The 71,176-nt window shown below is 45.4% G+C and overlaps 3 protein-coding genes and 2 long non-coding RNA genes across 19 annotated transcripts; 2 read left to right on the top strand and 3 right to left on the bottom strand.

Annotated features, from left to right (window-relative positions):
* The first annotated feature begins 328 nt into the window (after window positions 1–328).
* LOC127926890 (uncharacterized) lies at window positions 329–8,387 on the top strand. The gene is made up of 3 exons (XR_008125374.1): window positions 329–587; window positions 5,496–5,664; window positions 7,635–8,387. It is a non-coding gene; the product is annotated as an uncharacterized LOC127926890 (long non-coding RNA).
* Window positions 8,388–15,297: 6,910 nt separating this feature from the next.
* Window positions 15,298–30,902, bottom strand: LOC127926889 (mediator of DNA damage checkpoint protein 1-like). Its single transcript, XM_052512534.1, has 2 exons — window positions 29,591–30,902; window positions 15,298–15,617 (listed from the first exon to the last, which is right to left on the bottom strand). Exons 1-2 carry the CDS (start codon window positions 30,900–30,902, stop codon window positions 15,298–15,300), a joined length of 1,632 nt encoding a protein of 543 aa, XP_052368494.1.
* On the top strand, window positions 16,549–32,093 carry LOC127926887 (uncharacterized). Of its 3 annotated transcripts, XR_008125373.1 has the most exons (3): window positions 16,549–17,361; window positions 18,311–18,461; window positions 31,992–32,093. XR_008125373.1 is itself a non-coding variant. In XM_052512531.1 (2 exons), exons 1-2 carry the CDS (start codon window positions 16,589–16,591, stop codon window positions 18,312–18,314), a joined length of 777 nt encoding a protein of 258 aa, XP_052368491.1. In that variant the 5' UTR covers window positions 16,549–16,588; the 3' UTR covers window positions 18,315–18,965. The 3 variants fall into 3 exon arrangements, 2 of the variants coding, with proteins under 2 accessions (XP_052368491.1, XP_052368492.1); XM_052512531.1 differs by lacking the exon at window positions 31,992–32,093 and having other exon boundaries at window positions 18,311–18,965; XM_052512532.1 differs by lacking the exons at window positions 18,311–18,461; window positions 31,992–32,093 and having other exon boundaries at window positions 16,562–16,643; window positions 16,734–17,530.
* Window positions 32,094–36,883: 4,790 nt separating this feature from the next.
* LOC127926888 (adiponectin receptor protein 2-like) lies at window positions 36,884–67,474 on the bottom strand. The gene is made up of 7 exons (XM_052512533.1): window positions 67,453–67,474; window positions 67,026–67,273; window positions 61,123–61,294; window positions 54,498–54,684; window positions 53,898–54,085; window positions 40,078–40,271; window positions 36,884–37,519 (listed from the first exon to the last, which is right to left on the bottom strand). Exons 1-7 carry the CDS (start codon window positions 67,472–67,474, stop codon window positions 37,391–37,393), a joined length of 1,140 nt encoding a protein of 379 aa, XP_052368493.1. The 3' UTR covers window positions 36,884–37,390.
* LOC127926891 (uncharacterized) lies at window positions 37,733–39,640 on the bottom strand. 13 transcript variants are annotated; one of them, XR_008125387.1, is made up of 6 exons: window positions 39,399–39,564; window positions 39,287–39,367; window positions 39,164–39,205; window positions 39,039–39,088; window positions 38,591–38,696; window positions 37,733–38,515 (listed from the first exon to the last, which is right to left on the bottom strand). It is a non-coding gene; the product is annotated as an uncharacterized LOC127926891 (long non-coding RNA). The 13 variants fall into 13 exon arrangements; XR_008125385.1 differs by lacking the exons at window positions 39,164–39,205; window positions 39,287–39,367 and adding an exon at window positions 39,595–39,640 and having other exon boundaries at window positions 38,591–38,671; window positions 39,039–39,115; window positions 39,428–39,481; XR_008125380.1 differs by lacking the exons at window positions 39,164–39,205; window positions 39,287–39,367 and adding an exon at window positions 39,595–39,639 and having other exon boundaries at window positions 38,591–38,671; window positions 39,039–39,140; window positions 39,428–39,481.
* Window positions 67,475–71,176: the final 3,702 nt, after the last annotated feature.

The following is a 71,176-nucleotide window of genomic DNA, read 5'->3' as shown; positions in this document are numbered from 1 at the left end:
CGTTAAAGCAACAAAAATTTAACACGGTATTCTGGAAAGGAAAACATCATTTGGGGAAATCGGACAATAATTTCATAGGGCTCTATTAGTGTTTTACTCGATGCGTTGTCCCAGGCAGGTATTGACAATGTGTGTCTTCCTTATTTTAGAATGAGAGAGCATATGGGGCAGCAGGTAGCCTAGTGGTTAGAGCGTTGGGCCAGTAACCAAAAGGTTGCTGGATCAAATCCCAGAGCTGACGAGGTAAAAATCCGTTGTTCTGCAACAAGCAACAAGGCAGTTCACCAACTCTTCCCTCATTGGCTGTCATTGTAAATAAGAATGTGTCTTAACTGACTTGCCTACTTAAATAAAGGTTACACAAGTAATAATATGTTACAGCTTATGTTACACAAACAATGAATTGATTTCATCTTCATTCCTTAGGGATCAATCAGGCTGCATTCAAGTACAAATATGTGACAACCACAACATTGTGAGTGCCAAAATGGCAAAGACCTTCTCATATCGAAGACAAGATGTCGTTCAGGCCCTTCCTGTGAAGGACTTCAAAGAATGAATGGCCAGCCCTGTTTGAGCCCACTCAGGTACAAAATACAGCTGAATGAAAATAGTAGGTCAAATGATTATATTAATAATTATATTAATTTAAATATTTTGTGTTGTCTTGACCTAATATTCTAATCTACAATTATACAGTTGAAGTCGGAAGTTTACATGCATTTAGGTTGGAGTCATTAAAACTGGTTTTTCAATCACTCCCCAAATTTCTTGTTAACAAACTATATTTTTGTCAAGTTGGTTAGGACCTCTACTTTGTGCATGACACAAGTAATTTTTCCAACAATTGTTTACAGACAGATTACTTCACTTATAATTCACTGTATCACAATTCCAGTGGGTCAGAAGTTTACATACACTAAGTTGAGTGTGCCTTTAAACAGCTTGGAAAATTGCAGAAAATTATGTCATGGCTTTAGAAGCTTCTGATAGGCTAATTGACATAATTTGAGTCAATTGGAGGTGTAACTGTAAAAGTCTGACTACAGTTTGAAACTGCACATGGGGACAAAGATCGTTATTTTTGGAGAAATGTCCTCTGGTCTGATGAAACAAAAATAGAACTGTTTGTCCATAATGACCATTGTTATGTTTGGAGGAAAAAGGGTGATGCTTGCAAGCCGAAGAACACCATCCCAACCGTGAAGCACGGGGGTGGCAGCATCATGTTGTGGGGGTGCTTTGCTGCAGGAGGGACTGGTGCACTTTACAAAATAGATGGCATCAATAGGTAGCAAAATGATGTGGATATATTGAAACAACATCTCAAGACATCAGTCAGGAAGTTAAAGCTTGGTCGCAAATGGGTCCAAATGGACAATGAGCCCAAGCATACTTCCAAAGTTGTGGCAAAATGGCTTAAGGACAGCGAAGTCAAGGTATTGGAGTGGCCATCACGAAGCCCTGACCTCAATCCTATAGACAATTTGTGGGCAGAACTGAAAATGCATGTGCGAGCAAGGAGGCCTACAAACCTGACTTAGTTACACCAGCTCTGTCAGGAGAAATGGGGCAAAATTCACCATACTTATTGTGGAAGCTTGTGGAAGGCTACCTGAATTGTTTGATCCAAGTTAATCCATTTAAAGGCAATGCTACCAAATACTAATTGAGTTTATGTAAACTTCTGATCCACTAAAAATGTGATGAAAGAAATAAAAGCTGAAATAAATAATTCTCTCTACTATTATTCTGACATTTTACATTCTTAAAATAAAGTGGTGATTCTAACTGACCTAAGAGGGAATTTTTACTATGATTAAATGTCAGGAATTGTAAAACTGAGTTTAAATGTATTTGGTTATGGTGTATGTAAACTTCTGACTTCAACTGTATATCTCACTGGGTCAGGGTATTTCATTCTCCATTTACCTACTAATTCCAATATATCCATGACATTCATGGAGGGTGATAGTTTGTAGTGTGATTTCCTTTCTGGTCCATAGAGGTACTTAAGACCGTAATAAAATCTCCCAACATAATTATAGTTGCTTGTAGAATTGATACATTCTTATATATATATTTCAACGAAGCTTGGATCACCATTATTCAGACCATATAGGTTAATAAGCCATATCTGTTTATTGTCCAATAACATATTTAAAATCATCCATCTACCTTGATGATCTGTTTGGACAATTTGCACATTTGGATCAAAATTACTTTTAATTAAAACCATCACCCCTTTTGAATTTCTTTGCCCATGGGAGAAATATATTTCGCCCCCCAGTCCTTTTTCCACAAAACTTAATGGAAAATTGTTGAATGAGTTTCCTTTAAACAATAGATATTATATTCCTTCTCATTTAGCCAGGTAAATACTGATCGTCTTTTCGTATTATCTGCTAAGCCATTACAATTGCAACTGGCTATACTTATTTCACCACTTACCATAATGAGACACAACTTTCAATTCTATTTCTCAAAATATATGTTTGTAAATGTAACATGATGATTGTCTATATAGCAGTACCATGATATTTGCATTGCTACTAAGTTAAACCTCCAATTGGTCCCCACTATTCCACCCGCTAAAAGCCCTCCTCTCGAGTTGGTTTGTCATCCCAATGCCCGGCAGACCACCCCCCAGCCCTGAAAAGACTGGGATCCATCCTTCGAAAGAGCACACAGTGCCATTTACAGAACAGAAGTAGATCAAATGCATTTCCATCGCCCTCACCTCGATTTCTATTATATATAGCCATCAAAACATATATTTATAAAAATCCTGTTTCTTATTTTCCATAATTGGCTATTAATATTTGTAGTAATGTAGGCAATTTATGCAGAGGATTTTACATCTCACCAGTCTCGCCATTACCAAAATTACATTATTATATTAGCAAACAATTATTGTGAATCATCCTATATCGTCCCTAACATCTTTTACTCCTTCACAACAGTTGTGGGATATGTTGGGGTTCGTTCCTTGTTCCTTGTCAATCATTGGCTCAATGGTGAAATTAGCATTCCGACAATATCTCTAAGTAAATCAAACATTCATTTATAAATGCAATTGCAGACAGAAGTTGACAACAGCAATATAGCAAGCATGTTTCAGAGTAAGTTCTGCAACGTAGAAAAGGGTCCACGTTATTTTCTGAACCTTTCTGGCGCAGGTGTTCATAAGCGACCCGCCTCGACAACATCCGGTGAAATTGCAGAACGCCAAATTCAAAATACAGAAATAGTCATAATTAACATTCATAAAAAATACAAGTGTTATACATCGGCTTAAAGATGAACGCCTTGTTAATCCATCCGCTTTGTCAGATTTAAAAAGGCTTTACGGTGAAAACATACCATGTGATTATCTGAGGACAGCACCCCACTTACAAAAGTGTACAAACAAGTAAAGGAATTACAAAGGTCAGAAATAGCAATACAATTAATCACGTACCTTTGAAGATCTTCATATGGTTGCAGTCACAAGAGTCCCATCTACACAATACATGTTTGTTTTATTCGATAAAGTCCTCTTTACATTCCAAAAACTCAGTTTTGTTGGCGTGTTTTGTTCAGTAATCCGCTGGCTCAAAGGCGGTCAAAACATGCAGACGAATACATCCTAATAGTACCAGTAAAGTTCTTCTAAACATGTCAAACGATGTTTATAATTCATCCTCAAGTTGTCAATTGTCTAAATAATCGATAATATTTAAACCGGACAATGGCGTATTCAATAGATAAGAAAAACTATGAAGGGCACCCAATTGGTCACACGCGCAAACCAGCACTGCATGATTCTACAGTCCACTGACAGAAAGGTCTCATTCTTCTTCATTTTTCAGAAAACAAGCCTGAAACATTGTCTAAAGACTGTTGACATCTAGTGGAAGCCATAGGAACTGCAATCTGGGTCCTAGCCCATTAGATACTCTTTGGCATTCAATTGAAAATACTCACATGAAAAGAAACACTTCCTGGATTTTCCTCAGGTTTTCGCCTGCCATATCAGTTCTGTTATACTCACAGACGTTATTTTAACAGTTTTGGAAACTTTATTAACCATTGTTACGTCCTAGATGATGGAGATCAAATGTACACCTTTTCCCTGAAACACCCACAACACGGTCCCTCGTATTGATTATATTCCCAAGCATCTCCATGCAGTCAGACTTTTGATTTTGTGCCACCAGGGCCACAATAATATACCCCCTCTCTGAATGTCTGAGTGTGACCCTCCCATGGGTTACTGCAGCTAGTGTTGCCAGCACTGTCACTGCCTGGGTTGGGGCACCACACCGGAATCCCCACCAGCTAGGTACAAGGTCTTCAAGGTTCTCATTAGCAGCTTTGAGAATGTCCTTGTATATTATGCTCTCCCTTTAGGGTGCTTTGGCTTTGCAGGACCAACCCTGCCAAGCAGGCTCAGAATCTGGAGAATCTGCTTAGAATCTGGAGGCTCAGAATCTCTGGAGGCTCAGAATCCTCTGGAGGCTCAGAATCTGGAGGCTTAGAATCTGGAGGCTCAGAATCTGGAGGCTCAGAATCTGAGGCTCAGAATCTGGAGGCTCAGAATCTGGAGGCTCAGAATCTGGAGGCTCAGAATCTAGAGGCTCAGAATCTGGAGGCTCAGAATCTGGAGGCTCAGAATCTGAGTGCTGCTCTTGGTCTCTGACCGCATTTTGGCTGCATACAGACTGCTTACAGCAGGCACATAAAACAGTTAGGGACTTCTCCTTAGTATCTGGGTCATTCAGGTGGGTGTCTAGGGTTGTGGGTTGTGGACCGTTCCATCAATATAGGATCATAAATAAATCAATTAGATATATCATTTATTTCAAAAATGTAGTTCCCCATGATAGGACAATAAATACATTACATTTATAATTAATTTGAAAACACTGTTCCATCATGATAGGACAATAAATAAATAAAAAGTATATCCATCATCTGAACAACATTGAAAGCTCTCTCACTCCCCCACTCACAGCAATACATTGGTTCAGGGATATGCAACCATTTCTGTTCTCACTCAACGCCCAACTTTCCCAAACATAAAAGAAAACACACCACACCGTCCACACATACTGTGTCTTCTGTTTACTGAGTTTTTATCTTCACCATGTTCAATTAGTGCTTTTGTGTTCCAATTAGTTCTATTTGAAGATGTATAGAAAAGCCATATTTGTTATTGTATTATTATAATCCATAACCGGACTAGAATTGTGTTTCATCATTTTCCTGGTCTATAAGAACCTTTATCATTTTTAAAATAACCATGGGGTAGTCTGTGTCTCTGAACAACTGGTTATCAATATATAGTTTATCGATGACGAGAGCTACTCGTTTCCCTTTTAATCTATTTTCCTTATATTGGATACAGAACTTTACGCCGTTCTGCAATTTCCTTCGGGAACTGGTCATTCATGACAATTTTGGTCCCAGCAAGTCTTTTACCCAGGCTTTTAACCATTATTTTATCTTTATAGGAAGCAAATTTGGCAAAGATTGGGTGTTCATACCTCTGCCCTCTGTCTGAAGCAGTGTACTGTTCCAGTTGGATTTTGACGATAGCTTGGCGTGTCATCTGAAGCGCTGTAAAGGAGGAACTCTGTAACTACAGATTCAGGAACTTCTCCTTCTTTCTCTTGGATACCTGTAAGTACCAGATTCTCTCTCATGGATCTAGTCTGTATGTCCAGGAAGGCTTCTCTCAGAACGATGTTCTCCATTTTAAGTTCATTCACTTCTGTTTTAATCTTATTGACTGTCCCTTTTAGCTTGTTTGTTAGCTTCTCCAATGTAGCAGCCTTTTTCATCACTCATCTCGAGGCCTTCAACTCTTTTATATCCTTACTGACTAATTCAAGTATACCCAGTTTGTCATTAATTGATTTTAACAGATCGGTTTCGACCTTTACCATCCCGGTGGTGAAAATATTAAATTGTCTGTGTCTAGAAGAGTCACGTTTTCGTTTTTTAAAATCTGTTCCCCTGTCTTACTCTCTGTCATGTTTGGGTGTTGCTTGTTTTTGTAATATTTGTCGATACATTTCTCTAGTCTTAACATTTGTTTTGTGTTATTATCCAGATCGAAGGTTATCATGTGTAGTGCTAATATTTTAGTCTAACTTGCCGATATTGAATATTACGTTTATATCTTGAGGTGCTCTATATAACTATGTTCAGTCCATCATTACCTGTCTCAGTCCCACCCTTACCTGTCTCCTACCACTGTATAAAGCTCTGCACACTCTTGGCATTCTCTCAACCAGCTTCATGAGGTAGTCACCTGGAATGCATTTTAATTAAGAGGTGTGCCTTTTTAAAAGTACATTTTATGGAATTTCTTTCCTTAATGTGTTTGAGCTAATCAGTTGTGTTGTGACAAGGTAGGATTGGTATACAGAAGATAGCCCTATTTGGTAAAATACCAAGTCCATATTATGTCAAGAACAGCTCAAATAAGCAGAGAAACGACAGTCAATCATTACTTTAAGACATGAAGGTCAGTCAATACAGAACATTTCAAGAACTTTGAAAGTTTCTTCAAGTGCAGTGGCAAAAACCATCAAGCTCTATGATGAAACTGGCTCTCATGAGGACCGCCACAGGAAAGGAAGACCCAGAGTTCCCTCTGCTGCAGAGGTTCATTTCATTAGAGTTACCAGCCTCAGAAATCTGCAATCAACTGCACCTCAGATTGCAGCCCAAATAAATGCTTCGCAGAGTTCAAGTAACAGACACATCTCATCATCAACTCTTCAGAGGAGACTACATGAATCAGGCCTTCGTGGTCGAATTGCTGCAAAGAAATCACTACTAAAAGACACCAATAAGAAGAGACTTTCTTGGGCCAAGAAACACGAGCAATGGACATTAGAACCGGTGGAAATCTGTCCAAATTTGAGATTTTTGGTTCCAACTGCTGTGTCTTTGTGAGACGCAGAGTAGGTGAACTGATGATCTCTTCATGTGTGGTTCCCACCGTGAAGCATGGAGGAGGAAGTGTGATGGTGTGGGGAGCTTTGCTGGTGACACTGTCAGTGATTTATTTAGAATTCAAGGCGCACTTAACCAGCAGCGTTACGCCATCCCATCTGGTTTGCGCTTAGTGGGACTCTCAACAGAACAATAACCCAACATACCTCCAGGCTGTGAAAGGGCTATTTGAACAAGAAGGAGAGTAATGGAGTGCTGCATCAGATGACCTGACCTCCACAATCACCCAACCTCAACTTAATTGAGATGGTTTGGGATGAGCTGGACCGCAGAGTGAAGGAACAGCAGCCAGGAAGTGCTCGGCATATTTGGGAACTCCTTCTAGACTGTTGGAAAAGCACTCCAGGTGACTACCTCTTGATGCTGGTTGAGAGAATGCCAAGAATGTGCAAAGCTGTCATCAAGGCTAAGGGTGGCTACTTTGAAGAATCAATAGTATAAAATATACTTTGATTTGTTTACCACTTTTTGGTTACTACATGATTCCATCTGTGTTATTTCATAGTTTTCATAGTTATTTCATGTGATGGGAGGACCAAGAAGAAGAAAGGTTAGCACTTCTCCTTGTGTAATAACACTTTTCATTATACCACTGGCTGTAACTGTAGGTTAACTATTGATTTCAGGAAAACGCCAAGGAGTGTGGAGATGCATCTCAGATCTACCTGTCTGTCTCTCTCTTCTTCAACGGTCTCACTGCCTCCTTCACCTGTCTCAAGGCCTCCACGCTGGTTTTCTGATGACAGACAGACAGCTACCTAGCCTAAACCCTGCCCCCTTCTGAATCGGTATCTCCCTGGAATGTTCCAGAATGCCTGAACTTAGCGCCTGCTGCTGTTTGTGTCATCTTTATCAATCAATATGACTATATGATTTAAGTAATTATATTGATAATCTTGGCTGATGGACTGAGAGGAATAAGCTGTTGACTGAGTCCATGTTTGATGACTTTACAATCACAGAGAGCTGTTGACTGACTCCATGCTTGTTGACTTTACAATCACAGAGAGATGTTGACTGACTCCATGCTTGTTGACTTTACAATCACAGAGAGATGTTGACTGACTCCATGCTTGTTGACTTTACAATCACAGAGAGATGTTGACTGACTCCATGCCTGTTGACTTTACAATCACAGAGAGATGTTGACTGACTCCATGCTTGTTGACTTTACAATCACAGAGAGATGTTGACTGACTCCATGCTTGTTGACTTTACAATCACAGAGAGCTGTTGACTGACTCCATGCTTGTTGACTTTACAATCACAGAGAGATGTTGACTGACTCCATGCTTGTTGACTTTACAATCACAGAGAGCTGTTGACTGACTCCATGCTTGTTGACTTTACAATCACAGAGAGATGTTGACTGACTCCATGCCTGTTGACTTTACAATCACAGAGGCTGTTGACTGACTCCATGCTTGTTGACTTTACAATCACAGAGAGATGTTGACTGTCTGCTGACAGAGAGATGTTGACTGACTCCATGCTTGTTGATGACTTTACAATCACAGAGAGCTGTTGACTGACTCCATGCTTGTTGACTTTACAATCACAGAGAGCTGTTGACTGACTCCATGCTTGATGATTAAATGTGGGCTGGGTTTTCACTGTTGGAAATGGATGGACTGTTTCAGGAAAAACCTTCAAGTCACGTATCATATATGCAACCTAAGACTTACTAAACCAGTTGACCAGGTTGGCTTACTACAACACAAGAACCATTACTGACCACCTACTTCTGTGTTGGACTACTAGGTGGAACAGTCATTCTGTTAGAAGGAACATTCTGTTAGTTAAGGAACAACGTTACAATGTGATGGACTACTAGGTGGAACAGCCATTCTGTTAGAAGGAACAACGTTACAATGTGATGGACTAGTAGGTGGAACTTCTGTTAGAAGGAACAACGTGTGATGGACTACTAGGTGGAACAACCATTCTGTTAGAAGGAACAACGTTACAATGTGATGGACTACTAGGTGGAACAGCCATTCTGTTAGAAGGAACAACGTTACAATGTGATGGACTACTAGGTGGAACAGCCATTCTGTTAGAAGGAACAACGTTACAATGTGATGGACTACTAGGTGGAACAACCATTCTGTTAGAAGGAACAACGTTACAATGTGATGGACTACTAGGTGGAACAGTCATTCTGTTAGAAGGAACAACGTTACAATGTGATGGACTACTAGGTGGAACAACCATTCTGTTAGAAGGAACAACGTTACAATGTGATGGACTACTAGGTGGAACAACCATTCTGTTAGAAGGAACAACGTTACAATGTGATGGACTACTAGGGGGAACAGCCATTCTGTTAGAAGGAACAACGTTACAATGTGATGGACTACTAGGTGGAACAGCCATTCTGTTAGAAGGAACAACGTTACAATGTGATGGACTACTAGGTGGAACAACCATTCTGTTAGAAGGAACAACGTTACAATGTGATGGACTACTAGGTGAAACAGCCATTCTGTTAGAAGGAACAACGTTACAATGTGATGGACTATTAGGTGGAACAACCATTCTGTTAGAAGGAACAACGTTACAATGTGATGGACTACTAGGTGGAACAGCCATTCTGTTAGAAGGAACAACGTACAATGTGATGGACTACTAGGTGGAACAACCATTCTGTTAGAAGGAACAACGTTACAATGTGATGGACTACTAGGTGGAACAGTCATTCTGTTAGAAGGAACAACATTACAATGTGATGGACTACTAGGTGGAACAACCATTCTGTTAGAAGGAACAACGTTACAATGTGATGGACTACTAGGTGGAACAACCATTCTGTTAGAAGGAACAACGTTACAATGTGATGGACTACTAGGTGGAACAACCATTCTGTTAGAAGGAACAACGTTACAATGTGATGGACTAGTAGGGGAACAGCCATTCTGTTAGAAGGAACAACGTTACAATGTGATGGACTACTAGGTGGAACAGCCATTCTGTTAGAAGGAACAACGTTACAATGTGATGGACTACTAGGTGGAACAACCATTCTGTTAGAAGGAACAACGTTACAATGTGATGGACTACTAGGTGAAACAGCCATTCTGTTAGAAGGAACAACGTTACAATGTGATGGACTACTAGGTGGAACAACCATTCTGTTAGAAGGAACAACGTTACAATGTGATGGACTACTAGGTGGAACAGCCATTCTGTTAGAAGGAACAACGTTACAATGTGATGGACTACTAGGTGGAACAGTCATTCTGTTAGAAGGAACAACGTTACAATGTGATGGACTACTAGGTGGAACAACCATTCTGTTAGAAGGAACAACGTTACAATGTGATGGACTACTAGGTGGAACAACCATTCTGTTAGAAGGAACAACGTTACAATGTGATGGACTACTAGGGGAACAGCCATTCTGTTAGAAGGAACAACGTTACAATGTGATGGACTACTAGGTGGAACAGCCATTCTGTTAGAAGGAACAACGTTACAATGTGATGGACTACTAGGTGGAACAGTCATTCTGTTAGAAGGAACAACGTTACAATGTGATGGACTACTAGGTGGAACAACCATTCTGTTAGAAGGAACAACGTTACAATGTGATGGACTACTAGGTGGAACAACCATTCTGTTAGAAGGAACAACGTTACAATGTGATGGACTGAGAAGGAACAACGTTACAATGTGATGGACTACTAGGTGGAACAGCCATTCTGTTAGAAGGAACAACGTTACAATGTGATGGACTACTAGGTGGAACAACCATTCTGTTAGAAGGAACAACGTTACAATGTGATGGACTACTAGGAGAAACAGCCATTCTGTTAGAAGGAACAACGTTACAATGTGATGGACTACTAGGTGGAACAACCATTCTGTTAGAAGGAACAACGTTACAATGTGATGGACTACTAGGTGGAACAGCCATTCTGTTAGAAGGAACAACGTTACAATGTGATGGACTACTAGGTGGAACAACCATTCTGTTAGAAGGAACAACGTTACAATGTGATGGACTACTAGGTGAACAGCCATTCTGTTAGAAGGAACAACGTTACAATGTGATGGACTACTAGGTGGAACAACCATTCTGTTAGAAGGAACAACGTTACAATGTGATGGACTACTAGGTGGAACAACCATTATTTTAGAAGGAACAACGTTACAATGTGATGGACTACTAGGTGGAACAACCATTCTGTTAGAAGGAACAACGTTACAATGTGATGGACTACTAGGTGGAACAACCATTCTGTTAGAAGGAACAACGTTACAATGTGATGGACTACTAGGTGGAACAGCCATTCTGTTAGAAGGAACAACGTTACAATGTGATGGACTACTAGGTGGAACAACCATTCTGTTAGAAGGAACAACGTTACAATGTGATGGACTACTAGGTGGAACAACCATTCTGTTAGAAGGAACAACGTTACAATGTGATGGACTACTAGGTGGAACAACCATTCTGTTATTTAATTGTATTTATTTCACCTTTATTTAACCAGGTAGGCAAGTTCAGAACAAGTTCTCATTTACAATTGCAACCTGGCCAAGATAAAGCAAAGCAGTTCGACACATACAACGACACAGAGTTACACATGGAGTAAAACAAACATACAGTCAATAATACAGTATAAACAAGTCTATATACGATGTGAGCAAATGAGGTGAGATAAGGGAGGTAAAGGCAAAAAAAAGGCCATGGTGGCAAAGTAAATACAAAATAGCAAGTAAAACACTGGAATGGTAGATTTGCAGTGGAAGAATGTGCAAAGTAGAAATTAAAATAATGGGGTGCAAAGGAGCAAAATAAATAAATTATACAGTAGGGAAAGGGGTAGTTGTTTGGGCTAAATTATAGGTGAGCTATGTACAGGTGCAGGTGCTGCTCTGACAGTTGGTGCTTAAAACTAGTGAGGGAGATAAGTGTTTCCAGTTTAAGAGATTTTTGTAGTTCATTCCAGTCATTGGCAGCAGAGAACTGGAAGGAGAGGCGGCCAAAGAAAGAATTGGTTTTTGGGGTGACTAGAGAGATATACCTGCTGGAGCGTGTGCTACAGGTGGGGGATGCTATGGTGACCAGCGAGCTGAGATAAGGGGGACTTTACCTAGCAGGGTCTTGTAGATGACATGGAGGCAGTGGGTTTGGCGACGAGTATGAAGCGAGGGCCAGCCAACGAGAGCGCACCGGTCGCAATGGTGGGTAGTATATGGGGCTTTGGTGACAAAACGGATTGCACTGTGATAGACTGCATCCAATTTGTTGAGTAGGGTATTGGAGGCTATTTTGTAAATGACATCGCCAAAGTCGAGGATTGGTAAGATGGTCATTTTTACAAGGGTCAGCATGAGTGAAGGATGCTTTGTTGCGAAATAGGAAGTCAATTCTAGATTTAACTTTGGATTGGAGATGTTTGATATGGGTCTGGAAGGAGAGTTTACAGTCTAACCAGACACCTAAGTATTTGTAGTTGTCCACGTATTCTAAGTCAGAGCCGTCCAGAGTAGTGATGTTGGACAGGCGGGCAGGTGCAGGTAGCGATCGGTTGAAGAGCATGCATTTAGTTTTACTTGTATTTAAGAGCAATTGGAGGCCACGGAAGGAGAGTTGTATGGCATTGAAGCTTGCCTGGAGGGTTGTTAACACAGTGTCCAAAGAAGGGCCAGAAGTGTACAGAATGGTGTCGTCTGTGTAGAGGTGGATCATTTACATTTACATTTAAGTCATTTAGCAGACGCTCTTATCCAGAGCGACTTACAAATTGGTGCATTCACCTTATGACATCCAGTGGAACAGCCACTTTACAATAGTGCATCTAAATCTTTTAAGGGGGTGAGAAGGATTACTTTATCCTATCCTAGGTATTCCTTAAAGAGGTGGGGTTTCAGGTGTCTCCGGAAGGTGGTGATTGACTCCGCTGTCCTGGCGTCGTGAGGGGAGTGTGTTCCACCATTGGGGAGCCAGAGCAGCGAACAGTTTTGACTGGGCTGAGTGGGAACTGTACTTCCTCAGTGGTAGGGAGGCGAGCAGGCCAGAGGTGAATGAACGCAGTGCCCTTGTTTGGGTGTAGGGCCTGATCAGAGCTTGGAGGTACTGAGGTGCCGTTCCCTTCACAGCTCCGTGGGCAAGCACCATGGTCTTGTAGCGGATGCGAGCTTCAACTGGAAGCCAGTGGAGAGAGCGGATCAGAGACTCACCAGCAGCAAGAGCGACCTCATTGATGTATACAGAGAAGAGAGTCGGTCCAAGAATTGAACCTTGTGGCACCCCCATAGAGACTGCCAGAGGTCCGGACAGCAGACCCTCCGATTTGACACACTGAACTCTATCAGAGAAGTAGTTGGTGAACCAGGCGAGGCAATCATTTGAGAAACCAAGGCTGTCGAGTCTGCCGATGAGGATGTGGTGATTAACAGAGTCGAAAGCCTTGGCCAGATCAATGAATACGGCTGCACAGTAATGTTTCTTATCGATGGCGGTTAAGATACCATTTAGGACCTTGAGCGTGGCTGAGGTGCACCCATGACCAGCTCTGAAACCAGGTTGCATAGCAGAGAAGGTATGGTGAGATTCAAATGGTCGGTAATCTGTTTGTTGACTTGGCTTTCAAGACCTTAGAAAGGCATGGTAGGATAGATATAGGTCTGTAGCAGTTTGGGTCAAGAGTGTCCCCCCTTTGAAGAGGGGATGACCGCAGGTGCAACCAATCTTTGGGAATCTCAGACGACACGAAAGAGAGGTTGAACAGGCTAGTAATAGGGGTGGCAACAATTTCGGCAGATAATTTTAGAAAGAAAGGGTCCAGATTGTCTAGCCTGGCTGATTTGTAGGGGTCCAGATTTTGCAGCTCTTTCAGAACATCAACTGAACGGATTTGGGAGAAGGAGAAATGGGGAAGGCTTGGGCGAGTTGCTGTGGGGGTGCAGTGCTGTTGACCGGGGTAGGAGTAGCCAGGTGGAAAGCATGGCCAGCCGTAGAAAAATGCTTATTGAAATGCTCAATTATGGTGGATTTATCAGTGGTGACAGTGTTTCCTATCTTCAGTGCAGTGGGCAGCTGGGAGGAGGTGTTCTTATTCTCCATGGACTTTACAGTGTCCCAGAACTTTTTGAGTTAGTGTTGCAGGAAGCAAATTTAGAAGGAACAACGTTACAATGTGATGGACTACTAGGTGAAACAACCATTCTGTTAGAAGGAACAACGTTACAATGTGATGGACTACTAGGTGGAACAACCATTCTGTTAGAAGGAACAACGTTACAATGTGATGGACTACTAGGTGGAACAACCATTCTGTTAGAAGGAACAACGTTACAATGTGATGGACTACTAGGTGGAACAGCCATTCTGTTAGAAGGAACAACGTTACAATGTGATGGACTACTAGGTGGAACAACCATTCTGTTAGAAGGAACAACGTTACAATGTGATGGACTACTAGGTGGAACAGCCATTCTGTTAGAAGGAACAACGTTACAATGTGATGGACTACTAGGTGGAACAGCCATTCTGTTAGAAGGAACAACGTTACAATGTGATGGACTACTAGGTGGAACAACCATTCTGTTAGAAGGAACAACGTTACAATGTGATGGACTACTAGGTGAAACAGCCTCTCAAAACTCCAAAGATTGTATTTTCTTCAACACTTTGTTTTTATTTCTGTAATGCTTCAGGGAAATGTAAAGACAAGGTCCTGGACAGTAACAGGATTATTGTCTTTATGTCTGAGACTCTGTCATCATAGAGATCTAGTAGTTTATTTAGATTAGGGTTGGGGTCATTCCTTTACATTTCAGGAAGTAAACTGAAAGTCCAATTCCAATTTTCCTCAATGCCACTATGAGAAAATGTCAGTTTACTTCCTGAATTGACTGTATTGACATTGATCTGACCCCAACACTGATCTAGAGATAAGAGACTGTAGTCCTCGAGGGAGAAGTAGGGAGCAGCGTTCCTCTTGGGGGAGAAGAGGTGAGGGGAGGCAGGGAGCAGCGTTCCTCTTGGGGGAGTAGTGGGGATGGGAGGCAGGGTGAAGGGGTCCTCTTGGGGGAGTAGTGGTGAGGGGAGGGGAGACAGGAGGGGAGACAGAGGACATTCCAGTCTGATCACTGGAGGTTCTCTTGCTACAGAGATGGTCTATAGAAGCCTTTTAGTAGCTGACATTCCTAACCTCAACTGAGAGGGTCTCAGTCCCTCCTATGGCCCTGTTGGTGTCCACTCTGTCTCTCTGTGTGTGTCCTGTTCTTCGCTGTCTGGGACAAAGGGGGTTGTTGTGGATATTGAGGGGGGTGGAGTTAGTAGTCTTTTGGCAGCATGACCCTGCGACCCCCCATGAAATAACACAAGGTGATCTTCCTTCTGAAAGGAATGTTGTCCAGGGCCTCCACTGCCACCCTCTTGTTGCCCCTGACGCTGCTCTCCTCCTGGTCGTACATGGGACACATGTAGGCTGTTCGCCTCAGGGCGTAGATGTCCACCTCGTCCTCGTCGTCCCACGGCTGGTAGGGCTGCTGGGAGGGAACGGCTGACTTGACCAGACGGGGTCTCATCATGGCCAGCTCTACGTCACGGGGGATATGCCTCAGACCCAGGCTAGACCTCTGGACTCTGACTCCTTTAAATTACATTAGGTTAAATTAATTTATTAGTAATTCATTTATGAATGTTTAAAAACATTAAATCATATTCCTGGTTGTACATCAGCCATCAACATACATTATACAATATTGACAATATATTCAATAGACAAAATGTGTCATTGCACAAAGAGAAGTGCTGACCTTTCTTTCTCTTCTTCTTGGTCCTTTCATCCCAGGCGTTGGCACTGACAAGGGACACGTTGCCCTGGCCCAGAGAGGGCAGCAGTTTGGGCCGGGGGCCACCGGGGTTTGGGGACCTTCTTTGCAGGAGGAGCATCCCTCTGGGCTCTCCTGGCCAGCAGGGGTCCTGTCTGGACGAAGGCCTCAGGCCTGATGATGTCCCTGGGTGGGCTGCTGCTCCCTCTGGCAGCCTCCTCTGGCTGGGCAGCTTTCGGCATGGAGAGAACAAACACATTGTTGCTGAAGCTGCATGACTCTGAAAGGGGCAGCTCTTCCAGGGTCAGAGGGCAGGTAGAACGGGGCTCAGGCTGGACTATGTCCACAGCGCTGGTGGTGATGCTCACAGGACTGGTAGGTTGGGACTCGAGTATAACGGAACACACAGGATTACTGAGCTTAACTTTTCTCCTAGTGGTGCTCCGAGGGTTGCTAGGCCTTCCTTCAGGTCTGGAAGGCTGAACATCATGCTGGACCAGGCCGACTGGTCTAACAGGCCGTCTCGTGGGGCCCAGAGGGTTGCTCAGCTTCCCTTCAGGTCTGGATGGCTGTACATCAGGTTGGACCAGGCCAACTGGGCTAACAGGCTGTCGAGTGGGGCGTCGAGGGTTGCTAGGCTTCCCTTCAGGTCTGGATGGCTGTACATCCGGCTGGCCCAGGCCTATGGGGCTAACAGGCCGGGCCTGTCTCCTCAGGTCTGGGCGCCCGAGGGGCCTTGCTAGGCCTCCCTTCAGGTCTGGAAGGCTGTACATCCGGCTGGCCCAGGCCTATGGGGCTAACAGGCCGTCTAGCTGGGCGCCGAGGGTTGCTAGGCCTCCCTTCAGGTCTGGATGGCTGTACATCCGGCTGGCCCAGGCCTGTGGGGCTAACAGGCCGTCTAGCTGGGCGCCGAGGGTTGCTTGGCCTCCCTTCAGGTCTGGAAGGCTGTACATCCGGCTGGCCCAGGCCTGTGGGGCTAACAGGCCGTCTAGCTGGGCGCCGAGGGTTGCTAGGCCTCCCTTCAGGTCTGGAAGGCTGTACATCCGGCTGGCCCAGGCCTATGGGGCTAACAGGCCGTCTAGCTGGGCGCCGAGGGTTGCTAGGCCTCACAACAGGTCTAGTGATGCTGACAGGGATTCTAGGTGTCATCATCTCATTCTGGTACAGGCTCTCTGAGCTGTTGGGCCGGGAATCAGGTAGAAGCTTGTATTTCTTCAGAACCTCAGTGAAGGAAAGGTCCTTGTTGCGCCTGCGTCTGTTGGTTTTGGCAGGTAGCTGGGAGCTGCTGCTGTTAAACCAACCGGGAGACTCACGACATCCATCCTGGACAGGAACCAGGGACTGGGGGTCTCTCCTCTCTCTGTGGGCAGCTGTGGGCCTCTTGGGCCTGATTTCGTCAGGAGGGGGAGCACGAGGTACAACATGCAGGGAGGGGAACGCTGAGGGCCTGAAAGAGGAGGCCATCACTGGGGCCTGGCTGACCTCTTCTCTCTCCAGCAGCACTCTGTTAGAAGGACAGAGCAGCGGAACACCGATGGACCTTGGTCCTCCAGACCCATTCAGGTTGGGCCTCCTATTCATCATTCACTGGTCTGCAGGATTCTAATCAGAATGCTCCTTCTAGTCTTGAATACTTGGAATAGGAAGTGGCTTTCAGCACCATTAAACTCTATAAAAAGAGAGCCACAGGAACATGTTTAGTATTTGGGGAAATGTTTTTCATGTTATTACTTACTTACTGTCTCTTATCTAATTTCATCACATTCAGTTCTGAGTTGAAATAATGATTTGGGACAAGATATATCCATTAAAATGTAACAACTTTGTTCAATTCATTTCTAATAGCTTAGATATAACTGGTGCTCAATAAAACTGTCTATCCCCTCATTTATCTGATAAACAGGCAGACAGGTGTACTTACCGTTCACCTTGTAGTTCAATCAGCTAATGATCCGTCATTTCACCAGTGGCAGCTTGGTGTTTGATCATTACGTCATCAGAGGCATTTTGTATTGTGACGCAACAATACCAAGCATCAACCTTCCTGTCATGGCTGCCCCTGTAGTTTAATATGTAAACGAAGTGTATTAATCAATCAGACAATCAAACCATCAATGGATGACTGAATTAATGAAGCAATTTCTAATAAATCAGCTTAAGTGTACTGACATAATTAATGGACGAGACTGACAATTACGAAAACGCATCAAATCAATGATGCGTAAAAGTAGATTCGCTCCCACATAGTAAAGTTCGACAACGAACCACTTTAGTGAGTCAATAAACTAGCCAAGACTTTGGACGAGGTATATTTGTCCCAATACTGCATGACAGGCTACTTATATATGAGGAACCTGCGACCAGAAAGACTGTTCTGCCGTTTTATATAAAATAATCCAACAGGCCATCTTCTTCTACAGTAGCATTTTACTCTTTCCCGTGTTCATCTCCCTCGACTAGATGTATCTATTCTGTGGCCACCACACGTTTATATGTCATGTTTGTCTTGTAGCTGACAGTGGGGTGAAGACAGGAGCGCAGTTCAGCTGACACGAAGGCGCGGACTGGGGGAATCCGACATGGAGACCTGACGCCACTTTTACGCGCACTTTCGGATTGGTCTACTTTAAAATGAACATAAATATTAACGGAACATACTGGAGGTTGGGCTAAGTGTTCAAGTGTTGGTTTTACACATGTTGATATAGAGAAATACAGTCTAATAGTGGATCGGCCTTCTGCAGTGTTGGTGGGGTAAATAAAACTGCTGATGTGCTTTGGCCTCTATTCTTTTTGCATGTTATTATTTTTTAAATATTTCGGGAATTCCTTCTCATTTATTAACCAATTACAAATTCAATAATTCGTGTATTTATTTAGCTTATCTTGTGTACATGTAATACCCTATGGCCTGAACATAGAAATAAGAATGAATAGAACAGACATGGAAGCTCTAACCCTGGCAAATGACTGGTATTTATATTTATTTAGGATCCCCGTTAATTTCTGCCAAGGCAGCAGCTACTCTTCCTGGGGTCCAGCAACATTAAGGCATTTACGGTGCATTCGGGAACGTATTCAGACTCCTTGACTTTTTCCACATTTTGTTACTTTACAGCCTTATTCCAAAATGGATGAAAAATGTTTTAGCAAAACAAGATAAGCTAAATAAATACACGAATTGTTGAATAAGTAATTTATTATATATATATTTATTTATATTTATTTATTTGAATTTTATTATTTACAAAAGTATTCAGACTCTGCTAGACTTTGCTATGAGACTTGAAATTGAAGTCGGGTGCATCCTGTTTCCATCGCTCCTGAGTTCATCTGTGGAGATGGTAGAACCTTCCAGAAAGAGAACCATATCTGCAGCACTCCGACTAATAAAGGGTTTTATGGTAGGAAGCCACTCCTCAATTAAAGACACATGACATACCGCTTGGAGTTTGCCAAAAGGCCCCTGAAGATTCTCAGACCATGAGAAACAAGATTCTCTGGTCTGATGAAACCAAGAGTGAACATGATGGTGGCAACATCATGCTGTTGGGATGTTTTTCAGTGGCAGGGCCTGTGAGACTAGTTAGAATCGAGGGAAAGATGAACAGAGCAAAGTACAGAGAGATCCTTGATGAGAACCTGCTCCAGATCGCTCAGACTGGGACGAAGGAACACCTTCCTACAGGACAATGAACCTAATCACACAGCCAAGACAACGCAGGAGTGGCATCGGGCCTTGTCTCTGAATGTCCTTGAGTGTCCTTTGCCTTGATGACAGCTTTGCACACTTAAAAAAACACCTTTTTTTTAAAGGGGACGATCAGCTTATTATTGTGGAAAGATTGTTGCTTTCATCAATGTAATTGTCTGCATCATTTCCAATCCCCCATATATTTTGGGGGGTAAATATATATTCATACCTATATAGATATACATACTTTTTTATTACATACCTTTATTATTCCTCCCAAACCCCACCACCCTTCCCCCAATTGGAGTAAACTAATAAACAATAACACTTAGGCTACTACCTTCAGTTTATACATATTTTACAGACACAATCTATTTTACAATAGTTATATTTAGTTTGTTTTTAGTCCTTCCTCTATTTCTGATGTCCATCCATTTTGGATTTCTATTTTCCATATATTTTTCAACTGTGCTGTGATGCTTCACAAAATTACTGAAGCTTTGTATTCTCATAGCTTCTACAGATTATAAATAAAATAAATAAACATTTTGCTAAATGAATGATATTATTGATTGATTATGGCTTTTCAAATCACCCAGTATTGCTCTCTGCAGCGTTAGGACAAGGCAAATGTTGCAGTTCTTCAGCCTTCATGGACCTGCATCAAAATAATGATCTAATGACTCTGCCTCCTCAAAGCAAAATCTGCAGAGCTGGGAAGACTGTATCCCCCATTTATATAACATTTGATCGGTTGCAAGAATTTTGTATAGTAATTTAAATGGAAAAATTCGAAGTTATGAATCCTCCGTTTTGCGTATCAATTCATAAACCATGTGCCATGGAATCGGTGCATCGAAAATGTCTTCCCAACTATTTTGCCATTTATATGGCACAGCTGTCCGTTTTTTGGTCCTTCAATTAAATTGGTGAATGTTTTTATTTATGACACTTTTCTTTAACCATTTATGTTCTTTAATACAGGGCCGACATACAAGTTCCTTACTTATTCCCCTCTCTACTTGCCTCTTCATTTTTGTGGTAATGCTGCAATTAGTTGGTTGTAATTTTGGGAAGAGCAAACATTTCCAAATGTCTGTGTTAGCTGCATGTGTGACAACTCCACTAGTCCTATTTATGATATCATTCACTAAATTATACCTTTTTTAAACATTTTTTCGAGTTTTTAAACATTTTAAACAATTAGTATTTACGTTTAACCACTATTTGTTGTATTATTTGTTCTGTCTTTTCAGGTGGATTAAACTGAAATTGCAATCAATTTTCTAAGGCTTGTTTAAAAAAGAACGAATTTATGGAGATTATTTTCCTTTTCAAACAACTGAAAGTGAGCAGGTGTAATCTGAATAAAGGGAAAAGGCCATTCTTGAACATAGGATGAGACATTCCTACCAATTTACTAGAGAACCAGTCTGGATTTAAGTATAACTTTTGTATGACTGATGCCTTTAGTGAGAGGTCTAATGCTTTAATATTGTAATGACCTGACTAGATCATAAAGGAACAATTGTCCAGACAGAGGGTTGAGTTTACGAATGTACGGTTTATTAACCCAACTCCCCACAGGCTACTGTTTGGCCGCAGCCCACGACAAATAAATGAAGGATACCTTATAAACCAACAGTGACCTTCTCTTGTGAAAGCCAGACATAAGAGAGAGATCAACGTTTAAACCTGGTCTTAACTTCCAATGCTCCCAGCCCAACCCCCCTCACGCCTCTCCACCAATCACCAGGAAGCCCGGCATCAGAACGTTCCAGGCATTCCCGTGATTGGCAGATAGCAGGTTGATTGGCATGTCGGACCCCGCGAACACTGGGTACTGGTAAGTACAACACAACCAACTAATAGCCTGATAACACAGCAGCTGTCTGTCTGGGTCGCTACAATATTTAATCATTTCTGCCCACCGAATTCATATTCGTTATAAACTGTAAAAAATGAACCACCGACATAGTAAATATTGCAAAAGAAAATCAAACGATTTTTACTAAAAATAATAGGTTTCTGCTTTTGAACACATTTTAGACCGAATCCAAGGTAATATGCTGCTGCTAAATTTTAAACGAATATTTCAAAGTAACAACCAGCAACAACTTAAAAATATGATGTTGAAATGATCATTATTGTGTTGGACTGACATGCCAGATCTAGTTATGAACGTCAGTTGTGCTTGGAACATTTCAACAGACGTCGTCTTGATCTTTCTCCTCTGGAAAGGCCATGTGGCAGGTAACGACCAAACTATCACTTGGAATGTAGTTTGGATCTACACACATGTTTTCAACGAAATGACAAAAATATTCGTTAAATAATATTCTTCAAGTACGAAAAGCCTTTAGCTAGTTATATTGCCAGAGTAAGTTATATATTTGCACGTTGATAAACTAGCTAGTTAACTTCTAAGATGTCTGTATAGTTAACTAGTGATGGGCATGCTACTGGCTAGTTAACTTCCATGATGTCTGTATAGTTAACTAGTGGTGGGCATGCTACTAGCTAGTTGACTTCTATGATGTCTGTATAGTTAACTAGTGATGGGAATGCTACTAGCTAGTTGACTTCCATGATGTCTGTATAGTTAACTAGTGATGGGCATGCTACTGGCTAGTTAACTTCCATGATGTCTGTATAGTTAACTAGTGGTGGGCATGCTACTAGCTAGTTGATATGATGTCTTAGTTAACTAGTTGACTACTCTATTGATGATGTCTGTATAGTTAACTAGTGATGGGAATGCTACTAGCTAGTTAACTTCTATGATGTCTCTATAGTTAACTAGTGGTGGGCATGCTAGTAAGTTAGCAGTGCATTTTCTTGCCTCAGTGCTGTTTATAACTTTTGTCATTTTTGTGTAGGTTGTATATGAACGGAAATAGCTATGTAACATATTAGCTACCTATGTCACCAAAAAATGCATCGTCAGCAACATTACAGTAGAACTGAACACATGTGCCCCTGCAAGGTAATGTTTGCCTGCTTGGCAAGCTAACGTAAACTCACCCCATTCCGTACAAACTTGTTGCAACAGCGACATTCAAACGAGGCTCGAAAGAAAACTAAGTCAAAATCCGGGGTGTGAACTAGGTTTCTATTCACGCGTTGATCGACATGGTAATGGCTCTATAGTATTGGAGAAAAGTTGCATCTTGATCTGTCATGTCATAACGCATAAATCAACGATTTCTGTCTTACAATCTCTCTCCACCAGGTGTATCACTTCTATCATCCTTTAAAAACAAGAAATGGGCAGTGACTGGGGGATACCTAGTCATTTTTTTCGCCAAACCTTCAAAAAGGTATGTAATGACACATTATATAAACTCTTTATAGTGTTTTATTTACATTTTAGAGGCGATAAGGTGTGCGTAGCCTAGTGGTTAGAGCGTTGGACTAGTAACCGGAAGGTTGCGAGTTCAAACCCCCGAGCTGACAAGGTACAAATCTGTCGTTCTGCCCCTGAACAGGCAGTTAACCCACTGTTCCCAGGCCGTCATTGAAAATAAGAATGTGTTCTTAACTGACTTGCCTGGTTAAATAAAGGTAAAATATATATATATATTTTTTAAAAGTTGGACAGATCGAGTGGGGAAAAAAGCAATTTTCCCACACAACATCTCTCCTTCTCACTATCACGCATTAGTTTCGCTTCCCCACCCGCCATTTTGAAAAAGAGCTGACGGGGCTCATTGCCTGCAAATTGTGCTTTACAATGGTATTGACATTACAGTCGATCTGGAAGTATTACGTTTTTGGGGCGCTAAAATAAGGGCAATTGTACGGACCAAGGCGATGTACGAGTTTACGTGAGTTTACGTTAGCTATCTAAAGCTGAAGTCATTTGAGTGTTATTTCCTGACATTGTCATAGGTTTTAATACAACTTCTCTTCTTTAGGTATATAGGTGTTCAGACGTTCCTGAGTACTGGACAGACCATATTTTCCAGAATACATTGACAAGGTATGTCAATATATTCAAATGTCTGTGTGTTTTCATTGTAACTCACATAAGGGCTTGTAGGGCCCCATTATTTCCCCAATGAGGAAAACTCAAGACGGAATCCAGAAATTGAAACAGAATACAGGTTGCCCTCGGACAGGATACACAATATATTTTTATTCCAGAAACCCAACATTAGTGTGAATAATAGGTATTAGATATATATCTTTTTTAAATGTTTTTATTTATTTAACCAGGTAGGCTAATTGAGAACAAGTTCTAATTTTTCAACTGCGACCTGGCTAAGATAAAGAATAGCAGTTTGACACATACAACAACACAGAGTTACACATGGAATAAACACATACAGTCAATATTACAGTAGAAAAGGAAAACACAAAGTCTATATACAGTGAGTGCAAATGAGGTAAGATAAGGGAGATAAGGCAGTAAATAGGCCATGGTGGTGAAGTAAATACAATATAGAAATTAAACACTGGAATGGTAGATGTGCAGAAGATGAATGTGCAAGTAGAGATACTGGGGTGCAAAGGAGCAAGATAAATACAGTATGGGGAGGAGGTCGTTGGATGGGCTGTTTACAGATGGGCTATGTACAGGTGCAGTGATCTGTGAGCTCCTCTGACAGCTGGTGCTTAAAGCTAGTGAGGGAGATATGAGTCTCCAGCTTCAGTGATGTTTGCAGTTCCTTCCAGTCATTGGCAGCAGAGAACTGGAAGGAAAGGTGGCTAAAGGATGAATTGGCTTTGTGGGTGACCAGTGAGAGATACCTGCTGGAGCACGTGCTACGGGTGGGTGCTGCTATGGTGACCAGTGAGCTGAGATAAGGTGGGGCTTGACCTAGCAGAGACTTGTAGATGACCTGGAGCCAGTGGGTTTGGCGACGAGAGTGAAGCGAGGGCCAGCCAACGAGAGCATACAGGTCGAGGTGGTGGGTAGTATATGGGGCTTTGGTGACAAAACGGATGGCACTGTGATAGACCGCATCCAATTTGTTGAGTAGAGGGTTGGAGGCTATTTTATAAATGACATCGCCGAAGTCGAGGATCGATTGGATGGTCAGTTTTACGAGGGTATGTTTGGCAGCATGAGTGAAGGATGCTTTGTTGCGAAATAGGAAGCCGATTCTAGATTTAATTTTGGATTGGAGACGCTTAATGTGAGTCTGGAACGAGAGTTTACAGTCTAACCAGACACCTAGGTATTTGTAGTTATCCACATGTTCTAAGTCAGAGCCGTCCAGAGTAGTGATGCTGGACAGGTATTTTATATACTGTATTTTTAAATCAACCAAATGGATTGAACACGTGTTCCGAGGCCGTCATTGAAAATCTGAATTTGTTCTAAACTGACTTGCCAAGTTAAATGAAGGATAAACAAAAAAAAATCATAGTTTTCACAGTTATTTCATGTGATGGGAGGACCAAGAAGAAGAAAGGTTAGCACTTCTCCTTGTGTAATAACACTTTTCATTATACCACTGGCTGTAACTGTGTTAACGATTGATTTCAGGAAAACGCCAAGGAGTGTGGAGATGCATCTCAGATCTACCTGTCTGTCTCTTTCTTCCTCACCTGTCTCACTGCCTCCTTCACCTGTCTCAAGACCTCCACGCTGGTTTTCTGATGACAGACAGACAGCTACCTAGCCTAAACCCCTCCCCTTCTGAATCGGTATCTCCCTGGAATGTTCCAGAATGCCTGAACTTAGCGCCTGCTGCTGTTTGTGTCATCTTTATCAATCAATATGACTATATGATTTAAGTAATTATATTGATAATCTTGGCTGATGGACTGAGAGGAATAAGCTGTTGACTGAGTCCATGTTTGATGACTTTACAATCACAGAGAGCTGTTGACTGACTCCATGCTTGTTGACTTTACAATCACAGAGAGCTGTTGACTGACTCCATGATTGATGACTTTACAATCACAGAGAGCTGTTGACTGACTCCATGCTTGTTGACTTTACAATCACAGAGAGCTGTTGACTGACTCCATGCTTGTTGACTTTACAATCACAGAGAGCTGTTGACTGACTCCAGGCTTGTTGACTTTACAATCACAGAGAGCTGTTGACTGACTCCATGCTTGTTGACTTTACAATCACAGAGAGATGTTGACTGACTCCATGCTTGATGACTTTACAATCACAGAGAGCTGTTGACTGACTCCATGCTTGATGATTAAATGTGGGCTGGGTTTTCACTGATGGAAATGGATGGACTGTTTCAGGAAAAACCATCAAGTCACATATCATATATGCAACCTAAGACTTATTAAACCAGTTGACCAGGTTGGCTTACTGCAACACAAGAACCATTACTGACCACCTACTTCTGTGTTGGACTACTAGGTGGAACAACCATTCTGTTAGAAGGAACAACGTTACAATGTGATGGACTACTAGGTGGAACAACCATTCTGTTAGAAGGAACAACGTTACAATGTGATGGACTACTAGGTGGAACAACCATTCTGTTATTTAATTGTATTTATTTATTTCACCTTTATTTAACCAGGTAGGCAAGTTCAGAACAAGTTCTCATTTACAATTGCAACCTGGCCAAGATAAAGCAAAGCAGTTCGACACATACAACGACACAGAGTTACACATGGAGTAAAACAAACATACAGTCAATAATACAGTATAAACAAGTCTATATACGATGTGAGCAAATGAGGTGAGATAAGGGAGGTAAAGGTAAAAAAAGGCCATGGTGGCAAAGTAAATACAATATAGCAAGTAAAACACTGGAATGGTAGATTTGCAATGGAAGAATGTGCAAAGTAGAAATAAAGATAATGGGGTGCAAAGGAGCAAAATAAATACATTCATTAAATACAGTAGGGAAAGGGGTAGTTGTTTGGGCTAAATTATAGGTGGGCAATGTACAGGTGCAGTAATCTGTGAGCTGCTCTGACAGTTGGTGCTTAAAGCTAGTGAGGGAGATAAGTGTTTCCAGTTTCAGAGATTTTTGTAGTTCGTTCCAGTCATTGGCAGCAGAGAACTGAAAGGAGAGGCGGCCAAAGAAAGAATTGGTTTTCGGGGTGACTAGAGAGATATACCTGCTGGAGCGTGTGCTACAGGTGGGGGATGCTATGGTGACCAGCGAGCTGAGATATGGGGGGACTTTACCTAGCAGGGTCTTGTAGATGACATGGAGGCAGTGGGTTTGGCGACGAGTATGAAGCGAGGGCCAGCCAACGAGAGCGCACCGGTCGCAATGGTGGGTAGTATATGGGGCTTTGGTGACAAAACGGATTGCACTGTGATAGACTGCATCCAATTTGTTGAGTAGGGTATTGGAGGCTATTTTGTAAATGACATCGCCAAAGTCGAGGATTGGTAGGATGGTCATTTTTACAAGGGTCAGCATGAGTGAAGGATGCTTTGTTGCGAAATAGAAAGTCAATTCTAGATTTAACTTTGGATTGGAGATGTTTGATATGGGTCTGGAAGGAGAGTTTACAGTCTAACCAGACAACTAAGTATTTGTAGTTGTCCACGTATTCTAAGTCAGAGCCGTCCAGAGTAGTGATGTTGGACAGGCGGGCAGGTGCAGGTAGCGATCGGTTGAAGAGCATGCATTTAGTTTTACTTGTATTTAAGAGCAATTGGAGACCACGGAAGGAGAGTTGTATGGCATTGAAGCTTGCCTGGAGGGTTGTTAACACAGTGTCCAAAGAAGGGCCAGAAGTATACAGAATGGTGTCATCTGTGTAGAGGTGGATCAGAGACTCACCAGCAGCAAGAGCGACCTCATTGATGTATACAGAGAAGAGAGTCGGTCCAAGAATTGAACCTTGTGGCACCCCCATAGAGACTGCCAGAGGTCCGGACAGCAGACCCTCCGATTTGACACACTGAACTCTATCAGAGAAGTAGTTGGTGAACCAGGCGAGGCAATCATTTGAGAAACCAAGGCTGTCGAGTCTGCCGATGAGGATGTGGTGATTAACAGAGTCGAAAGCCTTGGCCAGATCAATGAATACGGCTGCACAGTAATGTTTCTTATCGATGGCGGTTAAGATACCATTTAGGACCTTGAGCGTGGCTGAGGTGCACCCATGACCAGCTCTGAAACCAGGTTGCATAGCAGAGAAGGTATGGTGAGATTCTAGAAATGGTCGGTAATCTGTTTGTTGACTTGGCTTTCAAGACCTTAGAAAGGCATGGTAGGATAGATATAGGTCTGTAGCAGTTTGGGTCAAGAGTGTCCCCCCTTTGAAGAGGGGATGACCGCAGCTGCTTTCCAATCTTTGGGAATCTCAGACGACACGAAAGAGAGGTTGAACAGGCTAGTAATAGGGGTGGCAACAATTTCGGCAGATAATTTTAGAAAGAAAGGGTCCAGATTGTCTAGCCTGGCTGATTTGTAGGGGTCCAGATTTTGCAGCTCTTTCAGAACATCAACTGAACGGATTTGGGAGAAGGAGAAATGGGGAAGGCTTGGGTGAGTTGCTGTGGGGGGTGCAGTGCTGTTGACCGGGGTAGGAGTAGCCAGGTGGAAAGCATGGCCAGCCGTAGAAAAATGCTTATTGAAATGCTCAATTATGGTGGATTTATCAGTGGTGACAGTGTTTCCTATCTTCAGTGCAGTGGGCAGCTGGGAGGAGGTGTTCTTATTCTCCATGGACTTTACAGTGTCCCAGAACTTTTTTGAGTTAGTGTTGCAGGAAGCAAATTTAGAAGGAACAACGTTACAATGTGATGGACTACTAGGTGGAACAACCATTCTGTTAGAAGGAACAACGTTACAATGTGATGGACTACTAGGTGGAACAACCATTCTGTTAGAAGGAACAAAGTTACAATGTGATGGACTACTAGGTGGAACAACCATTCTGTTAGAAGGAACAACGTTACAATGTGATGGACTACTAGGTGGAACAACCATTCTGTTAGAAGGAACAACGTTACAATGTGATGGACTACTAGGTAAAACAGCCTCTCAAAACTCCAAAGATTGTATTTTCTTCAACACTTTGTTTTTATTTCTGTAATGCTTCAGGGAAATGTAAAGACAAGGTCCTGGACAGTAACAGGATTATTGTCTTTCTGTCTGAGACTCTGTCATCATAGAGATCTAGTAGTTTATTTAGATTAGGGTTGGGGTCAATTCCTTTACATTTCAGGAAGTAAACTGAAAGTCCAATTCCAATTTTCCTCAATGCCACTATGAGAAAATGTCAGTTTACTTCCTGAATTGACTGTATTGACATTGAACTGACCCCAACACTGATCTAGAGATAAGAGACTGTAGTCCTCGAGGGGAGAAGAGGTGAGGGAGGCAGGGAGCAGCGTTCCTCTTGGGGGAGTAGTGGGGATGGGAGGCAGGGTGAAGGGGTCCTCTTGGGGGAGTAGTGGTGAGGGGAGGGGAGACAGAGGACATCCCAGTCTGGTGTATCAGAGATGAGGGGAGACAGAGGACAGCCCAGTCTGATCACTGGAGGTTCTCTTGCTACAGAGATGGTCTATAGAAGCCTTTTAGTAGCTGACATTCCTAACCTCAACTGAGAGGGTCTCAGTCCCTCCTATGGCCCTGTTGGTGTCCACTCTGTCTCTCTGTGTGTGTCCTGTTTTTCTCTGTCTGGGACAAAGGGGGGTTGTTGTGGAATTCAGGGGGGTGGGGTTAGTAGTCTTTTGGCAGCATGACCCTGCGACCCCCCATGAAATAACACAAGGTGATCTTCCTTCTGAAAGGAATGTTGTCCAGGGCCTCCACTGCCACCCTCTTGTTGCCCCTGACGCTGCTCTCCTCCTGGTCGTACATGGGACACATGTAGGCTGTTCGTCTCAGGGCGTAGATGTCCACCTCGTCCTCGTCGTCCCACGGCTGGGGCTGCTGGGAGGGGCTGACTTGACCAGACGGGGTCTCTCATGGCCAGCTCTACGTCAGGGGGATATGCCTCAGACCCAGGCTAGACCTCTGGACTCTGACTCCTTTAAATTACATTACATTATGTTTCATTCATTTATTAGTAATTAATTTATGAATGTTTAAAAACATTAAAATCATATTCCTGGTTGTACATCAGCCATCAACATACATTATACAATATTGACAATATATTCAACAGACAAAATGTGTCATTGCACAGAGAAGTGCTGACCTTTCTTTCTCTTCTTCTTGGTCCTTTCATCCCAGGCGTTGGCACTGACAAGGGACACGTTGCCCTGGCCCAGGGAGGGCAGCAGTTTGGGCCGGGGGGCCACCGGGGGTTTGGGGACCTTCTTTGCAGGAGGAGCATCCCTCTGGGCTCTCCTGGCCAGCAGGGGTCCTGTCTGGACGAAGGCCTCAGGCCTGATGATGTCCCTGGGTGGGCTACTGCTCCCTCTGGCAGCCTCCTCTGGCTGGGCAGCTTTCGGCATGGAGAGAAGAAACACATTGTTGCTGAAGCTGCATGACTCTGAAAGGGGCAGCTCTTCCAGGGTCAGAGGGCAGGTAGAACGGGACTCAGGCTGGACTACGTCCACAGTGCTGGTGGTGATGCTCACAGGACTGGTAGGTTGGGACTCGAGTATAACGGGACACACAGGATTACTGGGCTTAACTTTTCTCCTAGTGGTGTTCCGAGGGTTGCTAGGCCTTACCTCAGGTCTGGAAGGCTGAACATCATGCTGGACCAGGCCGACTGGTCTAACAGGCCGTCTAGTGGGGCCCAGAGGGTTGCTAGGCCTCCCCTCAGGTCTGGAAGGCTGAACATCATGCTGGACCAGGCCGACTGGTCTAACAGGCCGTCTAGTGGGTTGCTGAGGGTTGCCAGGCCTCCCCTCAGGTCTGGAAGGCTGTACATCAGGCTGGACCAGGCCGACTGGTCTAACAGGCCGTCTAGTGGGTTGCTGAGGGTTGCTAGGCCTCCCCTCAGGTCTGGAAGGCTGAACATCATGCTGGACCAGGCCGACTGGTCTAACAGGCCTTCTAGTTGGTTGCCGAGGGTTGCTAGGCCTCACATCAGGTCTCGTGATGCTGACAGGGATTCTAGGTATCATTGTCTCAGGCTGGTACAGGCTCTCTGGGCTGCTGGGCCGGGAATCAGGCAGAAGCTTGTAGTTCTTCAGAACCTCAGTGAAGGAAAGGTCCTTGTTGCGCCTGCGTCTGTTGGTTTTGGCAGGTAGCTGGGTGCTGCTGCTGTTAAACCAACCGGGAGACTCACGACATCCAGCCTGGACAGGAACCAGGGACTGGAGGTCTCTCCTCTCTCTGTGGACAGCTGTGGGCCTCTTGGGCCTGATTTCATCAGGATTGGGAGCACGAGGTACAACATGCAGGGAGGGGAACGCTGAGGGCCTGAAAGAGGAGGCCATCACTGGGGCCTGGCTGACCTCTTCTCTCTCCAGCAGCACTCTGTTAGAAGGACAGAGCAGCGGAACACCGATGGACCTTGGTCCTCCAGACCCATTCAGGTTGGGCCTCCTATTCATCATTCACTGGTCTGCAGGATTCTAATCAGAATGTTCCTTCTAGTCTTGAATACTTGGAATAGGAAGTGGCTTTCAGCACCATTAAACTCTATAAAAAGAGAGCCACAGGAACATGTTTAGTATTTGGGGAAATGTTTTTCATGTTATTACTTACTGTCTCTTATCTAATTTCATCACATTCAGTTCTGAGTTGAAATAATTATTTGGGACAAGATATATCCATTAAAATGTAACAACTTTGTTCAATTAATTTCTAATAGCTTAGATATATATATATAACTGGTGCTCAATAAAAGTGTCTATCCCCTCATTTATCTGATAAACAGGCAGACAGGTGTACTTACGACGTTCACCTTGCAGTTCAATCAGCTAATGATCCGTCATTTCACCAGTGGCAGCTTGGTGTTTGATCAACACGTCATCAGAGGCATTTTGTATTGTGACGCAACAATACCAAGCATCAACCTTCCTGTCATGGCTGCCCCTGTAGTTTAATATGTAAACGAAGTGTATTAATCAATCAGACAATCAAACCATCAATGAATGACTGAATTAATGAAGCAATTTCTAATAAATCAGCTTAAGTGTACTGACATAATTAATGGACGAGACTAACAATTACGAAAACGCATCAAATCAATGATGCGTAAAAGTAGATTTGCTCCCACATAGTAAAGTTTGACAACGTACCACTTTAGTGAGTCAATAAACTAGCCAAGACTTTGGACGAGGTATATTTGTCCCAATACTGCATGACAGGCTACTTATATATGAGGAACCTGCGACCAGAAAGACTGTTCTGCCGTTTTATATAAAATAATCCAACAGGCCATCTTCTTCTACAGTAGCATTTTACTCTTTCCCGTGTTCATCTCCCTCGACTAGATGTATCTATTCTGTGGCCACCACACGTTTTATATGTCATGTTTGTCTTGTAGCTGACAGTGGGGTGAAGACAGGAGCGCAGTTCAGCTGACACGAAGGCGCGGACTGGGGGAATCCGACATGGAGACCTGACGCCACTTTTACGCGCACTTTCGGATTGGTCTACTTTGAAATGAACATAAATATTAACGCAACATACTGGAGGTTGGGCTAAGTGTTCAAGTGTTGGTTTTACACATGTTGATATAGAGAAATATAGTCTAATAGTGGATCGGACTTCTGCAGTGTTGTTGGGATAAATAAAACATGTGCTTTGGCCTGTATTTTTGAATGTTATTCTTTTTAAAATATTTCGGGAATTCCTTCTCGTTTATTAACCAATGACTTATTCAATAATTCGTTTAGCTTATCTGGTTTACATGTAATACCCTATGGCCTGACCATAGAAATAAGAATGAATAGAACAGACATGGAAGCTCTAACTCTGGCAATTGACTGGTATTTATATTTATTTAGGATCCACATCCATTCTTGCCAAGCTACTCTTCCTGGGGTCCAGCAACATTGAGGCAGTTATGATGCATTCAGAAAGTACTCAGACCCCTTCACTTTTCTACATTTAGTTACATTACTATTCTATTTCCCCCTAAATCAATATACACACACCGATACTCCATAATGACAAAGTAAAAACACGTTAGACATTTTTTCACATTCATAAACTTAATTTAATAAAAGTATTTACATCAGTATTCAGACCCTTTGCTATGAGACTCGAGACTGAGCTCAGGTGCATTGTGTTTCCATTGATCATCCTTGAGATGTTTCTACAACTTGATTGGAGGCCTCCTGTGTTAATTCAATTGATTGGACATGATTTGGAGAAGCAGTACACCTGTCTATATAAGCTCCCACAGTTGACAGTGCGTGTCAGAGCATTAACCAAGCCATGAGGTCGAAGGAAGTGTCCGTAAAGCTCAGAGACCGGATTGTGTTGAGGCACAGACCTGGGGAAGTCTCAGAAAAAATGTCTGCAGCATTGAAGGTACCCAAGAACACAGCGGCCTCCATCATTCTTAAATGGAAGAAGTTTCAGAACCAGCAAGACTCTTACAAGAGCTGGCCGTCCAGACAAACAAAGTAATCAGGGGAGAAGGTCCTTGGGGTCAGGGAGGTGACCATGAACCCAATGGTCACTCTGTCAGAGCTCCAGAGTACCTCTGTGGTGATGGGAGAACCTTCCAGAAGGGGATCCATCTCTGCAGCACTCCAGTAATCAGGCGTTTATGGTGGAGTGAGCAGACGGAAGCCACTCCTCAGTAAAAGGCACGACAGCCCGCTTGGAGTTTTCCCAAAAGGCACCTAAAGACTCTCAGACCATGAGAAACAAGATTCTCTGGTCTGATGAAACCAAGATTGAACATGGTGGTGGCAGCATCATGCTGTGGGGATGTTTGTCATCGGCAGGGACTGGGAGACTAGTCTGGATCGAGGGAAATATGTACAGAGCATCATCCTTGATGAAAACCTTCTCCAGATCACTCAGTACCTCCTGACTGCAGGGCACTGAGTTCAAGCCCTGGGTGGTGGGGATCCTGCCCACTCACTGCAGGGTACCGAGTTCAAGCCCTGGGTGGTAGGGGACCCTGACTGTAGTCAGTGAGCAGGAAGCTTACCACCCAGGGCTTCAACTCAGTACCCTGTAGTCAGTGAGCAGGAAGCTTACCACCCAGGGCTTCAACTCAGTACCCTGTAGTCAGTGAGCAGGAAGCTTACCACCCAGGGCTTCAACTCAGTACCCTGTAGTCAGTGAGCAGGAAGCTTACCACCCAGGGCTTCAACTCAGTACCCTGTAGTCAGTGAGCAGGAAGCTTACCACCCAGGGCTTCAACTCAGTACCCTGTAGTCAGTGAGCAGGAAGCTTACCACCCAGGGCTTCAACTCAGTACCCTGTAGTCAGTGAGCAGGAAGCTTACCACCCAGGGCTTCAACTCAGTACCCTGTAGTCAGTGAGCAGGAAGCTTACCACCCAGGGCTTCAACTCAGTACCCTGTAGTCAGTGAGCAGGAAGCTTACCACCCAGGGCTTCAACTCAGTACCAGTCATCCCAGAGAGCTCAGTTAGCTCCTTACTGAACCCTTCTACTAGACTTGCATGCCATGGAACAGTAATGTACAGGCTTTTTGTCAAATGGGATGGAGTGTTGACCTTTTCCAGTGCTGTTGATGCAGCTGCCAGGAGATCGAGAGGTATTGTGGAAAGACCAACAGTATTAGATGCAGGCCTTAGAATGTACACACATGTGTATACCTCCTTTCACCACTAGATGGCAACAGTAATGAAAAATCATGAAGGACTACAAACCGGGCAGGAAAAACTCAACATGCCATTACAGAAAACTGCACAATAAAAGAGGAACATCTGATAAAATCCCACAATGAATGACATTTTGAAATGCACCTCAAATCAACATAAAGTATTAGATATCACAGAGCCAAATAAATACATCAAACTTTCCCAGAATCCAAACCCTTTTTATTAGAACAATTACAGCAGATATAAAGACCTGTTGCAAATCCCACGGTCACCACCGGACGTGTGCTTCAACAAACAATATGCACTTCCCCAAAGAAACAAAAAAAAAAGAAATAAATTAAATTTAAAAAAAAATCTGTTTTCCATTGATGTTTTTTTTCTGTTGAAATGTCACAATGAAACAAAAGGCCTTGTCATTCTGGATCTGAAGATTGAGAAGACATCTATATTGTCTCAACACAGAGCATTCATTAAGGACCTCCGAGCCTGGTCTCAGATGTCTTTGTGTCGTCGAGCCAACTCTGACGGTCACAGTCTGACAATGAGTTGACTGCAAGACAGCACAAACACATCTGGGACCAGGCTATCAAGGACCCAAACCCAAGAGAAGGACAGAAAGGGAGAAGAACTCCTTCCTCCTAAAAGAGTCAAGAGTGGAAACTGCCTCCCTGATTATGTTTAACTCCAATGATCAAACACACTCCTCTACAACAGAGTTATATGGAGAGTTTATGGGTCCGACTCTACTGTCTGGTCTCGACTAGTTGCCAGATCTGTACAGGCTTAAGCAAAACTTCCGACTATCAACAGTCATGGCATTATTTTACTAAAGCACATAGTGGACCTGGCAGCCAAGCTAGCTGGGACCCCTGTTATCCAGAGGGACTGAGATCAAGGTCTCAGATGCACCGCCTGTATATCGTCATAATGAATACATGTCTGTTAGTGTTTCAACTGGAGCGACAGGTACAGAAGCAGTACGACTGAGCAGGTGTGTGGCGGATTAATCTGAAGTGGAGAGAGAAGGCTCTCAGCCTCAGCACAGCTGTGCACCGTGGCGTAGATACACGTCTAGAAAGTAGATCTGATACATATGAATAACTAAAAGGACTCAATTCAATCCGTACCGCCGAAGCTCACCTCCCATTGAGCCGACTTACGCAGCGTTTCCAACGAATGCAGTCTCAGCGAAACCATTGCTTTTAAAATGTCAAATCGTGTTTTAATGCTGAACTTCAGCAATGGATTGAATCAAGCCCTAATACACGAAGCTCTAAACAGACCCCCCAGGAGTGTTGTGAAACCGCTCAGAGGGAATCTGCTATTACATGTTTCAGTCTTTTCAGATCACATACACACCCCTTAAAAGAGAATAGAAACCCCCCCTCCAAAAAAAACCACACACAATCACAACGGTATTGGATCAATAAAAACCCAACTTAAAGCCTGTGATGATAATGAACAATAGACTAAATAATAGCATTCAAATAAAACACATTTTAGAGATGCATATTTTGTTCTGAAATATTGATCTTCTGTTTTTATTTCCGGGTCCCAAATGGCACACTATTCCCTATATAGGTCACTGCCTGGTCAAAAGTAGTGCACTAAATAGGGAATAGGGTGCCCTTTGGGCCGTAATCTTAAAGTCAATGAATCACACACTTCACACAAAACGTAGTACAAAGTCACTTTATACCAGAGCAGAAAGAGAGGCTCAACTTGGTAAGGAGATAGAAACGGACAACCTTTCACTGATGACGGCTTCACTGAGGGGGTCGAGGAACTGAAACGCATCAGGAATGGAACCCTGTTCCCTTACATATCGTTGTACTACTATTGACTTTACGTTGGGTTCTGGTCAAAATTAGTGCACTATATAAAAAGGGAATAGTGTGCCATTTTGGACGAGCGCCAACGTTGGTTTCTAATGTTAGGGAAGGAAAGGTTGTGTTGACTGCTGGGATGACACACTAGATGTGACAGTCTAATGCAATGAGATGAAGTAGCTACTAGCTACACGTCAAGACATAACGGCACCCTATTCCTCATGTAAGTGCACTACTGTTGAAAAGAATATGAACAGAATTCAGCACCTGATTTGTCAACTGGGGCTCAACGTCAGCCAGTCACAGGTCACATCTCCACCCAGGGCTTAACCCTTGCTGAGCCTCCTCCCTCGTTGTGAAGTTGTCTCTCCCTCTCCCCTTCACATGTCTCAACTCTTTGTGCCATAGCACCCTTCAACAGTGTGTGGTTCTCCTATATACCCCACTTCACTCCTCCCCCCCCTCTGGCCAAATGATTGGTTTATACACAAATGGTGTTTTCTTGGTTGTTTCCTCATCATCTTTGTCGATTTTTTTTAAATTCAATATCTTAACATTTTTTGTATTTTATTTAATGTTTTTTTAAATTATTATTATTATATATATTTAATACAAATCTATATAACCCGAATTTAGAAATCTTATTTACATGAAAAAAGTTGAAAAGCGTCTAGCCTGCCCGTCCCCCCACACCCACCCTTTTCATGGAAGAAAAAACATACTTCACATAATTCAATTATCTTTCTTTCTGTAAACCCCCACCACTAGAGCATTAAGAAACCCCCACCACTAGAGCATTAAGAAACCCCCACCACTAGAGCATTAAGAAACCCCCACCACTAGAGCATTAAGAAACCCCCACCACTAGAGCATTAAGAAACCCCCACCACCATTAAGAAACCCCCACCAGAGCATTAAGAAACCCCCCACTAGAGCATTAAGAAACACCACTAGAGCATTAAGAAACCCCCACCACTAGAGCATTAAGAAACCCCCACCACTAGAGCATTAAGAAACCCCCACATTGTATATTTTTGTTGCTTTGTACGGTGAGCACAACGTTTAGAATGATGATAATCAGAACAACCACTTCAACAGATTACTCAAAATTCACACAACTTTTTTTTTTGTTGAGGGGGGGCAGGGGGGGGGACCAGTCTCAAATGTCCAAAACCCTAGATGCAGTTATTGAAAACAAGATGGAGATGGAGAAGAAAAACAAATGAGACGTAGGTCATTTTTTTTCCAACTGAAAAGAAAACCTTGTCTTTTTCCCCCGTGTCCTCGAAGGGGTTTCTGTATGTACAGAGAGAGACGGGGCTACTGGGGAGTCAGTGTGTGTATGAGCCTCCATCAGTCTGTTATGTGTATGTGTATGTGTGTGTGTGTGTGTGTATATATATATATGCATGTGTGTCTCCCCCTGGTGGTGTGTTGACGTGACGACGTGCAGGATCTTCACAGGGCATTGTCCTCCTCACAGCCCGCCCCGGCAGCGTAGCGGAAGGCCTGCAGGTTGGACACGCCGTGGAAATGGACGAACGCTCCTGCCACCACCAGGACGTGGAACAACTGATGAGAGTGGAACTGGAGGGAGGAGAGGAGAGAGAGAGAGGAGAGAGAGAGAGGAGAGAGAGAGAGAGAGAGAGAGAGGGAGAGAGAGAGAAGGGAGAGAGAGAGAGGAGAGAGAGAGAAGGGAGAGAGAGAGAGGAGAGAGAGAAGGGAGAGAGAGAGAGGAGAGAGAGAGAGGAGAGAGAGAGAGGAGAGAGAGAGAGAGAGAGAGAGAGAGAGAGAGAGAGAGAGAGAGAGGAGAGGGAGAGAGAGGGAGGATCAGTGAAGATTTCAGCTACTTCTGATTTAGCCTCTATGGTTGCTGGGTCACGTTATTGGCCGACATGAGCCCATGTGCCAAGACAACTACTTCACTCATTGTCATGTTTGGTTTGCCACAGACGGACATGGGAGCAGACTAGAGAAGAAACAGATCTGGGATCAGGTTAACACTCATGGACTCTCCGTGTTTGTAGTAAATAATGTCTGAGGATCAGATGGTCCAGACAGTCAGCCAGACATCACGGCCCCAAAGACACAGGAAGTATCAGTCCAGGGTTTCCCCAAACTCCGCCCACAGGACCCCAAGAGGAGCACATTCTGGTTTCCCCCACCAGTAGAACACAGCTGATTCAAGTCAGTCAGTCTGTCCAGTCAGTCTGTCTGTCAACATGCCCAGACTATGTCATGGAGGAGTTGGTGTAGACCAAATACCTGCCACGCTACATTGCCCATTTAACTCAGCGATGTGCCGTCATGCCCCTCTGTCCCGGTCCTCCTCTACGTGGGGAACACAGGGCTCATGTTGGGGCTAAATATCAACCATCTCCAGGACAGATGTAGAGAACAGGAGGGAATAATCCCCCACACACTGACCTGAGACACACACACTGACCTGAGACACACACACACACACACACTGACCTGAGACACACACACACAGTGACCTGAGACACACACACACACACACACACACACACACACTGACCTGAGACACACACACACACACTGACCTGAGACACACACACACACCTGAGACACACACACACACTGACCTGACCTGACCTGAGACACACACACACACCTGAGACACACACACACACACACACTGACCTGAGACACACACACACACACTGACCTGAGACACACACACACACACTGACCTGAGACACACACACACACACTGACCTGAGACACACACACACACACAGACCTGAGACACACACACACACACACACACTGACCTGAGACACACACACACTGACCTGAGACACACACACACACACTGACCTGAGACACACACACACACACACACACACACACTGACCTGAGACACACACACACACACACACTGACCTGAGACACACACACACACACACTGACCTGAGACACACACACACACACACACTGACCTGAGACACACACACACACACTGACCTGAGACACACACACACACACACACACACAGACACACTGACCTGAGACACACACACACACACACACACTGACCTGAGACACACACACACACACTGACCTGAGACACACACACACTGACCTGAGACACACACACACACACTGACCTGAGACACACACACACACACTGACCTGAGACACACACACACACACACTGACCTGAGACACACACACACACACTGACCTGACACACACACACACACTGACCTGAGACACACACACACACTGACCTGAGACACACACACACACCTGACACACACACACAATGACCTGAGACACACACACACTGACCTGAGACACACACACACACACACCTGACCACACACACACACTGACCTGAGACACACACACACACACTGACCTGAGACACACACACTGACCTGAGACACACACACACACACACACACTGACCTGAGACACACACACACACACACACACTGACCTGAGACACACACACACACACACACTGACCTGAGACACACACACACACACACTGACCTGAGACACACACACACACACACTGACCTGAGACACACACACACACACACACTGACCTGAGACACACACACACACACACACAGACCTGAGACACACACACACACACACACACTGACAGACACACACACACACACACTGACCTGAGACACACACACACACACACTGACCTGACACACACACACTGACCTGAGACACACACACACTGACCTGTCCCTAAAGTACTGTAACAGAGTGGATATTAACCTCCCACCAGCTGAGGACCAGAAAGGGGGAGGAGAGTGGCAGCGAGGCCCAGCCTGATGTCCCTGTTCTGGGCGAGCTCTCCCAGGCCTGCCTTCTCCAGCTGGGTGTTAATGAAGGGGAACCACCGGGTCACACGTGAGGGGGTGTAAAGGATGGTACTGTCATACTAAATGACCTAACCACTGCCCTATACAATGTCCTCAATTCATTATTTACCTTCAGCTGTGTGAGGGAGACTGAGGAAAGGTTTCCCCAAAACAAACACATCTGGGACCAATCAGCCCACACTGAACAGCCAAAGAGTTATATTTAACTCCACTGTGTGTGTGTGTGTGTGTGTGTTCCTGCATGCAGCCCAGAGGTCCTCTCCTTGTACCCACCCAGATGTCACATTTCCCGGGGAAGAACCTCTCTGGGATGCGGGCTGCGTAGATACAGGCTCCAGAGATGTAGAGCGTTGCCATGAGGAGCAGCCAGCCCATCTGACCCATAGTAGTGGCTCTCAGCAAGCCCTCAGTGATGACAAAGTGCAGGGTGGGGACCACACCGCTCAGACCCAGACCTACAAACACTCCTGGAGACAGATAAGTGGGTTAATATAAACAGACAGGGGTTAATATAGACAGACAGGGGTTAATATAGAGACAGACAGGCTAATATAGAGACAGACAGGCTAATATAGAGACAGACAGGCTAATATAGAGACAGACAGGCTAATATAGAGACAGACAGGCTAATATATAAACAGACAGGCTAACATAGACAGACAGGAGTTAATAGAGACAGACAGGAGTTAATAGAGACAGACAGACAGCTTAATAGACAGACAGGCTTAATATAGACAGACAGGGGTTAATATAGACAGACAGGGGTTAATATAGAGACAGAATATAGACAGACAGACAGGGGTAATATAGACAGACAGACAGACAGACAGACAGGGGTTAATATAGAGACAGGGGTTAATATAGACAGACAGACAGGGGTTAATATAGAGACAGACAGACAGAGGTTAATATAGAGACAGACAGACAGTTAATAGACAGACAGAGTTAATATAGACAGACAGGAGTTAATAGACAGACAGACAGGGGTTAATAGACAGACAGGGGTTAATATAGAGACAGACAGACAGGGGTTAATATAGAGACAGACAGACAGGGGTTAATATAGAGACAGACAGACAGGGTTAATATAGAGACAGACAGACAGGGGTTAATATAGAGACAGACAGACAGACAGGGTTAATATAGAGACAGACAGACAGGGGTTAATATAGAGACAGACAGACAGACAGGGGGTTAATATAGAGACAGACAGACAGGGGTTAATATAGAGACAGACAGACAGGGGTTAATATAGAGACAGACAGACAGGGGTTAATATAGAGACAGACAGACAGGGGTTAATATAGAGACAGACAGACAGGGGTTAATATAAACAGACAGACAGGGTTAATATAGAGACAGACAGACAGACAGACATAGACAGACAGGGGTTAATATAGAGACAGACAGACAGGGGTTAATATAGAGACAGACAGGGGTTAATATAGACAGGGGTTAATATAGAGACAGAATATAGAGACAGGGGTTAATATAGACAGACAGACAGACAGGGGTTAATATAGAGACAGACAGACAGGGGTTAATATAGAGACAGACAGACAGGGGTTAATATAGAACAGACAGACAGGGGTTAATATAGAGACAGACAGGGGTTAATATAGAGACAGACAGACAGGGGTTAATATAGACAGACAGACAGGGTTAATATAGACAGACAGACAGGGTTAACATAGACAGACAGGCAGGGGTTAATATAGAGACAGACAGAGGGGTTAATATAGACAGACAGACAGGGGTTAATATAGACAGAGACAGGGGTTAATATAGACAGAGACAGGGGTTAATATAGACAGAGACAGGGGTTAATATAGACAGACAGACAGGGGTTAATATAGAGACAGACAGACAGGGGTTAATATAGAGACAGACAGACAGACAGGGGTTAATATAGAGACAGACAGACAGACAGACAGGGGTTAATATAGAGACAGACAGACAGGGGTTAATATAGAGAGAGACAGACAGACAGACAGGGGTTAATATAGAGACAGACAGACAGACAGGGGTTAATATAGAGACAGACAGACAGACAGGGGTTAATATAGAGACAGACAGACAGGGGTTAATATAGAGACAGACAGACAGGGGTTAATATAGAGACAGACAGACAGGGGTTAATATAGACAGACAGACAGGGGTTAATATAGAGACAGACAGACAGGGGTTAATATAGAGACAGACAGACAGGGGTTAATATAGAGACAGACAGACAGGGGTTAATATAGAGACAGACAGACAGACAGGGGTTAATATAGACAGACAGACAGGGGTTAATATAGACAGACAGACAGGGGTTAATATAAACAGACAGACAGACAGACAGACAGGGTTAATATAAACAGACAGACAGACAGACAGACAGACAGGTTAATATAGAGACAGACAGACAGACATAGACAGACAGACAGGGGTTAATATATAGACAGACAGACAGACAGGGGTTAATATAGACAGACAGACAGGGGTTAATATAGACAGACAGACAGACAGGGTTAATATAGACAGACAGGGGTTAATATAGACAGACAGACAGGGTTAATATAGAGACAATATAGACAGACAGACAGGGGTTACAGACAGGGTTAATATAGAGACAGACAGGGGTTAATATAGACAGACAGGGGTTAATATAGACAGACAGACAGACAGGGTTAATATAGACAGACAGACAGGGGTTAATATAGAGACAGACAGACAGGGGTTAATATAGAGACAGACAGACAGGGACAGACAGGGGTTAATATAGAGACAGACAGACAGGGGTTAATATAAACAGACAGACAGGGTTAATATAGAGACAGACAGACAGGGGTTAATATAGAGACAGACAGACAGGGGTTAATATAGACAGACAGACAGGGGTTAATATAGACAGACAGACAGGGGTTAATATAAAGACAGACAGGGGTTAATATAGAGACAGGGACAGAGACAGGTTAATATAGAGACAGACAGGGGGTTAATATAGAGACAGACAGACAGACAGGGGTTAATATAGAGACAGACAGGGGTTAATATAGAGACAGACAGACAGGGGGTTAATATAGACAGACAGACAGGGGTTAATATAGAGACAGACAGACAGGGGTTAATATAGACAGACAGACAGGGGTTAATATAGAGACAGACAGACAGACAGGTTAATATAAGACAGACAGACAGGGGTTAATATAGACAGACAGACAGGGGTTAATATAGACAGACAGGGGTTAATATAGACAGACAGACAGGGTTAATATAGACAGACAGGGGTTAATATAGAGACAGACAGACAGAATATAGAGACAGACAGGGGTTAATATAGAGACAGAATATAGACAGACAGAATATAGAGACAGACAGGGTTAATATAGACAGACAGACAGGGTTAATATAGACAGACAGACAGGGGTTAATATAGACAGACAGACAGGGGTTAATATAGAGACAGACAGACAGGGGTTAATATAGAGACAGACAGACAGGGGTTAATATAGAGACAGACAGACAGGGGTTAATATAGAGACAGACAGACAGGGTTAATATAGAGACAGACAGACAGGGGTTAATATAGAGACAGACAGACAGGGTTAATATAGACAGACAGACAGGGGTTAATATAGACAGACAGACAGGGGTTACAGACAGGGTTAATATAGACAGACAGACAGACAGACAGGGGTTAATATAGAGACAGACAGACAGGGGTTAATATAGAGACAGACAGACAGGGGTTAATATAGAGACAGACAGACAGGGGTTAATATAGACAGACAGGGGTTAATATAGACAGACAGACAGGGGTTAATATAGACAGACAGACAGGGGTTAATATAGACAGACAGACAGGGTTAATATAGAGACAGACAGACAGGGGGGTTAATATAGAGACAGACAGACAGGGGTTAATATAGAGACAGACAGACAGGGTTAATATAGAGACAGACAGGGGTTAATATAGACAGACAGACAGGGGTTAATATAAACAGACAGACGGGTTAATATAGACAGACAGACAGACAGGGGTTAATATAGAGACAGACAGACAGGGGTTAATATAGACAGACAGACAGGGGTTAATATAGACAGACAGACAGGGGTTAATATAGACAGACAGACAGGGGTTAATATAGACAGACAGACAGGGGTTAATATAGACAGACAGACAGGGGTTAATATAGAGACAGACAGACAGGGGTTAATATAGACAGACAGACAGGGGTTAATATAGAGACAGACAGACAGGGGTTAATATAGAGACAGACAGACAGGGGTTAATATAGAGACAGACAGACAGGGGTTAATATAGAGACAGACAGACAGGGGTTAATATAGAGACAGACAGACAGACAGGGGTTAATATAGAGACAGACAGACAGACAGGGTTAATATATAGACAGACAGACAGACAGACGTTAATATATAGACAGACAGACAGGGGTTAATATAGAGACAGACAGGGGTTAATATAGAGACAGACGTTAATATATAGACAGACAGGGGTTAATATAGAGACAGACAGACAGGGGGGTTAATATAAACAGACAGACAGGGGTTAATATAGACAGACAGACAGACAGGGGTTAATATAGACAGACAGGGGTTAATATAGACAGACAGACAGGGGTTAATATAGACAGACAGACAGGTTAATATAGAGACAGACAGACAGGGTTAATATAAACAGACAGACAGGGGTTAATATAGACAGACAGACAGGGGGTTAATATAGACAGACAGGGTTAATATAGACAGACAGACAGACAGGGGTTAATATAGACAGACAGGGGTTAATATAGACAGACAGACAGGGGTTAATATAGAGACAGACAGACAGGGGTTAATATAGACAGACAGACAGGGGTTAATATAGACAGACAGACAGGGGTTAATATAGACAGACAGACAGGGGTTAATATAGACAGACAGACAGACAGGGTTAATATAGAGACAGACAGACAGGGGTTAATATAGAGACAGACAGACAGGGGTTAATATATAGACAGACAGACAGGGGTTAATATAGACAGACAGACAGGGGTTAATATAGACAGAGACAGGGGTTAATATAGACAGACAGAGGTTAATATAGACAGACAGACAGACAGGGGTTAATATAGAGACAGACAGACAGGGGTTAATATAGACAGACAGACAGGGGTTAATATAGAGACAGACAGACAGACAGACAGGGTTAATATAGACAGACAGACAGGGGTTAATATAGACAGACAGACAGGGGTTATATATAAACAGACAGACAGACAGGGTTAATATAGACAGACAGACAGGGGTTAATATAGAGACAGACAGACAGGGGTTAATATAGAGACAGACAGACAGGGGTTAATATAGAGACAGACAGACAGGGGTTAATATAGAGACAGACAGACAGGGGTTAATATAAACAGACAGACAGGGGTTAATATAGACAGACAGGGGTTAATATAGACAGACAGACAGGGGGTTAATATAGAACAGACAGACAGACAGGGTTAATATAGAGACAGACAGACAGACAGGGACAGACAATATAGACAGACAGACAGGGGGTTAATATAGAGACAGACAGACAGGGGTTAATATAGACAGACAGACAGACAGGGGTTAATATAGACAGACAGACAGACAGGGTTAATATAGACAGACAGACAGGGGTTACATAGACAGACAGGGGTTAATATAGACAGACAGAATATAGACAGACAGGGGTTAATATAGAGACAGACAGACAGGGGTTAATATAGAGACAGACAGACAGGGGTTAATATAGACAGACAGAATATAGACAGACAGGGGGTTAATATAGACAGACAGACAGACAGGGGTTAATATAGACAGACAGACAGGGGTTAATATAGAGACAGACAGACAGGGGTTAATATAGAGACAGACAGACAGGGGTTAATATAGACAGACAGACAGGGGTTAATATAGACAGACAGACAGGGGTTAATATAGAGACAGACAGACAGGGGTTAATATAGAGACAGACAGACAGGGGTTAATATAGAGACAGACAGACAGGGTTAATATAGAGACAGACAGACAGACAGGGGGTTAATATAGACAGACAGACAGACAGACAGGGGTTAATATAAACAGACAGACAGGGGTTAATATAGACAGACAGACAGGGGTTAATATAGACAGACAGACAGGGGTTAATATAGAGACAGACAGACAGGGGTTAATATAGAGACAGACAGACAGGGGTTAATATAGAGACAGACAGACAGGGTTAATATAGACAGACAGACAGGGGTTAATATAGAGACAGACAGACAGGGGTTAATATAGACAGACAGACAGGGGTTAATATAAACAGACAGACAGGGGTTAATATAGAGACAGACAGACGGGTAATATAGACAGACAGACAGGGTTAATATAGACAGACAGGGGTTAATATAGACAGACAGACAGGGGTTAATATAGACAGACAGACAGGGGTTAATATAGACAGACAGACAGGGGTTAATATAGACAGACAGACAGGGGTTAATATAGACAGACAGACAGACAGGGTTAATATAGACAGACAGACAGGGGTTAATATAGACAGACAGACAGGGGTTAATATAGAACAGACAGACAGGGGTTAATATAGACAGACAGACAGGGGTTAATATAGAGACAGACAGACAGACAGGGGTTAATATAGACAGACAGACAGACAGGGGTTAATATAACAGAGACAGACAGGGGTTAATATAGAGACAGACAGACAGGGGTTAATATAGACAGACAGACAGGGGTTAATATAGACAGACAGGGGGTTAATATAGAGACAGACAGACAGGGGTTAATATAGACAGACAGACAGGGGTTAATATAGACAGACAGACAGGGGTTAATATAGACAGACAGACAGGGGTTAATATAGACAGACAGACAGGGTTAATATAGACAGACAGACAGACAGGGGTTAATATAGAGACAGACAGACAGGGGTTAATATAGAGACAGACAGACAGGGTTAATATAGAGACAGACAGACAGGGGTTAATATAAACAGACAGACAGGGGTTAATATAGAGACAGACAGACAGGGGTTAATATAGAGACAGACAGGGGTTACAGACAGACAGGGTTAATATAGAGACAGACAGGGGTTACAGACAGGGGTTAATATAGAACAGACAGACAGGGGTTAATATAAGACAGACAGACAGAATATAGACAGACAGGGGTTAATATAGACAGAGACAGGGGTTAATATAGACAGAGACAGGGTTGAATATAGACAGACAGACAGGGGTTAATATAGAGACAGACAGACAGGGGTTAATATAGAGACAGACAGACAGGGGTTAATATAGAGACAGACAGACAGACAGGGGTTAATATAGAGACAGACAGACAGGGGTTAATATAGACAGACAGACAGGGGTTAATATAGACAGAAAGACAGGGGTTAATATAGAGACAGACAGACAGGGGTTAATATAGAACAGACAGACAGGGTTAATATAAACAGACAGACAGACAGACAGGGGTTAATATAGACAGACAGACAGGGTTAATATAGACAGACAGACAGGGGTTAATATAGACAGACAGACAGGGGTTAATATAGACAGACAGACAGGGGTTAATATAGACAGACAGACAGGGGTTAATATAGACAGACAGACAGACAGGGGTTAATATAGACAGACAGACAGGGGTTAATATAGACAGACAGACAGACAGACAGGGGTTAATATAGACAGACAGACAGACAGACAGGGTTAATATAGAGACAGACAGACAGGGTTAATATAGAGACAGACAGACAGGGGTTAATATAAACAGACAGACAGGGGTTAATATAGACAGACAGACAGGGGTTAATATAGACAGACAGACAGGGGTTAATATAGACAGACAGACAGGGGTTAATATAGACAGACAGACAGGGGTTAATATAGACAGACAGACAGGGGTTAATATAGAGACAGACAGACAGGGTTAATATAGAGACAGACAGACAGGGGTTAATATAGAGACAGACAGACAGACAGGGGTTAATATAGAGACAGACAGACAGGGGTTAATATAGACAGACAGACAGGGGTTAATATAGACAGACAGACAGGGGTTAATATAGACAGACAGACAGGGGTTAATATAGAGACAGACAGACAGGGGTTAATATAGAGACAGACAGACAGGGGTTAATATAGACAGACAGACAGGGGTTAATATAGACAGACAGACAGGGGTAATATAGAACAGACAGACAGGGGTTAATATAGAGACAGACAGACAGGGGTTAATATAGAGACAGACAGACAGGGGTTAATATAGACAGACAGACAGGGGTTAATATAGAGACAGACAGGGGGTTAATATAGAGACAGACAGACAGGGGTTAATATAGACAGACAGACAGGGGTTAATATAGACAGACAGACAGGGGTTAATATAGACAGACAGACAGGGGTTAATATAGACAGACAGACAGGGGTTAATATAGAGACAGACAGACAGGGGTTAATATAGAGACAGACAGACAGGGGTTAATATAGACAGACAGACAGGGGTTAATATAGAGACAGACAGACAGACAGGGGTTAATATAGAGACAGACAGACAGACAGACAGACAGGGGTTAATATAGAGACAGACAGACAGACAGACAGACAGGGGTTAATATAGAGACAGACAGACAGACAGGGTTAATATAGAGACAGACAGACAGGGGTTAATATAGAGACAGACAGACAGGGTTAATATAGACAGACAGACAGGGTTAATATAGACAGACAGACAGACAGACAGACAGGGGTTAATATAGAGACAGACAGACAGGGTTAATATAGACAGACAGACAGGGGTTAATATAGACAGACAGACAGGGGTTAATATAGACAGACAGACAGGGGTTAATATAGACAGACAGACAGGGGTTAATATAGACAGACAGACAGGGGTTAATATAGAGACAGACAGACAGACAGACAGGGGTTAATATAGAGACAGACAGACAGACAGACAGGGGTTAATATAGAGACAGACAGACAGACAGACAGGGGTTAATATAGAGACAGACAGACAGGGGTTAATATAGAGACAGACAGACAGGGGTTAATATAGAGACAGACAGACAGGGGTTAATATAGAGACAGACAGACAGGGGTTAATATAGAGACAGACAGACAGGGGTTAATATAGAGACAGACAGACAGGGGTTAATATAGAGACAGACAGACAGGGGTTAATATAGAGACAGACAGACAGACAGGGACAGGGGTTAATATAGAGACAGACAGACAGGGGTTAATATAGACAGACAGACAGGGGTTAATATAGAGACAGACAGACAGACAGGGGTTAATATAGAGACAGACAGACAGGGGTTAATATAGACAGACAGACAGGGGTTAATATAGACAGACAGACAGGGGTTAATATAGACAGACAGACAGGGGTTAATATAGACAGACAGACAGGGGTTAATATAGACAGACAGACAGGGGTTAATATAGACAGACAGACAGGGGTTAATATAGACAGACAGACAGGGGTTAATATAGACAGACAGACAGGGGTTAATATAGACAGACAGACAGGGGTTAATATAGAGACAGACAGGGGTTAATATAGAGACAGACAGGGGTTGATATAAACAGACAGACAGGGGTTAATATTGACAGACAGACAGGGGTTAATATATAGACAGACAGGGGTTAATATAGAGACAGACAGACAGACAGGGTTAATATAGAGACAGACAGACAGGGGTTAATATAGACAGAGACAGGGGTTAATATAGAGACAGACATACAGGGGTTAATATAGACAGAGACAGGGGTTAATATAGAGACAGACAGACAGGGGTTAATATAGAGACAGACAGACAGGGGTTAATATAGAGACAGGGGTTAATATAGACAGACAGACAGACAGGGGTTAATATAGAGACAGACAGACAGGGGTTAATATAGACAGACAGACAGGGGTTAATATAGACAGACAGACAGGGGTTAATATAGAGACAGACAGACAGGGGTTAATATAGAGACAGACAGACAGGGGTTAATATAGACAGACAGACAGGGGTTAATATAGACAGACAGACAGGGGTTAATATAGACAGACAGACAGGGGTTAATATAGAGACAGACAGGGTTAATATAGAGACAGACAGGGGTTAATATAGAGACAGACAGGGGTTGATATAAACAGACAGACAGGGGTTAATATTGACAGACAGACAGGGGTTAATATAGACAGACAGACAGGGGTTAATATAGACAGACAGACAGGGGTTAATATAGAGACAGACAGACAGACAGACAGGGGTTAATATAGAGACAGACAGACAGACAGACAGGGGTTAATATAGAGACAGACAGACAGACAGACAGGGGTTAATATAGAGACAGACAGACAGACAGACAGGGGTTAATATAGAGACAGACAGACAGACAGGGGTTAATATAGAGACAGACAGACAGGGGTTAATATAGAGACAGACAGACAGGGGTTAATATAGAGACAGACAGACAGGGGTTAATATAGAGACAGACAGACAGGGGTTAATATAGAGACAGACAGACAGGGGTTAATATAGAGACAGACAGACAGACAGGGTTAATATAAACAGACAGACAGGGGTTAATATAGACAGACAGACAGGGGTTAATATAGAGACAGACAGACAGACAGGGGTTAATATAGAGACAGACAGACAGGGGTTAATATAAACAGACAGACAGGGGTTAATATAGACAGACAGACAGGGGTTAATATAGACAGACAGACAGGGGTTAATATAGACAGACAGACAGGGGTTAATATAGACAGACAGACAGGGGTTAATATAGACAGACAGACAGGGGTTAATATAGACAGACAGACAGGGGTTAATATAGACAGACAAACAGGGGTTAATATATAGACAGACAGACAGGGGTTAATATAAACAGACAGACAGGGGTTAATATAGACAGACAGACAGGGGTTAATATAAACAGACAGACAGGGGTTAATATAAACAGACAGACAGGGGTTAATATAAACAGACAAACAGGGGTTAATATAAACAGACAGGTTTGTTCACACCTGACAATAACTGTACTCTCACTGATCTCTTTCTGTTGATTTCACTGATGTTACATAAGGCCTCGCTTCACATGACTGTACACTGTATTTCCAGAGAGACAGAGGAGGACAGAGGAAAAGAGAGCGAGAGATGGAGAGATAGAGGAAGACAGAGGAAGACAGAGGAAGACAGAGGAAGACAGAGGAAGACAGAGGAAGACAGAGGAAGACAGAGGAAGACAGAGGAAGACAGAGGAAGACAGAGGAAGACAGAGGAAGACAGAGGAAAAGAGAGCGAGAGATAGAGAGATAGAGGAAGACAGAGGAAAAGAGAGTGAGAGAGAGATGGAGAGAGAGAGAGATAGAGAGATAGAGGAAGACAGAGGAAATAGAGAGCGAGAGAGAGAGAGATGGAGATAGAGACAGAGATAGAGGAAAGAGAGCGAGAGAGAGAGAGAGATGGAGAGAGAGAGATAGAGAAGACAGAGGAAAAGAGAGCGAGAGATGGAGAGAGAGAGAGATGGAGAGATAGAGGAAGACAGAGGAAAAGAGAGCGAGAGAGAGAGATGGAGAGAGATAGAGAGATAGAGGAAGACAGAGGAAAAGAGAGCGAGAGAGAGAGAGATGGAGAGAGATAGAGAGATAGAGGAAGACAGAGGAAAAGAGAGCGAGAGATGGAGAGAGAGAGAGATGGAGAGATAGAGGAATAGAGAGATAGATGGAATGACCCTCCTGTCCTACCCTGCCTGGCAGCCACCTCGTCTTAACAGACACTGTTTCCCTGGGTCTGGCACCAGGCCGCTGGACCTAACGACCCCATAAACGTCACAGAGGACTGATGAGCACCAGTTTAACGGGCTCCATAAAACACACAGAGGAGGGAGAAGGTCTGTGTGTCTGTGTGGGGGGAGGGGAGGAAGAGGGAGAGAGTCTGTGTGGGGGGAGGAGAGGCAGAGGGAGAGAGTCTGTGTGGGGGGAGGAGAGGCAGAGAGTCTGTGTGGGGAGGGGAGGCAGAGAGTCTGTGTGGGGGGGAGGCAGAGAGTCTGTGGGGGGGGGAGGCAGAGAGTCTGTGTGGGGGAGGGGAGGCAGAGAGTCTGTGTGGGGGAGGGGAGGCAGAGAGTCTGTGTGGGGGAGGGGAGGCAGAGAGTCTGTGTGGGGGAGGGGAGGCAGAGAGTCTGTGTGGGGGAGGGGAGGAAGAGAGTCTGTGTGGGGGAGGGAGGAAGAGAGTCTGTGGGGGGAGGGGAGGAAGAGAGTCTGTGTGGGGAGGGGAGGAAGAGAGTCTGTGGGGGGGGGAGGGGAGGAGGGAGGAGGGAGACAGTCTGTGTGGGGGAGGGGAGGAAGAGGGAGACAGTCTGTGTGGGGAGGGGAGGAAGAGAGTGTGTGTGGGGAGGGGAGGAAGAGAGTCTGTGTGGGGGAGGGGAGGAAGAGAGTCTGTGTGGGGAGGGAGGAGGAGAGAGTGTGTGGGGGAGGGGAGGAAGAGAGTGTGTGGGGGAGGGGAGGAAGAGAGTGTGTGGGGGAGGGGAGGAAGAGAGTCTGTGTGGGGAGGGGAGGGAGAGAGTCTGTGTGGGGGGAGGGGAGGAAGAGAGTCTGTGTGGGGAGGAGGAAGAGAGTCTGTGTGGGGAGGGGAGGAAGAGAGTCTGTGGGGGGGGGGGGGAGGAAGAGAGTCTGTGTGGGGAGGGGAGGAAGAGAGTGTGGGGGGAGGGAGGAAGAGAGTGTGTGGGGGAGGGGAGGAAGAGAGTGTGTGTGGGGGAGGGGAGGAAGAGAGTCTGTGTGGGGGAGGGGAGGAAGAGAGTCTGTGTGGGGGAGGGGAGGAAGAGAGTCTGTGTGGGGGAGGGGAGGAAGAGAGTCTGTGTGGGGAGGGGAGGAAGAGAGTCTGTGTGGGGGAGGGGAGGAAGAGAGTCTGTGGGGGAGGGGAGGAAGAGAGTCTGTGTGGGGGAGGGGAGGAAGAGAGTCTGTGTGGGGGAGGGAGGAAGAGAGTCTGTGGGGGGAGGGGAGGAAGAGAGTCTGTGTGGGGAGGGGAGGAAGAGAGTCTGTGTGGGGGAGGGGAGGAAGAGAGTCTGTGTGGGGGAGGAGGAAGAGAGTGTGTGGGGAGGGGAGGAAGAGAGTGTGTGGGGAGGGAGGAAGAGAGTGTGTGGGGGGAGGGGAGGAAGAGAGTGTGTGGGGAGGGGAGGAAGAGAGTGTGTGGGGGAGGGGAGGAAGAGAGTCTGTGGGGGAGGGGAGGAAGAGAGTGTGTGGGGGAGGGGAGGAAGAGTCTGTGGGGGAGGGGAGGAAGAGTCTGTGTGGGGAGGGGAGGAAGAGTCTGTGGGGGGGGGAGGGGAGGAAGAGTCTGTGTGGGGGAGGGGAGGAAGAGTCTGTGGGGGAGGGGAGGAAGAGTCTGTGTGGGGGAGGGGAGGAAGAGTCTGTGTGGGGAGGGGAGGAAGAGTGTGTGGGGGAGGGGAGGAAGAGTCTGTGTGGGGGAGGGGAAGAAGAGAGGGAGAGAGTGTGTGGGAGGAGGGGAAGAAGAGAGGGAGAGAGTCTGTGTGGGAGGAGGGGAGGAAGAGAGTCTGTGTGGAAGGAGGGGAGGAAGAGAGGGAGAGAGTCTGTGTGGGGGAGGGGAGGAAGAGGGAGAGGGTCTGTGTATCTGTGTGGGGGGAGGGGAGGAAGAGGGAGAGGGTCTGTGTGTCTGTGTGGGGGAGGGGAGGAAGAGAGGGAGGAGGGCAGGGAGGGAGGAGGAAAGACAGCCAGCTTGAGGGCAGCCTGGCACGTGGAAGGGAGATGAGGAGGAGCAAGAGGGAGGAGATCCCAGTCTTGGCTCATTGTTTTAGGGCCTAGTGAGGCCCTGCTGGGCCCTCTACTGGCAGGAGACTAAGAGAGGGAGGAGGGAGAGAGAAAGGTGAGGAATTCACCAGAGCTACAGCTAGCTATGTTAATAGAATACTTTGGGCAGGGGAGTAGAGACGGAGAAGAGACTGATACACAAAACCAAGATGGAAACATAGATGAAACTGAAAGGATCTGAGAAAACATTCATTCACACAGTTTGGATTCCAAAACAAAAAGGGCACATAGACCCAGTGACTGACCTGCTCTGACGCCGCGGTACTGTGGCTTAGCGAAGAAGTCACACTGTGAGACGATGATGGCAGAGACTCCTAGTATACAGACTACTACCAGGTAGATTAACCTGGGGTTGGGAGAGCAGTAGAACGAGTAGTAGAGCCATGGAACAAAGGAGCCCATGATCAGGAAGGCTATGCCAGAGTAGTCCAGTCTGGAGAGAGAGACAGACAGATGAATGATCTGGATCAGAGAAACTAAGTGTTAATCAATCATTCCTTTTCCAAAGTAACGCTTAGGGAACATCTACATTGTGACGTCATGCCAATAAAGCAATTTGAAATTGATATATTTTGTTTTATTGACACACACACACACACAGAGAGAGCGAGAGAAACAGAGAGAGAAAGAGACACAGAGAGAGAGAGACAGAGAGACCAAAGGTTAGACCACTGACTAAACATCTGTTCCATCAACTGCTTCAACCAACGGAATAGTCCCAAAAGTGCAAAGACAAAATCAAGTCTACCCCCCCAAATCAAGTATTTGGCACTGGTTCTGCTATCAACACGTGTGGTGCAGTCAGGAGTCAGGTGCACGAAAGGCAAACGTAACCATGGTCTTACTTGGAGAAGACACGAGAGACGCCCTCAGAGTGGCAGTAGACGGTGTGGAAGAGCCAGGAGAAGGACAGACACAGGATGGCCCCGATGAAGAAGATACCGATCACTATCTTCTCCTGGAACGGGGCAGCAAAGTACATGTTGGAACGAAACATATACATGATGCCCAGGCACAGGAAGAACAGACAGCCTGGAGGAAGGAGAGAGAGGGAAGGGAAGGGGAGAGAGGTAGGGTGGAGGGAGGGAGAGAAGGGGAGAGAGGTAGGGAGGGAGGGAAGGGGAGAGAGGTAGGGAGGGAGGGAAGGGGAGAGAGGTAGGGATGGAGAGAGGAAGGGGAGAGAGGTAGGGAGGGAGGATGAGAAGGGAGGGAGGGAAGGAGGGATGAGATGGAGGGAGGGAAGGGAGATGAGATGGAGGGAGGGAAGGGGAGAGAGAGATGGAGATGGAGGGAGGGAAGGGGAGAGGGAGATGGGATGGAGGGAGGGAAGGGGAGAGAGATGAGATGGAGGGAGGGAGGGAAGGGGAGAGAGATGAGATGGAGGGAGGGAGGGAGGGAGGGAGGGAGGGAGGGAGGGAGGGAGGGAGGGAGGGAAGGAGATGAGATGGGGAGGGAGGGAGGGAGGGAGATGAGAGGGAGGGGATGAGATGGAGGGAGGGAGGGAGGGAGATGGAGGGAGATGAGATGGAGGGAGGGAGGGAGGGAGGGAGGGAGAGGGGAGGAGGGAGGGAGGAGAGGGAGGGAGGGAGGAGATGGGGAGGGAGGGGGGGAGGAGAGAGATGAGATGGAGGGAGGGAGGGAAGGGGAGAGAGATGGATGAGGATGGAGGAGAGAGGAGGGAGGGAAGGAGGAGATGAGGAGGGAGGGAGGGAGATGAGATGGAGGGAGGGAGGGAAGGGGAGAGAGATGAGATGGAGGGAGGGAAGGGAGATGAGATGGAGGGAGGGAGGGAGGAGGGAGGGAGGAGGGAGATGAGATGGAGGGAGGGAGGGAGGGAAGGAGATGAGATGGAGGGAGGGAAGGGAGATGAGATGAGATGAGATGGAGGGAGGGAAGGGAGAGAGATGAGATGAGATGAGATGGAGGGAGGGAGGGAAGGGGAGAGAGATGGAGATGAGAGGGAAGGGAGATGGATGGGGAGGGAGGGGGAAGGGAGAGAGATGAGATGAGATGGAGGGAGGGAAGGGAGAGAGATGAGATGGAGGGGGAGGGAGGGAAGGGGAGGGAGGAGATGAGATGGAGGGGGAGGGAGGGAAGGGATGAGATGAGATGGAGGGAGGGAAGGGGAGAGAGATGAGAGGGAGGGAGGGAAGGGGAGAGAGATGAGATGGAGGGAGGGAGGGAAGGGGTGAGAGGAGGGAGGGAGGGAAGGGGAGAGAGATGAGATGGAGGGAAGGGGAGAGAGATGAGATGGAGGGAAGGGGAGAGAAAGAGTCAGTCTGATCTATCAGTTGTATACATATTGAATCCTAGCCAGCTCAACTTTACTGAGTTTTGTCACAGATAGTATAGATTTATAAAAACATGTCTGATTTATATCCTAATTTGTAGTCTCGCTTGTCAGTGACTGTGGGAAGAGACTAAACGATCTGAGTTGTGATACTAAAAGTGAACACTAGGTGGTAGTGGTGGGTAGAGAACGCACTTTGTTTGTGTGAACATGAGGTGTGATGGGTGCCCCCCCCCTCGATTCAGTCAGGCTGAGTAACAATATGAGTGTGTCCTCTACAGCTGGAGGGGGGGGGATGTGTCCTCTACTTGTCCTCTAGTCCAGAGTTTCTCAAACCGGGTCCTGGGGCCCCCTCTGGGTACAGGTTTCGGTGTTTAACCAGCATCACACAGCTGATTGAAATAAACAACACATCAAACTTTGATGATTTGAATCAGCTGTGTAGTGCTAGAGCCAAAACCAAAAGGTTATTCCCCCCGGGGTGAGTCAGTAATCTGAGTCACACTACGCAACAGATTCACCAGATGAGATAAATACAGTGAGTTAATTCCCTCTGCCAGCCACACTGAACTCAGTGCGTAGACCCCGTCAGACCTCAGTGGGTGGGTAGACCCCGTCAGACCTCAGTGGGTGCGTAGACCCCGTCAGACCTCAGTGGGTGCGTAGACCCCGTCAGACCTCAGTGGGTGCGTAGACCCCGTCAGACCTCAGTGGGTGCGTAGACCCCGTCAGACCTCAGTGGGTGCGTAGACCCCGTCAGACCTCAGTGGGTGCGTAGACCCCGTCAGACCTCAGTGGGTGCGTAGACCCCGTCAGACCTCAGTGGGTGCGTAGACCCCGTCAGACCTCAGTGGGTGCGTAGACCCCGTCAGACCTCAGTGGGTGCGTAGACCCCGTCAGACCTCAGTGGGTGCGTAGACCCCGTCAGACCTCAGTGGGTGCGTAGACCCCGTCAGACCTCAGTGGGTATGTAGACCCCGTCAGACCTCAGTGGGTGCGTAGACCCCGTCAGACCTCAGTGGGTGTGTAGACCCCGTCAGACCTCAGTGGGTGCGTAGACCCCGTCAGACCTCAGTGGGTGTGTAGACCCCGTCAGACCTCAGTGGGTGTGTAGACCCCGTCAGACCTCAGTGGGTGCGTAGACCCCGTCAGACCTCAGTGGGTGTGTAGACCCCGTCAGACCTCAGTGGGTGTGTAGACCCCGTCAGACCTCAGTGGGTGTGTAGACCCCGTCAGACCTCAGTGGGTATGTAGACCCCGTCAGACCTCAGTGGGTATGTAGACCCCGTCAGACCTCAGTGGGTATGTAGACCCCGTCAGACCTCCTCCTGTCCCCATTCTCAAAAGGACAGTGGGCTTCTTTCTGCTTTCAGACAACTGTTGTACTACGGTTTCTACATCCTACTACATCCGTCTGTGGTTCCATTGTTATTGTGATTGGGGGCTGGAGTTTTTCTTGACTAATGTGACTGTCATGCGGTCTCATCTCCCTGCTTTCAGATGACTGTCTCTCTCTCTTCCTCATATCTGTTTATATTTACTATCTAATGACTCAGACCTGGAGTTTTTCCTGACTACCATAACCAGGGAAAAACTCTGGGTCCAAGAATGTTCTAGGCCTAAAGAGGCCTGGTAAAATCCCAAGGTCAGGCAGAGACTCCTGACCCCTGGCTACAATGATAGGTTGTTGTTGTGTGTGTTCTTTGTTCTGTTGGATGCTCACCAGGACAAAGCTATGGAGGGCTGCCAGCTAAATGGGTCTAACCCTAACCCAGTCTAAAATGGGTCCAACCCTAACCCAGTCTAAAATGGGTCCAACCCTAACCCAGTCTAAAATGGGTCCAACCCTAACCCGGGTCCAACCCTAACCCAGTCTAAAATGGGTCCAACCCTAACCCAATCTAAAATGGGTCCAACCCTAACCCAGCTAAATGGGTCCAACCCTAACCCATCTAAATGGGTCCAACCCTAACCCAATCTAAAATGGGTCCAACCCTAACCCAATCTAAAATGGGTCCAACCCTAACCCAATCTAAAATGGGTCCAACCTAACCTAAATGGGTCAAACCCATCTAAATGGTTCCAACCCCCAGTCTAAAATGGGTCCAACCCAATCTCTAAAATGGGTCCAACCCAAAATCAATCTAAAAAATGGGTCCAACCCAAATGGGTCCAAACTAAAATGGGTCCAACCCTAACCCAGTCTAAAATGGGTCCAACCCAGTAACCCAGTCTAAAATGGGTCCAACCCTAACCCAGTCTAAAATGGGTCCAACCCTAAAATGGGTCCCCTAGTCTAAAATGGGTCCAACCCTAACCCAGTCTAAAATGGGTCCAACCCTAACCCAGGGTCCAACCCTAAAAAAATGGGTCCAACCCTAACCCAGGGTCTAAAAAATGGGTCCAACCCTAACCCAGTCTAAAATGGGTCCAACCCTAACCCAGTCTAAAATGGGTCCAACCCTAACCCAGTCTAAAATGGGTCCAACCCTAACCCAGTCCTAAAATGGGTCCAACCCTAACCCAGTCTAAAATGGGTCCAACCCTAACCCAGTCTAAAATGGGTCCAACCCTAACCCAATCAAAATCTAAAAAATGGGTCCAACCCTAACCCATCTAAATGGGTCCAACCCTAACCCATCTAAATGGGTCCAACCCCCAATAACCCAACCCAACCCAGTCTAAATGGGTCCAACCCTAACCCAATCTAAAATGGGTCCAACCCTAACCCAATCTAAAATGGGTCCAACCCTAACCCAATCTAAAATGGGTCCAACCCAAAAAATGGGTCCAACCATCTAAATGGGTCCAACCCCCAGTAACCCAACCCAGTCTAAAATGGGTCCAACCCTAACCCAGTCTAACCCCTAACCCAGTCTAAAATGGGTCCAACCCTAACCCAGTCTAAAATGGGTCCAACCCTAACCCAGTCTAAAATGGGTCCAACCCTAACCCAGTCTAAAATGGGTCCAACCCTAACCCAGTCTAAAATGGGTCCAACCCTAACCCAGTCTAAAATGGGTCCAACCCTAACCCAGTCTAAAATGGGTCCAACCCTAACCCAGTCTAAAATGGGTCCAACCCTAACCCAGTCTAAAATGGGTCCAACCCTAACCCAATCTAAAATGGGTCCAACCCTAACCCAGCTAAATGGGTCCAACCCTAACCCATCTAAATGGGTCCAACCCTAACCCATCTAAATGGGTCCAACCCTAACCCAATCTAAAATGGGTCCAACCCAATCCATCTAAATGGGTCCAACCCAAACCCTAACCCAGTCTAAAATGGGTCCCAACCCAGTCTAAATGGTTCCAACCCTAACCCATCTAAATGGGTCCAACCCTAACCCATCTAAATGGGTCCAACCCTAACCCAATCTAAAATGGGTCCAAACCAAATCCATCTAAATGGGTCCAACCCTAACCCAATCTAAAATGGGTCCAACCCTAACCCAATCTAAAATGGGTCCAACCCTAACCCAATCTAAAATGGGTCCAACCCTAACCCAATCTAAAATTGGTCCAACCCTAACCCAATCTAAAATTGGTCCAACCCTAACCCAATCTAAAATTGGTCCAACCCTAACCCAGCTAAAATGGGTCCAACCCTAACCCAGCTAAAATGGGTCCAACCCTAACCCAATCTAAAATGGGTCCAACCCTAACCCAGCTAAATGGGTCTATGTGAATACTCAGTTCTCCGTTTACTCAGAGGTCCTGTCCTTATTTAATGCCCAACGCATCTGCTCTGGAGCGGAAGAGAGTCTGTGTGTGCCCTGTGCTCCAATATTATTCTACCATTTCTGCACGTGTGAGCAGGGACCTCATGTTAGTCTGTGTATTGGCTGGTCCTTAGTCTGACTCTCTCTCTCTCTCTCTGTGTCTCTCTCTGTGTCTGTGTCTGTGTCTGTGTCTGTGTGTGTGTCTGTGTGTGTGTGTGTGTGTGTCTTAAACCCGTCAGGATGGAAGCAGCAGAGTGCTCGAGCAGAGAGCAGAGAGCGGGGAACGTTAACGCCATTACTAGTGATTAGGGCAGGACGTTACAACATGGCAGATTAACCATGCTACTCTGTTAAGAGACAACACATAGTATTAAACACTGTTTTATCCTCCGTGTCTGGCTCAGCTGTGCACCTCTACTACCCCCCACCCTGTGGGTTTCTAAGGGTGTAGTGTGATCTAATTAGCTGTGGGTTTATAAGGGTGTAGTGTGATCTAATTAGCTGTGGGTTTCTAAGGGTGTAGTGTGATCTAATTAGCTGTGGGTTTCTAAGGGTGTAGTGTGATCTAATTAGCTGTGGGTTTATAAGGGTGTAGTGTGATCTAATTAGCTGTGGGTTTATAAGGGTGTAGCGTGATCTACTTAGCTGTGGATTTATAAGGGTGTAGTGTGATCTAATTAGCTGTGGGTTTCTAAGGGTGTAGTGTGATCTAATTAGCTGTGGGTTTCTAAGGGTGTAGTGTGATCTAATTAGCTGTGGGTTTCTAAGGGTGTAGTGTGACCTAATTAGCTGTGGGTTTCTACGGGTGTAGTGTGATCTAATTAGCTGTGAGTTTCTAAGGGTGTAGCATGATGTAATTAGCTGTGGGTTTCTAAGGGTGTAGTGTGACCTATTTAGCTGTTACGTCACTCAAACCAAAGTAAATGTCACCATCACATGACATTCATTTACTAGCTTTGTTTGAAAAATATATTTCAATTTAAATGCTAGCTTGGTGTGTGTCAGTGATTGTGCCCCACCCCCACCACTCTCTTACCCAGCAGGTGACTAGCTTGGTGTGTGTCAGTGATTGTGTCCCACCCCCACCACTCTCTTACCCAGCAGGTGACTAGCTTGGTGTGTGTCAGTGATTGTGTCCCACCCCCACCACTCTCTTACCCAGCAGGTGACTAGCTTGGTGTGTGTCAGTGATTGTGTCCCACCCCCACCACTCTCTTACCCAGCAGGTGACTAGCTTGGTGTGTGTCAGTGATTGTGCCCCCAACCACTCTCTTACCCAGCAGGTGACTAGCTTGGTGTGTGTCAGTGATTGTGTCCCACCCCCACCACTCTCTTACCCAGCAGGTGACTAGCTTGGTGTGTGTCAGTGATTGTGTCCCACCCCCACCACTCTCTTACCCAGCAGGTGACTAGCTTGGTGTGTGTCAGTGATTGTGTCCCACCCCCACCACTCTCTTACCCAGCAGGTGAGTCCAGATGTTGCCAGTCTCAGTGTGGATCCTGAAGATGCTCTTGAAGCAGGCCCTGAAGGAGGGCATGGGCGGCCGGTGCCCGTGGCGGAGATACTCGTTATCCTTCAGCCACTCAGGCAGCACGTCATGAGGAATGACTCGCCACCGGCCTTCCCACACCTGGGGAGAAGACAGGGAAGAGGCGCGGAAAAGCACTTCATTAGGTTTTCCTCCGACGCGGGATTGAACTTGAGTTACAAATAAAATGACACAACCGAGGGGAATAAAAAGAGTGTTCTCTTTCAAGTGTTTCTCTCTCATTTCCATTTGATGTTCAGGGTGAATGAACACCCGGATCATATCTGTGTTAGGGAGGGACACCTGGATAATATCTGTGTTAGGGAGGGACACCTGGATAATATCTGTGTTAGGGAGGGAAACCCGGATAATATCTGTGTTAGGGAGGGAAACCCGGATAATATCTGTGTTAGGGAGGGACACCCGGATAATATCTGTGTTAGGGAGGGACACCCGGATAATATCTGTGTTAGGGAGGGACACCCGGATAATATCTGTGTTAGGGAGGGACACCCGCATAATATCTGTGTTAGGGAGGGACACCGGATAATATCTGTGTTAGGGAGGGACACCCGGATAATATCTGTGTTAGGGAGGGACACCCGGATAATATCTGTGTTAGGGAGGGACACCCGGATAATATCTGTGTTAGGGAGGGACACCGGATAATATCTGTGTTAGGGAGGGACACCCGGATAATATCTGTGTTAGGGAGGGACACCCGGATAATATCTGTGTTAGGGAGGGACACATGGATAATATCTGTGTTAGGGAGGGACACCCGGATAATATCTGTGTTAGGGAGGGACACCCGGATAATATCTGTGTTCGGGAGGGACACCCGGATAATATCTGTGTTCGGGAGGACACCCGGATAATATCTGTGTTAGGGAGGGACACCGGATCATATCTGTGTTCGGGAGGGACACCCGGATAATATCTGTGTTAGGGAGGGACACCCGGATAATATCTGTGTTAGGGAGGGACACCCGGATAATATCTGTGTTAGGGAGGGACACCCGGATAATATCTGTGTTAGGGAGGGACACCCGGATAATATCTGTGTTAGGGAGGGACACCCGGATAATATCTGTGTTAGGGAGGGACACCGGATAATATCTGTGTTAGGAGGGACACCCGGATAATATCTGTGTTAGGGAGGGACACCCGGATAATATCTGTGTTAGGGAGGGACACCCGGATAATATCTGTGTTAGGGAGGGACACCCGGATAATATCTGTGTTAGGGAGGGACACCCGGATAATATCTGTGTTAGGGAGGGACACCCGGATAATATCTGTGTTAGGGAGGGACACCTGGATAATATCTGTGTTAGGGAGGGACACCTGGATAATATCTGTGTTAGGGAGGGGAAACCCGGATAATATCTGTGTTAGGGAGGGACACCTGGATAATATCTGTGTTAGGGAGGGACACCCGGATAATATCTGTGTTAGGGAGGGACACCCGGATAATATCTGTGTTAGGGAGGGACACCTGGATAATATCTGTGTTCGGGAGGGACACCCGGATAATATCTGTGTTAGGGAGGGACACCCGGATAATATCTGTGTTAGGGAGGGACACCTGGATAATATCTGTGTTAGGGAGGGACACCTGGATAATATCTGTGTTAGGGAGGGGAAACCCGGATAATATCTGTGTTAGGGAGGGACACCCGGATAATATCTGTGTTAGGGAGGGACACCCGGATAATATCTGTGTTAGGGAGGGACACCCGGATAATATCTGTGTTAGGGAGGGACACCTGGATAATATCTGTGTTAGGGAGGGACACCTGGATAATATCTGTGTTCGGGAGGGACACCTGGATAATATCTGTGTTAGGGAGGCCGTGGAACAGTAGTCTATGTAATATCCGTGTTAGGGAGGCCTGTGGAACAGTAGTCTATGTAATATCCGTGTTAGGGAGGCCTGTGGAACAGTAGTCTATGTAATATCCGTGTTAGGGAGGCCTGTGGAACAGTAGTCTATGTAATATCCGTGTTAGGGAGGCCTGTGGAACAGTAGTCTATGTAATATCTGTGTTAGGGAGGCCCGTGGAACAGTAGTCTATGTAATATCTGTGTTAGACTACTGTTCCACAGGCCTCCCTATGTAATATCTGTGTTAGGGAGGCCTGTGGAACAGTAGTCTATGTAATATCCGTGTTAGGGAGGCCTGTGGAACAGTAGTCTATGTAATATCTGTGTTAGGGAGGCCCGTGGAACAGTAGTCTATGTAATATCTGTGTTAGGGAGGCCTGTGGAACAGTAGTCTATGTAATATCTGTGTTAGGGAGGCCCGTGGAACAGTAGTCTATGTAATATCCGTGTTAGGGAGGCCGTGGAACAGTAGTCTATGTAATATCTGTGTTAGACTACTGTTCCACAGGCCTCCCTATGTAATATCTGTGTGTACAGTGTTAGAGGAGAGAAGGAACACACAGGTCCCTAATGGCACCCTATTCCCTATATAGTGCACTACTTTAGACCAGAGCCCTATTCCCTATGTAGTGCATCACTTTAGACCAGAGCCCTATTCCCTATATAGTGCACTACTTTAGACCAGAGCCCTATTCCCTATATAGTGCACTACTTTAGACCAGAGCCCTATTCCCTATGTAGTGCATCACTTTAGACCAGAGCCCTCTTCCCTATATAGTACACTACTTTAGACCAGAGCCCTATTCCCTATATAGTGCACTACATTAGACCAGAGCCCTATTCCCTATATAGTGCACTACTTTAGACCAGAGCCCTATTCCCTATATAGTGCACTACTTTAGACCAGAGCCCTATTCCCTATATAGTGCACTACTGTAGACCAGGGCCCTATTCCCTATATAGTGCACTACTGTAGACCAGGGCCCTATTCCCTATATAGTGCACTACTTTAGACCAGAGCCCTATTCCCCATATAGTGCACTACTGTAGACCAGGGCCCTATTCCCTATATAGTGCACTACTGTAGACCAGAGCCCTATTCCCTATATAGTGCACTACTTTAGACCAGAGCCCTATTCCCTATATAGTGCACTACTGTAGACCAGGGCCCTATTCCCTATATAGTGCACTACTATATACCAGAGCCTATAGGGGTGGGCACAGGAGAGAGCGAGAAACAGTTGTTGTTGTCTAATTCTGAGTCATCAAGTGATTTATTTCTGTAATTGAAAGCCTGCTGTTTGCCATTTCAGCACAAGTTAGATGTCTGTCTCCATCAACTGAGGGATTGTGAGCAGCGTAGGTCCATTTCTAGTTGGCCCCCGTTCTAGAGGTTAGGCATCACAGAGTACATATTGCAGGGCCGTGTTCAGTCGGGCACACACAGCAAAACATTTAGCAACAGACACACACAGCAAAACATTTAGCAACAGACACACACAGCTAAACATTTAGAAACAGACACACACACAGCTAAACATTTAGCAACAGACACACACAGCTAAACATTTAGCAACAGACACACACAGCTAAACATTTAGCAACAGACACACACAGCTAAACATTTAGCAACAGACACACACAGCTAAACATTTAGCAACAGACACACACAGCTAAACATTTAGCAACAGACACACACAGCTAAACATTTAGCAACAGACACACACAGCTAAACATTTAGCAACAGACACACACAGCTAAACATTTAGCAACAGACACACACAGCTAAACATTTAGCAACAGACACACACAGCAAAACATTTAGCAACAGACACACACAGCAAAACATTTAGCAACAGACACACACAGCTAAACATTTAGCAACAGACACACACAGCTAAACATTTAGCACCAGACACACAGCTAAACATTTAGCACCAGACACACACAGCTAAACATTTAGCACCAGACACACACAGCTAAACATTTAGCACCAGACACACACAGCTAAACATTTAGCACCAGACACACACAGCAAAACATTTAGCACCAGACACACACAGCAAAACATTTAGCACCAGACACACACAGCAAAACATTTAGCACCAGACACACACAGCAAAACATTTAGCACCAGACACACACAGCTAAACATTTAGCAACAGACACACACAGCTAAACATTTAGCACAGCAAAACATTTAGCACCAGACACACACAGCAAAACATTTAGCACCAGACACACACAGCAAAACATTTAGCACCAGACACACACAGCAAAACATTTAGCACCAGACACACACAGCAAAACATTTAGCACCAGACACACACAGCAAAACATTTAGCACCAGACACACACAGCAAAACATTTAGCAACAGAGACACACAGCAAAACATTTAGCAACAGACACACACAGCTAAACATTTAGCACCAGACACACACAGCTAAACATTTATCAACAGACACACACAGCAAAACATTTATCAACAGACACACACAGCTAAACATTTATCAACAGACACACACAGCTAAACATTTAACAGACACACACAGCTAAACATTTATCAACAGACACACACAGCTAAACATTTATCAACAGACACACACAGCTAAACATTTATCAACAGACACACACAGCTAAACATTTATCAACAGACACACACAGCTAAACATTTATCAACAGACACACACAGCTAAACATTTATCAACAGACACACACAGCTAAACATTTATCAACAGACACACACAGCTAAACATTTATCAACAGACACACACAGCTAAACATTTATCAACAGACACACACAGCTAAACATTTAGCACCAGACACACAGCTAAACATTTAGCACCAGACACACAGCAAAACATTTAGCACCAGACACACAGCAAAACATTTAGCACCAGACACACACAGCAAAACATTTAGCAACAGACACACACAGCTAAACATTTAGCAACAGACACACACAGCAAAACATTTAGCACCAGACACACACAGCTAAACATTTAGCAACAGACACACACAGCTAAAAATTTAGCAACAGACACATTTGTTCTATTGGATAAGTTAATGTATAGAACCTCCCTGTTTCAAATGTTTTTTTTTCTCCCTACTGAACATGACAATCATGCCACATAACCCACTGGGGTGACAGAGAGAGATTAACAAACCTCTGTGATAATGACAGGCTGAATAAACTGGTCTAAATGTCCCCCTCATCAAAAGTGGTGCACTTTACAGAGAAAAGGCTGTACAGAGGGAACCGGTGCAGAGTCAATGTGCAGGGGGAACACGTGCAGAGTCAATGTGCAGGGGGAACCCGTGCAGAGTCAATGTGCAGGGGGAACCCGTGCAGAGTCAATGTGAACCGTCAGAGTCAATGTGCGGGGGAACCCGTGCAGAGTCAATGTGCAGGGGGAACCGGTGCAGAGTCAATGTGCGGGGGAACCGTGCAGAGTCAATGTGCGGGGAACCGTGCAGAGTCAATGTGGGGGAACCGTGCAGAGTCAATGTGCGGGGGGAACCGGTGCAGAGTCAATGTGCGGGGGGAACCGGTGCAGAGTCAATGTGATGGGGGAACCGGTGCAGAGTCAATGTGATGGGGGAACCGGTGCAGAGTCAATGTGAGGGGGGAACCGGTGCAGAGTCAATGTGATGGGGGAACCGGTGCAGAGTCAATGTGCAGGGGGAACCGGTGCAGAGTCAATGTGATGGGGGAACCGGTGCAGAGTCAATGTGATGGGGGAACCGGTGCAGAGTCAATGTGCAGGGGGAACCGGTGCAGAGTCAATGTGATGGGGGAACCGGTACAGAGTCAATGTGAGGGGGTACTGGTTAGTCCACATACTCTTGGTCATGTAGTGTATGTCCAAGGTGAGACTTAGGGGGGGGACCAGTGTGTGTGTGTGTGTGTGTGGGAGTGTGTGTGTGAGAGAGAAAGAGACTGACCTTGTGAACAAACTCCTCCATCTTCTCCATGGCGTGGTGGGCTTGTAGTAGAGGCGTCATGCCCATGAAGCCCTCGTCTGGAGTCTTCAAGTCCTCCTCCCCTGCAGAGTTAGAGTCCATCCCTCCATCTCTCTCCTCCTCCTCTCCATCAGTCACTTTCTGCAACTCCAGCGCATTGGGTCTCTGAGAACACAAGAAGACCCCGTTAGAACAGAACCCCAGTCGGATCAACAGACCCCCAGTCGGAACTACAGACCCCCAGTCGGAACAACAGACCCCCCCAGTCGGAACAACAGACCCCCAGTCGGAACAACAGACCCCCCAGTCGGAACAACAGACCCCCAGTAGGAACAACAGACCCCCCCAGTCGGAACAACAGACCCCCCCAGATCGATGTTCCACAGAGGAGGTTACCCAGAACACACACCAGGACTCAGGTCAGGGCCCATTGCCCTACATCACAAACTGACTATCAGTTTCTCTCTCTCTCTCTCACACACACACACACACACACACGGCTAATTAATAAACCATTGATTGGTGTGACCTGGCTCATGGCAATTTCTATCTGCTTTGAGTTTTCCAACCCCAGACATGCTTTGTATGGTTTTAAGCCACTCTCCCATCCCAACGATGTCCCAATAGCACCTTATGGGCCCTGCAGTAAACAGGGAATAGGGTACTATTTGGGAAGGAGCCCAGTGTGGCTCACTTCCTAATTAACAACCGTGTGTGTGTGTGTGTGTGTGTGTGTGTGTGTGTGTGTGTGTGTGTGTGTGTGTGTGTGTGTGTGTGTGTGTGTGTGTGTGTGTGTGTGTGTGTGTGTGTGTGTGTGTGAGAGAGAGAGAGACACTCCCTACTACACAGGCAGAAAGCAATTACAATAATCAGTGAGGTGGGGGGGGGGTGGTTAATATACCAGAGACAGAATGGAAAAGTCATTCATCATCACACACACCAGCCCTTCAATTTACTCACACACCATGCAGGCCTGCTACACACACACACACACACACACACACGTAGGTGGCCTGTACAATGACAGTCTTCCCTGCCGCCATCAGGCTTGACCTGTTATCTAGCCAGGCCTTCTTCCCTGCCGCCATCAGGCTTGACCTGTTATCTAGCCAGGCCTTCTTCCCTGCCACCTTCAGGCTTGACCTGTTATCTAGCCAGGCCTTCTTCCCTGCCACCATCAGGCTTGACCTGTTATCTAGCCAGGCCTTCTTCCCTGCCACCATCTAGCCAGGCCTTCTTCCCTGCCGCCATCAGGCTTGACCTGTTATCTAGCCAGGCCTTCTTCCCTGCCACCATCAGGCTTGACCTGTTATCTAGCCAGGCCTTCTTCCCTGCCACGATCAGGCTTGACCTGTTATCTAGCCAGGCCTTCTTCCCTGCCACCATCAGGCTTGACCTGTTATCTAGCCAGGCCTCCTTCCCTGCCACCATCAGGCTTGACCTGTTATCTAGCCAGGCCTTCTTCCCTGCCACCATCAGGCTTGACCTGTTATCTAGCCAGGCCTCCTTCCCTGCCACCATCAGGCTTGACCTGTTATCTAGCCAGGCCTTCTTCCCCTGCCACCATCAGGCTTGACCTGTTATCTAGCCAGGCCTTCATCCCTGCCACCATCAGGCTTGACCTGTTATCTAGCCAGGCCTTCTTCCCTGCCAACATCAGGCTTGACCTGTTATCTAGCCAGGCCTTCTTCCCTGCCACCATCAGGCTTGACCTGTTATCTAGCCAGGCCTTCTTCCTGCCACCATCAGGCTTGACCTGTTATCTAGCCAGGCCTTCTTCCCTGCCACCATCAGGCTTGACCTGTTATCTAGCCAGGCCTCCTTCCTGCCACCATCAGGCTTGACCTGTTATCTAGCCAGGCCTTCTTCCCTGCCACCATCAGGCTTGACCTGTTATCTAGCCAGGCCTTCTTCCCTGCCACCATCAGGCTTGACCTGTTATCTAGCCAGGCCTTCTTCCCTGCCAACATCAGGCTTGACCTGTTATCTAGCCAGGCCTTCTTCCCTGCCACCATCAGGCTTGACCTGTTATCTAGCCAGGCCTTCTTCCCTGCCACCATCAGGCTTGACCTGTTATCTAGCCAGGCCTCCTTCCCTGCCACCATCAGGCTTGACCTGTTATCTAGCCAGGCCTTCTTCCCTGCCACCATCAGGCTTGACCTGTTATCTAGCCAGGCCTTCTTCCCTGCCAACATCAGGCTTGACCTGTTATCTAGCCAGGCCTTCTTCCCTGCCAACATCAGGCTTGACCTGTTATCTAGCCAGGCCTTCTTCCCTGCCACCATCAGGCTTGACCTGTTATCTAGCCAGGCCTTCTTCCCTGCCACCATCAGGCTTGACCTGTTATCTAGCCAGGCCTTCTTCCCTGCCACCATCAGGCTTGACCTGTTATCTAGCCAGGCCTTCTTCCCTGCCACCATCAGGCTTGACCTGTTATCTAGCCAGGCCTTCTTCCCTGCCACCATCAGGCTTGACCTGTTATCTAGCCAGGCCTTCTTCCCTGCCACCATCAGGCTTGACCTGTTATCTAGCCAGGCCTTCTTCCCTGCCACCATCAGGCTTGACCTGTTATCTAGCCAGGCCTTCTTCCCTGCCACCATCAGGCTTGACCTGTTATCTAGCCAGGCCTTCTTCCCTGCCACCATCAGGCTTGACCTGTTATCTAGCCAGGCCTCCTTCCCTGCCACCATCAGGCTTGACCTGTTATCTAGCCAGGCCTCCTTCCCTGCCACCATCAGGCTTGACCTGTTATCTAGCCAGGCCTCCTTCCCTGCCACCATCAGGCTTGACCTGTTATCTAGCCAGGCCTCCTTCCCTGCCACCATCAGGCTTGACCTGTTATCTAGCCAGGCCTTCTTCCCTGCCACCATCAGGCTTGACCTGTTATCTAGCCAGGCCTTCTTCCCTGCCAACATCTAGCCAGGCCTTCTTCCCTGTTATCTAGCCAGGCCTTCTTCCCTGCCAACATCAGGCTTGACCTGTTATCTAGCCAGGCCTCCTTCCCTGCCACCATCAGGCTTGACCTGTTATCTAGCCAGGCCTCCTTCCCTGCCAACATCAGGCTTGACCTGTTATCTAGCCAGGCCTCCTTCCCTGCCACCATCAGGCTTGACCTGTTATCTAGCCAGGCCTCCTTCCCTGCCACCATCAGGCTTGACCTGTTATCTAGCCAGGCCTCCTTCCCTGCCAACATCAGGCTTGACCTGTTATCTAGCCAGGCCTCCTTCCCTGCCGCCATCAGGCTTGACCTGTTATCTAGCCAGGCCTTCTTCCCTGCCAACATCAGGCTTGACCTGTTATCTAGCCAGGCCTTCTTCCCTGCCACCTTCAGGCTTGACCTGTTATCTAGCCAGGCCTTCTTCCCTGCCAACATCAGGCTTGAATTAATAACAATGCCAGGAGCTGGCACGCTGTGACACACTGTGACTGTAGGGGAAGGTCTGTTCTGAATAAATAGTAAGTAGGTCGCAGCAGAACTGGAACAACATGAAAACCCTGTCCTGTAATGATGGGGAACAAGAGAGTCCCCACACGTACATACTGTATATTCATATTCGATAGGGGTCTATCCCATGGTACAGCTCAACACAAAGCATGGACAACATATCATCTATCCCATGGTACAGCTCAACATATCATCTATCCCATGGTACAGCTCAACATATCATCTATCCCATGGTACAGCTCAACATATCATCTATCCCATGGTACAGCTCAACATATCATCTATCCCATGGTACAGCTCAACATATCATCTATCCCATGGTACAGCTCAACATATCATCTATCCCATGGTACAGCTATCATCTATCATGGTATCATATCATCTATCCCATGGTACAGCTCAACATATCATCTATCCCATGGTACAGCTCAACATATCATCTATCCCATGGTACAGCTCAACATATCATCTATCCCATGGTACAGCTCAACATATCATCTATCCCATGGTACAGCTCAACATATCATCTATCCCATGGTACAGCTCAACATATCATCTATCCCATGGTACAGCTCAACATATCATCTATCCCATGGTACAGCTCAACATATCATCTATCCCATGGTACAGCTCAACATATCATCTATCCCATGGTACAGCTCAACATATCATCTATCCCATGGTACAG

The sequence above is a fragment of the Oncorhynchus keta genome, unplaced genomic scaffold (genome assembly GCF_023373465.1).
Source record: "Oncorhynchus keta strain PuntledgeMale-10-30-2019 unplaced genomic scaffold, Oket_V2 Un_contig_8576_pilon_pilon, whole genome shotgun sequence".
In the NCBI taxonomy this organism is placed as follows: domain Eukaryota; kingdom Metazoa; phylum Chordata; class Actinopteri; order Salmoniformes; family Salmonidae; genus Oncorhynchus; species Oncorhynchus keta.
This window is presented reverse-complemented; position numbering and strand designations above follow the sequence as displayed.

Bases quoted from the DNA above. Each gene is read 5' to 3' on its own strand.
- LOC127926889 (XM_052512534.1), bottom strand. From the start codon at position 30,902: ATGAATAGGAGGCCCAACCTGAATGGGTCTGGAGGACCAAGGTCCATC. The intron at 15,618-29,590 runs GTCAGCACTTCT...TGTAATTTAAAG, and splicing joins CAAGAAGAAGAGAAAGAAAG to GAGTCAGAGTCCAGAGGTCT.
- LOC127926887 (XM_052512531.1), top strand. From the start codon at position 16,589: ATGGGGCTAACAGGCCGTCTAGCTGGGCGCCGAGGGTTGCTAGGCCTC.
- LOC127926888 (XM_052512533.1), bottom strand. From the start codon at position 67,474: ATGGGCCCTGACCTGAGTCCTG. The intron at 67,274-67,452 runs GTGTGTGTTCTG...GGGGGTCTGTAG, and splicing joins GGGCCCTGACCTGAGTCCTG to TTCCGACTGGGGGTCTGTTG. The intron at 54,086-54,497 runs GTAAGACCATGG...CTCTCTCTCCAG, and splicing joins GTCTCTCGTGTCTTCTCCAA to ACTGGACTACTCTGGCATAG.